General features: G+C 42.6%; 3 protein-coding genes and 1 long non-coding RNA gene across 4 annotated transcripts; 2 read left to right on the top strand and 2 right to left on the bottom strand.

Annotated features, from left to right (window-relative positions):
* The first annotated feature begins 35,142 nt into the window (after positions 1-35,142).
* LOC147859044 (putative receptor-like serine/threonine-protein kinase At4g34500) lies at positions 35,143-38,955 on the top strand. The gene is made up of 7 exons (XM_087325552.1): positions 35,143-35,902; positions 36,356-36,460; positions 36,548-36,670; positions 37,046-37,216; positions 37,321-37,450; positions 37,785-37,994; positions 38,539-38,955. Exons 1-7 carry the CDS (start codon positions 35,340-35,342, stop codon positions 38,713-38,715), a joined length of 1,479 nt encoding a protein of 492 aa, XP_087181678.1. The 5' UTR covers positions 35,143-35,339; the 3' UTR covers positions 38,716-38,955.
* A 948-nt stretch (positions 38,956-39,903) lies between these two features.
* Positions 39,904-52,429, bottom strand: LOC147859042 (alpha-1,6-mannosyl-glycoprotein 2-beta-N-acetylglucosaminyltransferase). Its single transcript, XM_087325260.1, has 15 exons — positions 51,844-52,429; positions 51,352-51,488; positions 51,133-51,243; positions 49,930-50,031; positions 49,687-49,795; positions 49,403-49,588; positions 49,167-49,335; positions 49,004-49,085; positions 48,661-48,754; positions 48,453-48,549; positions 42,438-42,531; positions 41,175-41,247; positions 40,908-41,081; positions 40,353-40,478; positions 39,904-40,250 (listed from the first exon to the last, which is right to left on the bottom strand). The coding sequence occupies exons 1-15, from the start codon at positions 52,042-52,044 to the stop codon at positions 40,086-40,088; spliced, it is 1,920 nt and encodes a 639-aa protein (XP_087181386.1). The 5' UTR covers positions 52,045-52,429; the 3' UTR covers positions 39,904-40,085.
* Positions 47,119-48,135, top strand: LOC147859043 (uncharacterized). The gene is made up of 2 exons (XR_015530307.1): positions 47,119-47,205; positions 47,353-48,135. It is a non-coding gene; the product is annotated as an uncharacterized LOC147859043 (long non-coding RNA).
* Positions 52,430-55,089: 2,660 nt separating the features above from the next.
* LOC147859041 (flowering locus K homology domain-like) lies at positions 55,090-60,275 on the bottom strand. The gene is made up of 6 exons (XM_087325261.1): positions 59,988-60,275; positions 58,385-58,640; positions 56,570-56,718; positions 56,194-56,454; positions 55,816-56,010; positions 55,090-55,521 (listed from the first exon to the last, which is right to left on the bottom strand). The coding sequence occupies exons 1-6, from the start codon at positions 60,273-60,275 to the stop codon at positions 55,375-55,377; spliced, it is 1,296 nt and encodes a 431-aa protein (XP_087181387.1). The 3' UTR covers positions 55,090-55,374.
* Between the last annotated feature and the right edge of the window lie 11,814 nt (positions 60,276-72,089).

Below are 72,089 nucleotides of genomic sequence, written 5' to 3'. Positions count from 1 at the left end.
ACACGTGGACCGGTTGCTCGCCACAACCGAAGAAGAAATGGAAGGCCTGGTCGCGAATCCGGAGCATGGAACAAGAAATTGAAAAGACCAGAGAAGAGGCGGCTAAGCTGGTCATCGAAGGACCAAAACATTTAGAACCAGTGGCACCGGTGAGTGTTCAGAATAATAAGACCCCGGTGACTGAAATAGTCCCAGATACGAATAAGGCACAGGAACAAGAACTCACCACGCTGAAAGAAGAATTGGAAGCCCAAGAGGCCTTAAGGGCTAGAGAACGTGAATGGAAGAAGGCGACGGAGGAAGAACAAAAGAAATTAGCCGAAAGCCTCCAGTGAGCCGAAGAAAGCCTGCGAAAAGGTTATCAAGCATATGACCAACTAAAGGAAGAAAAAGAAAAACTCCTACAGGAAAAGGACAAACTACGGTGCTCGGCGGAAGTAGAGATTGAGCGACTCAAGGAAGAGCTCCAACAACAAAATGATGGGGAAGACCATGTTCGCCTTCTAATCAATCAAAGGCTGAAACAAAAAACGGACGACTTTGATCAGTTGCACCGGGATCACAAACATTTGGATGCGGAACACAAGAAATTGATCACTGAAAGTGACCGGCAGCAGGAGAAGTTACGAGAAATTCGGGATGAGGTTAACTAGACAGCGGCAGCCTTGGTAGAGGAACAGTCGAAGGGGGCTGAAGCAGCAAAAAGACTGGCGGAAGTGGTGAAAGAACGGATGGAGCTGACCCGGCAGCACTATGAGGAAAAGGAACGTGCTACAATGGCTCTGAACAAAGTTCAGACTACCTATCAGACACAGTTCATGCACTACAAAAGCCAAGAAGTGGCAATCACATGCCTTATCAAACAATTGAAAGACGAAAAACAGGCCGCGGAGAATAAGTCGAAGATGGGGTTGGGGCGAATCCGTGATCTGGTGTTGACATGGAGAAACTGGACGAAGAGACTGGTGGAAGAAAGTTCGGTTCAATGGTGGTCTAAATGGGCTAAGCAGGCAACGGAGTTACAATTGCTGAGAGTGGATGTGGAGAACTGAAGGAAGGACGACAATGATTTCTATAAACTGGATGTGGAGAACATTGTAGCCATAAGGGAGGAAATGTCGGACAACTTCTTATCATTAGCCGGGGAACAATTGGCAGTGGTGAGGCGATTGGTGGAACAGTTGGATGACAACCAATTGGATACACAACTCTAGTTTGAGTGGTATGAACGAGAATGGTGACGGCAAGAGGTGGCCAGAAGAACTGCCGCGATCAATATCAGTGATGAAGAGCAATCTTCAGAGCAGACGCCGAATGAAGCCAGAACTAGGGGAAGCCAGCCGAACAAAACTCTAGAGGAGCAGCCAAAGGATGAAAACCTGCACACCGGAAACCATCAGCAAGAGGAGCCTAAACCAACAGAACCAGAACCGGAAGCCTCGAGACTAGTGGAACCGGAGAGACCAGAGCAGCAAGAGCAAGAGCAGGAGGAGGAGGAGCGGGAGCAGCAGCAACAATAGACGACAGAGCGGCTACCCGATGAGCATTTAGAACCCATGGACCAGAGCATTCTGGACATTTTGGAGGAAGATTGAAGGGCGAACCGTGGGATTCGACGTACAAGGTATTGTCCCACGGGCGTGCCATGTGTTGACCGGCAAAGACTTAAAAGCCGGATAAAGTCTAGAATGGGAAAGGGATAATTATTTTAGAACCAGGAGTTGTTAACTATAATTATTATATTTTGAGAAGCGAACGGACGGACCCGGAATTGGTATGTTGATCGGGATCCGGACCGGTTCGTGGCCAGTTGCCAGTTGGCACCGATTCGTAACCTAGAGCCAGTGACCTATAAAAGGACCCAGTTAGATTGTAATTAGATAGCGGTTTATTAATGAAAGTGTTGTTGTTCTGCATCTTGTTTAATCTTTGAAGCTTTCGTTAATTACCGTTCTGTGCTTAATAGAATCTATCTTACGCGTGTATTACGATCCTTAACCATGTCGGTTAGTAGCCAAATAGGAATATGTTTGTATCACGGTCTACGCCTACACCACTTGCACCACCCTTTGGGGAAGTGTCTTAGGGGGACACCCTGTGTTAGGGCTAGTCTTGCCCCAAGGAGTAACAAGTATATGGATAAGTATATCACAATTGTGGGGGTCATTAACTGGAAATGTTTTCTCACCTTTTCAATGGGTTTTCATTGAAGGTGATAGAGTTTTACCATCCCCATAGTATAAGTTTGTGTTTGATTATTTGCAGTATTTAGGCATGTGGTATATTTGGAACTTGGGGAATGGTTTCTTATTTGATGGGCTTTCTGGAGTATCTCAATAGATATGTAGAATAAGAGGAAAGTTGATTTGGCAATTTTCACAATTATGTTGTATGGGAACTTTGTCCCCAAATGAGTTACATTTGTGTCGCTTTGTATTGCAACACCTTAGAAGGTTGTCCTTGCCACATCGCTACCTTTGACGTAGTTTTGATAGCAAGGTTTTTTTGTATTATCATGTTGTTCTAATATAAACATACATTTATGAAAAAATAAAAATAAAAGAGAGAGAGAGGAGCACAACAAAACGAAACTTAATTCAAAATAATAACATTCTATATATGTACAATGTCCTGAGAAACACCTTTTATACAAGTCCATCAAGAACTGACTGAAGTACTGACAAGTACTTCAATGCTCATATGAGCGACTAACACTAACTCCAAGGAATATGCCTACATACTAGGCTAATATTGTAGGCCTCTAATGGCCTACCGGTTACAATCTGATCTGGCTCTTGGTTCTAGATATCAATCTGGATACCTATCCGATTCTCCGTTCCGGATCCGGTTGAGCTTGTCTACTCAACACTTTGTCGAACATTCATTTTCATAATGACTATCCTTCTTGGAGATATAGCAGATAGGTTCAGTCTGCCCACTAGATTCCCTTTTTTCGAAATAGGATTATCGAAAATCTTGTGGTTCTGGTTCCTGTTGAACTCGAGGGTTATATTGAAACTACTTGGATGACTTTGGTTGTCTATTGTCATCTCTACGTTCGTCACTTCTTGGGAATAGACGATTAGTTTGTCGATTGTCATCATTCCTTTGTTGATCGTAATAGCGTATGTCCTCATGATGTCTTGATCCTTTGTATGAATGTCGATCATTTCTATCATAGCGAGGTGAGTAATCATGGTCATATTTGTGACGATTGTCCCTTCTGTAATATTCTTGGAGATCATTATCTCTTCGATAATCGTCGTGACACTCATTCCTTCTATAATCATCCCATCAATTACGATCGCCAGATCGAAAACGATCCTCATATCTTGGTCAATCGTTTTATCGAAAATGGTGTGATTTGCCGATTTTTGTCATCGGCGCGGTCATCATGTGGTTCTATCTGCCTTACTGGAGCTGCAACTTTGTTCAAGAGATTATATTCACGTTGTCGTGGCGTGGCTCGCCTAGAACCATAGTGTTGCGTCGTCAGAAGATAACATGAAAGTGAGGAAGGAAGCGCTGGGATTTTGGATGGAAGAAACGGAAGAGTAGAAATAGATAAATAGTGACCAACAAGATATGACAAGATAGGATGTAAAATGATAATTGAGGGAATGTAAGAAATTTATAATTATTTCATGAGAGAGTTATAAAATTGTTGCGGGCGTCGTTGAACCATCGAACTTTGTCTCACAAGGTAGTCACTCTTCTCTTTCTTGATAGTAGACCACTATTTTCCCTTCTATCTTTCGATGAGGATAAAACTCGAACCTCCGCCTTTTTGTTGCGAGTTGAGCACCACCGCCGCCAAGCTAGTTCTTCTCTTGTCTTTTGAACATTGTATATAACTTTTACCTTCTCTCCCTCTTTCTCTCTTATGATATCTCTTACAATATAATTTCACTCAATTCCATACAATAATTCTATTCAATATGATTGATTGATTCCTTGATATCCTTGTGACTACACTGCCTTCTCCTTTTATAGGAAAGAGATGGTTCTACATTTGGGCGATGTGGTGCACATGCAAAGAGGCTCTTGCATGTGTGCTATATGGTGCACATGTAGTACATTTCATGGTTTAAACCATACAATAGTGCAACATATATATATTTTACATACATCACAAGTATAGGCTAAATGGTAAGATTTGAATGCCATAAGGTTGGGGTTGTTGGTTCAAGTCCTCTTTTGCCCATGTAATATGCTATATGTTGTGCATGTAGTATATTACATGGTTTAGACTATAAAATACTACTTCAAATAAAACAACGAAAATAACCTGTCGTAAATGATCAGTATAGGCTAAATGGTAAGGTTTGAGTGTTATAAGGTAGGGGTTATTGGCTCAAGTCCTCGTCCATGTAATATAATATATATTATTTTTATTTGCCTCTACATATAATGTATAATATTATCATCGTGTGTTTTTAATATTACCAAGTTATAAAACAATATCAAGATATATTTTATTTTAGTTACGTATTTATCTTTTTGTATACTTTTAATGTTAAACTTTCGTACTTCACGACAACGCTGGTCGATTGTGTGTGCCTTCGAATGGAAAATTGGACAATGTGTTTGTACTGTTCATTCTATTGTAGAATGCCCTGTATTCAAGCATGTCATGCATTGAATTTCTTGTCGAAACCTTAATTCCTCCGGACTTGGTAATGATTTTTGTAGTGATGTCATAGACATACTATTGCTTGTTTGTGTTTTATCCATTATGAGCGTTTTGTCAATCACCTACTCTAATGATTGTTCCTTAAAATCGAAAACGGCTAATGTTGTCTGGTGTGGCTCTCGGAGTGCCGATAAAAAATTATCCTTCACATCTTCTTCAGGAGGGGGTCGTGCGTACTTCCTCCGAAGATTTTGAAACCGAATGGTGAATTGTGGAATTGTTTCATGAGCTTCTTGGTAAGCCGCATAGAATTGGCTCATGAGTTCCCTCTTTGGAATTTGCCGATAAAATAATCTGATAAATTTACTAATTAATTGCTTAAATGACTCAAACTCACCCTCTTCATGTTGTGAGTACCAATTCGTTGATTGCCCTTCTAGCGACAATCTGAATTCTGCTATCTTTGATTTGTTAGCATTCGCTTCTAACAGTCTCTATGAGACATGGTTAGCTTGCCATGTCGTGAGGAAAGCGAGCCTGTGCACTTCTGCATCTGCTTCATCATTGTATTTAGGATAGGGGTACGACATTGTATCTTCCCCGGGCCTGAAAGTCCCACCAAATCAAGTAGGTGTTGGTGTTGGTCGAACAACTCCCCATCTAAACTACTACTATCGTTTAATAACTCAGGAATTACTCTTAATTCCTCTTCAGTCCCCTGTTGGATATGGTTGACCAACTCCAAGTTAGTTGAATTATCTTCTTGTGCATGTCAGCTCTCTGATCGCATGTGTGGTCGTCTGCTTCCTGTAGGCTCTTGTGTACTAGGTTGATGAGGCGACAATCATTCTCCTTTGCTCTTTGTTTGTAAGAGATGTAACCAGGCATGCCAAAATATTGTGTTTTCTTGGTCGACAGACACAAAGGGTCGAACGACTTACTTATCGAGTCGTTCTATCAATGGGATTATGGTTGGAGATTGGAGTCAGTCAACTATGCTTAATGATTGCTTAAACACAATTAAACATACACACATACATCGAATTACCATATACTATTTGTTACAGGTAATCCGAATAAGAGAATTATGAATGGTAGAGACACAAAATATACTCTAACTAACAAAAATTGTGAAGATTAGTGTGCGGAAGCTAAAAAACTGACACAATCGGCTCAACCAGACAACAACAGAAAACTCAAAGAACAATGGAGAACACACAGAAAATACAGTGTACGAGAGAGATAGAGACAGAGACAAAGATAGAGAGAGAGCACTAAAAAAACGTGATTTCAAAAATAACACTCTATACATACAAATGTGCTGAGTGAGCACTTTTATACAAGTCCATAAGGGACGGTAAGAAGTACTGACAAGTACTTCAATGCACATAACTGAGCTACTGACACTAATTCCTAGGAATATAACTTCCCAGTAATCTAGGATCGTAGGCCTCTAATGGCCTATCGACTCCGCACGGATCTGCTCATCGATCCGGTTCCCGATCCGATTTGAGCCTAGCCAATCGGTCTTCACTCGATCCGGCCCACGTTGAGCTTGCTCACTCAACAAAAATTCTATTAAACTTATAGCAATACATACCGATGTTGTTACAATGCTCTCGGGCCCCTTTTTATAGGTGACCTAAGAGACCTTACGAAGACTCTACAATTGCCATTCGGCAAGAACCTACGGTTACAACTAATTGTCCTACTTTTTCTACTTGGCGATAATAATTTTCAACTATCTATTTTCACACTCATTAGCTATGATTACGACAACTATTTCGACTGTTATTGTACTAGTTTGTCGACCCATATACTTGTCTAGCTTGGTCGATTCAACCGGCTAACAACAGTGCATGCAAGATCATCGGAATCGGAAATGTATGATGTTGAATGATGTTCATCATGTTCCGATATCAGATTCAGCCGGACGGCTCGATGACAAAGGTTACAATGGTAACTTCCGAAATGGCACATGGAAATTCTGCAGAGGGCACTTGATTGTGGCTCGTGCCTGGAAGCAAAATATATTATATGTGATGCATGCACGGTTAACCCAGAACGAGGCAAATGTGATGGTCGACACAACTAGAGAGCTGTAGCATAAGAGGTTGTGCCACATGAGTCAAAAGGGCATGCAGATGCTAACCAAAAGAGAACTACTGGAGGGGAAGAAAGTGCATCTAGATAAGTGCGTGAACTCCCTAGCCAGTAAGTAGAACAAGGCCACCTTTCGCCCTACACCTCCGGTGAGGAGGAAGAATGCTTTAGAACTCGTGCATACATACGTATGCTATGTGGATGCAAAGTTGCATGTCGGTGCACAATATTTTGTGACCTTCATAGATGACTATAACTGGACTTTCGTGCTTAAGAAAAAGGACCAATTGTTGTCCAACTTCAAAGAGTTCCAGGCAAGGATAGAAAGGGAATCCGGATGAAAGCTGAAGGCCATCCGGATAGACAATGGAGGGGGGTATAAAGGGTAGTTTGAAGAATATTGCCGATTAGGAGGTATTTGGCTCGAATATATAGTGCCAAAGACAAAAAAACTAAAGAGTTCCAGGCAAGGGCAGAAAGGGAATCCGGATGAAAGTTGAAGGCCATCCGAATAGAGAATGGAGGGGAGTATAAAGGGTAGTTTGAAGAATATTGCCGATCAGAAGGTATTTGGCTCGAATATATAGTGCCAAAGACAAAAAAACTAAACTGGATTGGACTGTGATATAGAGAGTCTAATGTATACGGCCACATGCTAAGTTGTCAAAAACCTTTTGGGTTAAGGCGTTGATGATGATTGTTTACGTTATAAATAGGTAACGCCTAGTTCTCGACTAACATATGCAATCTTCGTACTATCTGGCTTGGGATAGAGCTCAAAATGAGACTCCCATCAGCCCAGCCACGTGGAGATTGCTTCTTCGGTTCTTTCTTTTTTTTCTCCCGTAAATGGCTTTACGACAAACGATAGTTCACCTTTAAGTTCTTTGGGTCTATTAGTATCACGTTGTATACTAATGACACGTGCCTTGAGAGCATATGAGATTGCCGAAATTCAGAAATCTCGTGCAAGGTAAAATTAAGGAAATTTTGTATTTGTAAAAAATACAACTCAATGGGGATTGGCCCAAGAGGATTTCTTTGAATTCCTTCCGCTTGGGCAGATAAGAAATAGGATAAGGTCAAACAAATAGTCATAACGTCATGTCATGATGTAAACATATCATGGGAAAACATTAATCGATATCATGATCAGGTCATGATCTCACGTCAATACCCCTCTAGACGTATGAAATGAGGTTCAAGATTAGGTTACTATGGTAACACAAAGGTGTTTTAAAAACCATGGGGGTGGCAAATGAATGTCTTTCCCTGATCTCTATATCGATTTTTTCATCGCGGCTCCCTAGGGCTCAACCATGTATGTTTGCGTCATGAATAGTTTATACACGAAAAAATGTTAACAATAAACTATGTCTTTGTGCCCACCCATGTGCTTTTGGCTCTTTAAGTTCTATTACAAGGACCCCGAAGTGCACGTAGACCTAAAGTCTAAACATGTTTTATAGTCATATGTATCAATAATGTTGTATGGTCTTGATCATATTTGAACTCGAAACCCCAAGAACAAATACATTAAACACTTGAGCTAACCAAATAGGTTGCTCGTATGGAATGTTTATGTTTTATGCGTATGAGAGATATGTGAAGGCATTTTCCCATATATGTTTTTTAAAAGAAAACATATGTTTCTAGAAACCTTATTCCCCCTTCGTTAACAAGAAAACTATATCGGTACGTTACCCAACCTCAAGTCTCATCATTACGATGACATACCCCAAAGTGCAATGTAATTGTCAAGCCACAAGAGCCCTCTTCTTGTAGTAGGCCCACATTGCCCATCACATGGTTACATCCTTACAAATGCCTTCCGTAATGATGATCTCATGGTGACATCGTAACCATGTAACGGGTGAGCAATGTTGGATGCATGTGTCATACAGGTGACCTCACATGAAGTGGATCAAGCCCTTATGCTCACAACATCATTGTGGTTATGCTCGTTTCATTCTAACATGTAGCGAAATTGAGGTGACCAAGGGGAATAACCAAAAAAAAAAAGTTTAAAGGATGGTGACTACGCCTTTCTCACAAAAAATGTGAGGATGGAGACCAAGATCCTTTACCCAAAAAGGACAACATTTGATATTCCAAAATCACGTAATAAACACTAATATACACATATTCATGGTTATCACATGTATACGATTAAATATGTATACAAATGATAGATTATGTATGCATATATTAAAAAAATTGTAACATAACATAGCCAACGAATGATGTAATCAAGATACGTAATCGAGGCATATAGCCTCTACGCACACGAAACATGCAAGACAAGGGTGAACGTAATACACAATTCAGAAATTGACCTCTTACGCATACGACATGTTGAGAGAGTAAGCTCAACCAGATCTGGATCGGCTGAATAAGCCAGAGCCGAATCGGTATCCGGATCGGTGTTAGGATGGTATCCGGAACCAGAAGCCGGATCAGATTGTAACTGGTAGGCCGTTGGAGGCCTACGAATCTAGCCTAATACGTATGCATATTTTTGGGAGTCAATGCCAATCGCTCGTATGAGCATTGAAGTACCTTGTCAGTACTTCTGTTAGTCCTTAAATGAACATGTATAAAAGTGCTCTCTGAGCACATTCTATGTACAAAGTGCTATTATTTTGAATACAGTTTATGTTCTGCTCTCTCTGTCTCTCCCTTGTATACTGTGTAATCTCAAGATTCCATTAAACTTGCGTCTGCGTTCTATTGCTATCCGATAATGTTGGTTTGTTTTAGCTTCCGCAAGCGTATTCTTTACATGGTATCAGAGCACGAGGGTTGAGAACTGTTGAGAGACAAGCTCAACATTTGTGCGTAATACGATGCGTAACTAGTGCGTAAATTGGGTGCGTAAACTCGGTACGCATAACATGGTCGTAGCGGTGCATAAACCGCGAGGCCTTTTGAAAGATATTCCTCGTAAGGAATAGTTTTGGGAGTAAGTGTCGAGGCTCATTTATGAGCAATCAAGTACTGTCAGTACTTGTGTCAGCCCGATTGTCAGGGCTTGTATAAAAGTGCTCACTGAGCACATCCTATGTACAGATTGAGTATTATTTTTGAATTAAGTTCTTGTGCTTACTCTCTCTCTCTCTCTCTCTCTCTCTCTCTCTCTCTCTCTCTGTCTCGTGCGTACTATGCAAACCCAAGCTTTCCATTAAACTTGCGTCTTCTGTTGTTTTGTCTCCTATATTGCTTCCACATGACACTCTTTTCATGGTATCAGAGCGTGAGGGTTGAGAACCTCTGCAGCCGACTTTACTTGAAGGGAAAACCAACGAAGAAGAACAACAAAACCGATGGACAGAGGCATGGCTAGCTCGCTTCCGACGGAGAAGCTCGACAGAAACAACTACACATCTTGGTCTTACAAGATGCACCAGTACCTGCTCAGACACGGTTACTAGAGCTATGTCGATGGAGCAAATGACACAGCACCCGATTCGACACACAAAGACTTCCCAGCGTGGGAATAATCGGCAAGCAGAGTGTTGTACTGTTTCGCGTCTTGTGTGGGCGAACAGCTATTAAGCTACATTCGGGATGCAAAAACGCCAAAGGGTGCGTGGGAAAATATGAAGAAGATCTTCGCCGCGAGCACCACAGCCAGGAAGCTTCAGCTCCGACAGGAGTTGAGCAACCTACGACAACGCGATTTGTCGGCGGCTAACTATACCTCGAAGATCAAGGACATCTACGACTCCTTAGGCTCCATCGATGTGAACATCGAGGAAATAGAGATGGTCCAGGTCTGTCTCGGGGGTTTGGTGTCAACATTCGGAGCATTCTGAACTGTTGTGTGTACCTGGGAGAATACGCCGTCGTTTTTCGACTTACAGTCGATGCTCCTTATAGAGGAGAACCACGCGGGTGCGCCGACAAGCACGCATGCCAACAACAAGATGTTGTACACAGAGGGAGAGCGGCCCCGTGGTTGTGGCGGATGAGGCGAGTCGGTACGCAATGGAGGCGTCTGACGGGATTAAGGAAGAAGGCACCGAAGTGGTGTCGATTGCAATTCCGGACCCTCCGGAAACAGGGGGAGTCGAGGCGACGAGAACCGGCAAGGGAAATCCGCCGCGGAATGCTGGTATTGTGGTAAGAAAGGCCACAGGGAGAGCGAGTGTTGGAAAAAGTGTGTCGAGTTGGAGGGGACCGGTTCTGGATCTGGTTCCGGACATACCAACAAAGGAAACTGGTAGCGATCGCACTACGCCGAAGGATCCGGAAAAGGCGGAAAAGGGTCACTCTTCGTGACGAGACACGAAGCAAACTCAATGAAGAAGATCACCCTAAACTCGGAAGAGGTGTGGTACGTCGACTCCGGCGCGTAAAACCACATGACGTGCCATGAGGAGTGGTTCTCATACCTTGAGAAACCGACGCAACCAGGAGTAGTCGCAACCGGAGACGACACTCTGCATCCGATCGCGAATGTCGGTGAAGTTCCCTTGAGCTATGTCGGGAAAAAAGGGAAACATATGAACGTGTTACATGTCCCGACCATCACGAAGAATCTGGTGTCGGTCGGGCAGATCGTCGACCAAGGGATGCAGGTTCGGTTTACACACCTCGGGTGCTTCATTGAGGAAGAAGGCCATATTATTGCGCAAGGGCGCAGAGATGGGAGGATGTTCATCCTCAACTCTACTGACGGTGGCACCACAATGTATCTTGGTCGGTTACTCGGACGAGCAGAAGGGTTATAAGTGTTATAACCCGCGCAGGAATCCATGCATTACCCGCGCTGGAAGCCGAGGAGACGGCTTACGTGCAAAGAGAAAGGGAAGAAGAAGGTGTCGGATTCCAGCATGGATAGGAACGAATCAGGCCGACGCGAGTTCGACTCCGAGGGAAGCGGCGACGAGTCTTCAAGAGCGAAGTCCGCGTCAGCCGAGAAGACCTCCATATAGGGTAATGACCGATTACGCCGATCTACCGACCAAAAGAACCCAGTTGTGTGGTTCAGATACAACGAGTACATGGCGCATCATTATGCGTACATGACCCGTGTAGCGGAAGTGCGTGAGCCGGAGAGCTATGCAGAGGCGGCTAAGGACGCGAATTGGCACGCTGCGATGGAGGCAAAGATGCACGCATTGGCGGAAAACGAGACCTGGGACCTGGTTGATGCACCAAAGGGTGTGAAGCTGATCAGATGTGGGTGGGTGTACAAGGTCAAGTACAACACCGACGGCTCGGTCAACCGATACAAGGCCCGGTTAGTAGTGAAAGGCTACGCGCAGAAACACGACATCAACTACGATGAGACGTTTGTGCCGGTTGCGAAGATGACGACCGTCTGTGTTTTGCTCGCGGTAGCGGCGGCCAAGGGGTGGCACTTACATCAGATGAATGTAAAGAATGTGTTCCTAGAAGGTGAGCTTGAGGAACAAGTGTACATGGTACAACCCCCCGGATTTCACTCCAGAACGAACACTTCGGCGGTGTGCCGATTGAAGAAGTCCCTTTACGGACTGAAGCAAGCCCCATGTGCCTGGAACGCGAAGATCACGCAGCAACTGCGTCGGATGGGCTTTGCAACGTCGAAATCGGACTCTTCCCTGTTCATCCGGAAAGGTCGACTCGGTCCAGTCAGTATTTTACTATATGTTGATGACTTGGTCATCACCGGCACCGACCTAGGTGAAATTGACCGCGTGAAGCTCCAGCTTGCGGCATCGTTTGACATAAAGGACTTAGGGGATCTTCATTACTTCCTCGGGATCGAAGTGATCCATACCCCCGAAGGCATATTGATCAGCCAATGCCATTACGCGTTGAATATGCACTTCAAATTCAGGATGGCCGACTGTAAGTCCGTCTCGACTCCTCTCGATAGAAACGTCAAGCTTCGTCCCAATTCCGGAAAGGTTTGTGACCCGACGAGGTTCTGACAAATTGTCAGAAGCCTTATTTACTTGACAATCACCCGACCCGATCTCAGTTATCTGGTCGAGGTGATCAGTCAGTTTATGGCGCGACCTACCGAGGAGCACCTTCAGTGTGCGCAACGCGTACTACGGTACGTAAGCGGCACTAAGCACTGGGGACTGCTATTTCGGACTGGTCTAGCCCCGCAATTGGTCGGCTACACCGATGTTGATTGGGCTGGCAACGCCGCCGATCGTCGATCCACGTCTAGATACGCGTTCTCTCGTGGGACTGCCGCGATAGCGTGGAGTAGCAAGAAGTAGCCGACAGTTGCACTATCGAGCACCGAAGCCGAGTATACAGGAACGGTTGTAGCGACATGCAAAGCCATATGGTTGAAGCAGCTACTTAAGGATCTGCAGGTGGAGGTGTTTGTTCTGATGATGATCTACTGCGACAACCTCAGCAGCATCCAGCTCGCAAAGAACCCAGTCTTCCATGCACGGACCAAGCACATTGAGGTGCACTACCATTTTGTCCGTGAGCGTGTCCTTTCTGGTGAAGTCAAACTTCAGTATGTTCTGACGGATCGGCAGACCGCCGACATCTTCACCAAGCCTCTTGGTCTGGACAAGTTGCAACAATTCTCGGGTGCGCTTGGGTTTCGTCATCTCGACATGCCGAACTTGAGGGGGAGAGACGTCCCAGATGATCACGGAAGGGAGCAAGAAAGGAGCGGAAAAGACCGTAGTGCCGAGTCGGATGACGAATTCGACTTTAGATCGGCTGAAGAAGCCGAGGGCGGATCCGCGGAAGAGTCCCAAAGCGGACATAAGGGGAGCAGCCGAAAGAAAGAGTCGAAGCCAACCACGCATGGGGGAGATGACACCGTCAAGGGCAAGAAGACCGAAGACGAGTTGGAGACCGCCAACTCGAACGAGAGCGAAAACCGATCGGAGGTAGCCGAGTCGGTTCAGATGTTTGATTCAGATACACTGAATCAACCGAGGGCCAAGCGGAAAAGAAGGCAGTAGGAGAAGCGCCAACACCGCGACAGCAAGGGAGCTATGAAGAGCCGTGGGAACAGACAAGCCGACCGGAAGGGTCGAAGCGCGCGGAGTCGAACAGGCCGAGGAGCGCGAGCGAGGCATGGAGCCAGGAGAAGCTGGAGCGTAGATCCGTCGGAGCAGGCGGAACCTCAAGTTGAGCTTGAGGGGGAGTGTTGAGAGACAAGCTTAACATTTGTGTGTAATACGATGCGTAACTAGTGCGTAGACTGGGTGCGTAAACTTTGTACGCATAACATGGTCGTAGCGGTGCGTAAACCGCGAGGCTGTTAGAAAGATATTCCTCGTAAGGAATAGTTTTGGGAGTAAGTGTCGAGGCTCATTTATGAGCAGTCAAGTACTATTAGTACTTGAGTCAGCCCGATTGTCAGGGCTTGTATAAAAGTGCTCACTGAGCACATTCTATGTACAGATTGAGTATTATTTTTGAATTAAGTTCCTGTGCTTACTCTCTCGCTCTCTGTTTGTCTTGTGCGTACTATGCAAACCCAAGCTTTCCATTAAACCTGCGCCTTCTGTTGTTCTGTCTCCTATATTGCTTCCACACGACACTCTTTTCAAGAACCTCTGCAGCCGACAAGCATTTTCCTATGACAAACCCTAACACCCGGTAAAGAACAGACAGAGAAAGGTATGGACAGAAGCATGGCGAGATTGCTTCCGACAGAAAAGCTTGACCGGAGCAACTATGCGTCTTGGTTGTACAAAATACACCAGTACCTACTGAGGCATGGTTATTGGAGCTAGGTGGAAAGAATAAATGAGATAGCGTCGGAGCCGGCACACAAGGACTTCCCGGCATGGGAACAAGGAGCGAGTAGAGTGCTTTACTGCCTCGCGTCTTGTGGGCACGACTAGATGCTCGGCTACATCAAAGAAGCAAAACCGTCGAAGGAGGCCTCGGAAAATCTCCGAAAGTTTTTTGCCACTAGTACCACGGCACAGAAGTTCCAGCTCCGACAAGAGTTCAACAATATCCAACAGAGGGATATGTTCGTGACCGACTACACCAAAATAAAGGAGATTTGCAACTCGCTCGGGTCCATCAACGTGACGGTGGACGAAGATGAGATGGCAAGAAAGGCCACAAAGAGAGCAAGTGCTAGAAGAAGTGCACTGATTCAAATAAATCCGGATCCGGCAAGGCCAGACAAGGAAACCGGCAAAGCTCGCACTAATCAGAAGGATCGGAAGGATCCGGAACCAAGAAGACATGTAAAGGACCAGCCTTCGTGATGAAGCACGAGGCGAACTCGATGAAGAAGACCACTTCCGGATCAGAGGAAGTGTGGTATGTTGATTCCGGAGCTTCCAATCATATGACGAGCCACGAAAAGTGATTCTCGTTCCTGGAAAAACCGGAACAACCGGGAGTTGTCGAGACCGGAGACGACACTCCTCACCCGATCAAGCATGTTGGTCAAGTTCCCCTCAATCATGTCGAACAGAGAGGGAAGCTCATGAATGTGTTGCACATCCAACCAATCACAAAGAACCTAGTGTCGGTCAGGCAAATCGTTGACCAGGGGATGCAGGTGCAGTTCACGCACCTCGGGTGCTTCATCGAAGAAATAGATGCCGGAATACAACACCGGCAACAATGACTCAGATCGGAGCGACTCTGGCTCTGGGAAGAACGAAGATGAACCTTCAGGAACGAAGTCTGAACCGGCCAAGAAGGTCCTTAAACTGGCTAACGAGAAGTTACACCAATCAACCCACCAGAGGAACCCCGTAAAGAGGTATAGATACAATGAGTACATGGCGCATCACTATGCATACATGACTATGAAAGATTATGTGTGGAAGCAATAGAAAAACGAACACAGAGAAAATACGCAGGTTTAATGGACAGCTTGAGTATACATAGTATGCGGGAGAGACAGAGAGAGAACACAGAGAACTCAATTCAAAAATACTAACTCTGTACATACATCGTGCTTAGTGAGAACCTTTTATACAAGCCCTGACAATGGGCTGACACAAGTGCTGACAGTACTTAACTGCTCATAAATGAGCCTCGACACTTACTCCCAAAACTATTCCTTACGAGGAATATCTTTCAAACGGCCTCGACCATGTTATGCGTACCGATTTTACGCACCCAGTCTACGCACTGGTTACGCATCGTATTACGCACAAATGTTAATCTTGTCTCTCAACACTCCCCCTCAAGCTCAACTTGAGGCCTGTTTGATTCCGCACGCTTCGACCCTTCCAGTCGGCTTGTCTACTCCCACGGCCCTTCACAGCTCCCTTGTTGTCGCGGTGTGTTAGGAAACAGGTCCCTCCGGATGGGAAGTGAGAAGAACAATATTGATGAGCAAACTCGGCCGAGGCCGAAACCGGAAAAGGAGTACCCGGCTACGGAAGACCCGGTGAGAATCGGATGACGAGTACCCGACAACGGAAGACACGGTGAGAACCGGATGACGTGTGCCCGGCAAGCGCCGGATGATGCAGGCCAGGTGAGGAGTGCTCAGTGGATGAAGGTACATATTCATAAATATGTTTCTGAGAGTCCATCGGGGCTATATTTATAAATAACCAAAAAGTCATTTTTTGTATAAATATGACTTAGGGAAAACTTTAGTTTGAGGTCGTTATTCTTGTTGGTGCAAGATTAGAGCGTGTAACTGTGTACAGAGAGAGAGAGAGAGAGGAAGAGGTCGTTGCCTTTGTTGTAACCGCCGCCTGTGGCGAAGATAGCAAGCTCGAGGTCGTTGCCTCGGTGCTTCACTATTGTACATTCTGATATAGTGATAGTTTGCAGTCTGTGGGCTGTCGTGGTTTTTTTCCCTGGTTTGGGTTTTCCACGTTAACATCCTATGTACTCTTCTCTTCACTGTGTCGTGCGTTCATTACCCGTTTACTATGTTTGATTCTAGGCTCGGTTGTGGCCGAGCGTTGTTCATCAGGAGCGTGTATTCCTGTCAAAGTGGTATCAGACTGAAACGACACAAAAAATGGACGATTCGTTGGGAGGTATGTTCAATCTCACCGGTTCCAACTATTCGGTGTGGAAGTCGAAGATGAGGGACATGCTCGTGGTTAAAGACCTTTGGCTGCCGGTTCAGTTCGAGGACAAGAGACCAAACAAAATCGACGTCGCGATATGGGAGGTGATGCACATGAAGACAACGGCTTACATACGGTGCTTCATCGACATGACTCTATACAACAACTTCAATGAAGAGAGCAAGGGTCATGAGCTCTGGGAGAAGATCGGCATTATGTTTCAAAACAAAAATGTTGTTAATCATGTTTGAGTATTTCGGAAGCTAGTAAGACTCCGGTACCAAGATGGTTCCAGCATGGCAGAGCACATGAATGCCTTCCAGGGGCTGATCCACTAGGCAACATCATTGGAAGTACCTCTCGCCGATGAGGTACTACCGTTAGTCCTGCTCGGTTCCCTCCCAGATAGCTAGGAGACGTTGGTTGTCACTTTGGGCAACGCCGGGCCGGAAGGGAAACGGTTATCCCTAGCAAGAGTGAAGTCAAGCTTGCTAGATGAGGAGGCGCGTCGGAAAGATAAAGATACGAGCTCCTAGTCCAAAGCGCTCCTTACCGAATCGGAACGCGGAAGACAAAGGAACCGTAGCCCCCAGAACAGGGAAAAGTCGGGGACACGGTCAAAGTCAAGGGGGAGGCCTACTTGCGTCTATTGCGGCAAGCCGGGACACTTCCAAAAGAACTGTCGGCACTTCCGAAAAGACAAGGAAACCGACAATACCGATTCGAAGCGGACACCGGACCGGAACGGTAAAGACCAGAGGGGGCCGGACCGGAAGGGAACGACGGCAATCGCGGCAAGCGAAGAAGAGTTGATGCTCATCACCGAGGAGAGTAAGCTAAACCTTGCCGGCGACGAGATGACCTGGGTGGTCAACTCCGGAGCGTCGTTCCACCTTACCCCGGACTGGAAATGCTTCTCATCCTACTCAGCCGTTGATCACGGCTGTGTCCGGATGGGGAATGAAGGTACATGCCAAATTGTCGGCATAGGAGACGTGTGGTTGACAACACCAACCGGATGCAAGCTGCTGCTGAAGGATGTCCGACACATTCCGGAGGTTCGTCTGAACCTGATATCAGTCGGTCGGCTAGATGATGAAGGCTACATGGGTAGCATCCGGAACGGTGTTATGAAGTTCAGGAAAGGGAGCCTGATTGTGGCTCAGGCCCTGAAGGTCAACACGTTGTACCTGATGAATGCCCGGTTATGCCCGGAAGAAGTGAACGTGGCATCTGACACTGTCAGTGAGCTTTGGCACAAGAGATTGTGTCACATGAGCGAGGAGGGGATGAAGAGGCTTGCAGAAGACAACCTCATTCTAGTGAAGAACGTGCACTTGGAGAAGTGCACTGATTGTCTGGCTGGTAAACAAAACCGGACCTCCTTCCGATCGAGACCACCGATGAGACGTAATGCACCACTGGAGTTGGTGCATACTGATGTATGTCAAGTGGATCGCAGTACTTCGTGACGTTCATAGATGACCACAGCGGAAGCTGTGGGCCACACCGTTGAAGACGAAGGATCAGGTGTTATCCGTCTTCAAAGAGCTCCACGCGAGAGTGGAAAGAGAAACCGGCCGGAAGCTGAAGGCGGTTCGAGCAGATAACGGAGGTGAATACCGGGGGCAGTTTGAGGAGTACTATCGCTCGAAGGGAATCTGGCTCGAATTTACCATGCCGAAGACGTCGGAACTAAACGGGCTGGCCAAGAGGATGAACCGGACCATAATGGAGAGGGTCCAGAGTATGCTGGCGCATGCAAAATTACCCAAGACGTTTTGGGCTGAGGCGCTGTCGACAGCGACGTATGTGATAAACAAATCACCCTCAGTGCCCTTGGATAGAGACACACCGCAGATGATGTGGACCGGTAAGGAAGTGTCCTACCGGCATCTAAAGGTGTTCGGGTGTCTCGTGTACGTGCATGTTGCTAAGGACCGGAGAGGAAAGTTGGATCCAAAGACCCGGCCATGCATAGTCCTTGGATACGGCGCTGATGAGTTCGGCTATCGAGTGTGGGATCCGGTTGACAAGAAGGCTTTCCGGAGTCGAGATATTTGTTACCTCGTACGAGATGTACGGAGAGTCAAGTGTGATGATCGAGGGTCGAATGTTATCATGATGTTGTTGTGTATGTGTAGGAGGCATAAATGTAATTGTGAGTCGATATGTATGTGAACACATGCACAAGTGTGTGCATGTGGATGGATACGAGGAGGTGTGAGAGAGTGTCCAGTATGAATGCTCAAGGGGGCCTACACCCCTATGTATCTACCCCCTCTTGTACTATTTAACCCCTTATGGGGAATGAATGAAACATGAATGAACATTTCTCTCTAATCTCTCTCTTTGTCACCTTTTCTCTTCTCTCTCCCTCTCTCACATTGAAGCCCCTTGGGAGGGGGGTGGAGCCATTCTAGGCACCACCCCCCACCCCGCAATGCTTCTCTATATGATCTCTCTCACCATCATACTCTCCATCACCATGTCTATCTTCATTACCAATCATCATAGTTATCATTCGTCGTCGTCGTCGTCCTTAACCCTAACCCTAAAACGTACAACAATATTATCTTCATGGAGGACAAGACCCTTGCCGACTAGGAGTCGGAGAAGAAGAGAATGAACTCTGATGAGATTCGGACACACCCGGCTAAGAGCCGGTTGACACTCAAGGAACCAGCCGATTACGGTGAGAGTACCGAACCGGCAGAAGAAGAAGTAGAGAAAGCTGAAATCAGAACCAGCCAAGATCCCGAATCGGATTCGGATGAAGAACAAATAGAGGAGCCGGTTGCCGAAAGACAAAGACAGAGATATCCTCTCAGAGAGAGAAGGGCCCCCTAGAGATTTCCAGATGCAGAGCATGTGCTGCTAACCGATGAGGGAGAGCCGGAAAGCTTCGAAGAAGCGAAGGATGACACCCACAGCCGCAAATGGTTAAGTGCCATGCAGGATGAGATGGATTCCCTGAATGAGAACCTTACGTACGAATTGGTGGAATTGCCGAAAGAAAACGGGCACTCCGAAATAAGTGGGTGTAGAAGTTGAAACCGGGAGATGCCGGCAACCCCCCGAGATACAAAGCCAGGATCGTGGTGAAGGGGTTCCAGCAGAAGAAGGGTGTGGACTTCGACAAGATATTTGCCCCGGTAGTAAAGATGACCTCCATCCGGACGGTGTTGAGTATAGCGGCAAGCATGAACCTCGAGGTAGAGCAGCTGGACGTGAAGATGGCATTCCTTCACGGTGATCTCGAAGAGGAGATCTACATGCAGCAACCGGAAGGATTCGTGGAGAAAGGGAAGGAGCACCTGGTGTACCGGTTGAAGAAGAGCTTGTACAGACTGAACCAGGCTCCCCGACAATGGTACCGGAAGTTCGACTCCTTCATGGTCGATCAAGGGTACCACAAGACGCAGGCCGATCACTGCGTGTTTGTGAAGAAGTTCGAAGGAGGCGACTTCCTGATACTCCTTCTGTACGTGGACGACATGTTGATCGTCGGACGGAACCAAGCCAAAATACGGATGCTGAAGAAGGCTCTCAACCGAACTTTCGCGATGAAAGACTTGGGTCCAGCAAGACAGATGTTGGGGATGCATATCATCCGGAACCGGACAACAAAGCAACTGTGGCTGTCACAGGAGAAATATGTGACAAAGGTGCTTCAGCGGTTCAACATGTTAGAAGTGAAACTGGTCGGATCGACACTCCCGGCAAACTGCAGATTATCCGGTAAGCAAAGCCCGAAGACGAAAGCAGAGAAGGCTGATATGATGAAGGTTCCATATGCCTCTGTTGTCGGGAGCTTAATGTACGCAATGGTGTGTACCCGACCGGATATAGGATACACAGTCGGAGTGGTGAGCCGGTTTATGAGCAATCTTGGCAAGGAGCACTGGAACGCGGTCAAATGGATACTCTGGTACCTGAAGGGCACTTCGAATATGTGTCTCCGATTCGGCTCCGGTAAACCTCAACTTGACGGTTTCACCAATTCAGACATGTCGGCTGATGTGGATACCAGCCGGTCTACATCCGGGTATGTAATGACGTATGCAGGGGTAGCTGTTTCGTGGCAGTCGAGGCTGCAGAAGATGGTTGCGTTGTCAACCACGGAGGCAGAGTACATGGCGGTTGTGGAAGCCGGCAAGGAAATATTATGTATGAAGGACTTCATCGGAGAGCTCGGTATCCGGCAAGATGATTACCGGCTCTATTGCAACAGTCAAAGTGCCATCCACCTTGCTAAGAACGCAGTGTACCATTCCAGGACGAAGCACATCCAGCATAGGTATCACTGGATCCGGGAGCGAGTAGAAGATCGAGAGTTCGTGCTGATGAAGATCCACACGGCCGAGAACGGGTCAGATATGTTGACCAAAGTACTGATACCCGACAAGCTGGATACATGTCGGAAGCGGATCAGATTAGTAAGACATCCCATGCCGGAGTGAAGGGGGAGTTTGTTAGGAAACAAGTCCCTCCGGATGGGAAGTGAGAAGAACAATACTGATGAGCAAACTCGGTCGAGGCCGATAGGCCGAGGCCGAAACCGGATGAGGAGTACCCGGCTATGGAAGATCCGGTGAGAACCGGATGAGGAGTACTCGGCTATGGAAGACCCGGTGAGAACCGAATGACGAGTACCCGGCAACGGAAGACACGGTGAGAACCGGATGACGTGTGCCCGGCAAGCGCCGGATGATGCAGGCCCAGTGAGGAGTGCTCACCGTATGAAGGGACATATTCCTAAATATGTTTCTGAGAGTCCATCGGGGCTATATTTGTAAATAACCAAAAAGTCATTTTTTGTATAAATATGACTTAGGGCAAACTTTAGTTTGAGGTCCTTATTCTTGTTGGTGCAAGATTAGAGTGTGTAACTATGTACAGAGAGAGAGAGAGAGAGAGAGAGAGAGAGAGAGAGAGGAAGAGGTCGTTGCCTCTGTTGTAACCACCGCCTGTGGCGAAGATAGCAAGCTCGAGGTCATTGCCTCGGTGCTTCACTATTGTACATTCTGATATAGTGATAGTTTGCAGTTTGTGGGCTATCGTGGTTTTTTTCCCTAGTTTGGGTTTTCCATGTTAGCATCCTGTGTACTCTTCTCTTCACTATGTCGTGCGTTCATTACCCGTTTACTGTGTTTGATTCTAGGCTCAGTTGTGGCCGAGCGTTGTTCATCGGGAGCGTGTATTCCTGTCACGGTGTTGGCGCTTCTCCTGCTGCCTTCTTTTCCGCATGGCCTTCGGTTGATTCAGTGTATCCGAATCAAACATCCGAACTGACTCGGCTACCTCCGATCGGTTTTCGCTCTCGTCCGAGTTGGTTGTCTCCAACTCGTCTTCAGTCTTCTCGCCCTTGATGGCATCATCTCCCCCATGCTTGGTTGGCTTCGGCTCTTTCTTTCAGCTGCTCCCCTTATGTCCGCTTTGGGACTCTTCCGCGGATCCGGCCTCGGCTTCTTCAGTCGATCCGAAGTCGAATTCGTCATCCGACTCGGCATCGCGGTCTTCTCCGCTCCTTTCTTGCTTCCTTCCATGGTCATTTGGGACATCTCTCCCCCTCAAGTTCGGCACATCGAGGTGACGCAACCCAAGCGCACCCGAGAATTGCCGCAACTTGTCCAGTCCAAGAGGCTTGGTGAAGATGTCGGCAGTCTGCCGATCCGTCGGAACATGCTGAAGTTCGACTTCACCAGAAAGGACATGCTCACGGACAAAATGGTAGTGCACCTCAATGTGGTTGGTCCGTGCGTGGAAAATGGAGTTCTTCGCGAGCTGGATGTTGCTGAGGTTGTCGTAGTAGATCGTCATCGGATTGAACACCTCCTCTTGTAGGTCCTTAAGTAGCCGCTTCAACCATATGGCTTCGCATGTCGCGACAGCCGCTCCTCGGTACTCGGCTTCAGTGCTCGACAGTGCAATATCGGCTGCTTATTATTGCTCCACGCTACCGCGGCACTCCCAAGAGAGAACGCGTATCCGAACATGGATTGGCGATCGACGGCGTTGCCGGCCCAATCAGCATCGGTGTAGCCAACCAACTGCGGGTTGTACCTGTCCGATATAGCAGTCCCCGGTCCTTAGTGCCGCTTACATACCGCAGTACACGTTGCGCACACTGAAGGTGCTCCTCAGTAGGTCGCGCCATGAACTGACTGATCACCCCGACCGGATAACTGAGATCGGGTCGGGTGATTGTCAAGTAGATAAGGCTTCCGACAATTTGTCAGAACCTCGTCAGGTCACATACCTTGCCGGAATTGGAGCGAAGGTTGACGGTTCTATCCAGAGGAGTCGAGACAGACTTACAGTCGGCCATCCCGAATTTGAAGAGCATATTCAGTGCATAATGACGTTGGCTGATCAGTATGCCTTCGGGGGTGCGGACCACTTCAATCCCGAGGAAGTAATGAAGGTCTCCTAGATCCTTCATGTCCAATGATGCCACAAGCTGGAGCTTCACGCGGTTGATTTCACTTAGGTCGGCGCCGGTGATGACCAAGTCATCAACATAAAGTAGAATACTCCCGAGTCGACCTTTCCAGATGAACAGTGAGGAGTCCGATTTCGACGTCGCAAAGCCCATCCGACGCAGTTGCTGCGTGATCTTTGCGTTCTAGGCACACGGGGCTTGCTTTAGTCCGTAAAGGGACTTCTTCAATCGGCACACTGCCAAAGTGTTCGTTCTCGAGTGAAATCTGGGGGGTTGTACCATGTACACCTGTTCCTCAAGCTCACCTTGCAGGAACACATTCTCTACATCCATCTGATGTAAGTGTCACCCCTTGGCCACAGCTACCGCGAACAAAACACGGACAGTCGTCATTTTCGCGACCGGCGCAAACGTCTCATCGTAGTCAATGTGTAGTTTTGCGCGTAGTCATTTGCTACTAACCAAGCCTTGTATCGGTTGACTGAGTCGTCTGTGTTGTACTTGACCTTGTATACCCACCTACATCCGATCGACTTCACACCATTCGGTGCGTCAACCAGGTCGCAGGTTTCATTTTCTGCCAATGCGCACATCTCTTCCTGCATCGCGGCACGCCAATTCGCGTCTTTCGTCTGCGTAGCTCTCCGGCTCACACACTTCCGCAACACGGGTCATGTACGCATAGTGATGCGCCATGTACTCGTTATAACCGAACCGCACAACAAGGTTCTTCTGGCGGGTAGATCGGCGTAATTGGTCATTAGCCGAGGTTGAGGCTTTCTTAGCCAATGCGGACTTCGCTCTCGAAGACCCATCATCGCTTCCCTCGGAGTCAAGCTCGCGTTGATCCGACTCACTCCTATCCGTGCCGTAATTCGACACCTTCTTCTTCCCTTTTTCTTTGCGCGTAAGCCGTCTCCTTGGCTTCCTGCGCGGGGAATGCACAGCCGAGTCTCCACTACTCGTCGGTTGTTCATCAGACTAGTCGAACCAACTCAGTCATTCATTCGGTCCACTTCTCCGAAACGAAATCGGACTCTCTTCGCGGGTCCCAATTTCAGGCTCATCCGGAGGCATCTCAGTCTCGCTGACCTCATCGTTAGAGCTCGGATTGGAGTTGAGGTCTGGAGTCGGAGGCAAGTACCAAGACGCAAACTCGTCAAACAACACCTTCGCGGCTCACGCGCATTTGTTTGGTGCACGGGTTATAACACTTATAACCCTTCTACTTGTCCGAATAACCGACCAAGTTGCATTTCTCGGCCTTTGCGTCCAGCTTCCTCCATTTCTCCTTCGGCACATGCACATACGCAATGCGACCGAAAACTCGTAAGTGTCACAAGTTCGGCTTCATTCCGAAATATAGCTCGTGCGCCAACACTTTTTCTCCGATCCGATTCTGGATGTATACCACGGTTCGTACCACCTCGGCCCAGTAGAACTTGGGCAAGCTCTTCTCCTCCAGCATTGCCCGTGCCACTTCCACAACCGACCGATTTTTCCTCTCGGCCACGCCGTTTTGCTCCGGTGTGTATCTACAACTGAATTCGCGCCGAATTCCCATCTGTTGTAGATAACCGTTGAATTGACCGGAAAAGTATTCTTTTCCGCCATCCGACCGCAGGCACTTGATCTTTCTTCCTGTTTCCATTTCCACGAACCCTTTGAGGTCCCAAAAACAGTCGAAGACTTCGCTCTTCCTCTCAATGAGGTAGATCCACGTGTGCTGCGTGTACTCGTCGATGAAGGAGACGAAATATCGGCTCCCGCCAAGACTAACGTTTTCTGCCGGCCCCCACACATCGGAGTGTATCACGTCGAGCTTGTTCCAGCTCCGGTTATGCTCGTTGGGGAAGGGAAGTGGGTGTTGCTTTCCAAGCTGGCAGGCTTCACAAATTTGTGCCTTCCAGCTACTAAATTTGGGCAATCCGAACACCACAAGTTTCGATTGCAGGTCCTGAAGCCGTTGGTAGTTGACATGGCCTATCCGCTTGTGCCATAAGTCAATGTCCGACTCGACTTTTTGTCCCTTCGCAAACATTGCGGTGCCACCGTCACTAGAGTCGAGGATAAACATCCTCCCATCTCTGCCCCCTTGTGCAATAACACAACCTTCGTTCTCAATGAAGCACTCGAGATGCGTAAACCGAACCTGCATCCCCTGGTCGACCATCTGCCCGACCGACACCAGGTTCTTTGTGATTGTCGAGACGTGTAACACGTTCATGAATTTCCCTTTCTGCCCGACATAGCTTAAGGGAACTTCACCGACATTCGTGATCGGATGCGGAGTGTCGTCTCCGGTTGCGACTACTCCTGGTTGCATCGGTTTCTCAAGGTACAAGAACCACTCCTTATGGCTCGTCATGTGATTTGATGCGCCGGAGTCGACGTACCACACCTCGTCCGATTTCGGGGTGGTCTGCTTCATTGAGTTTGCTTCGTGTCTCGTCACGAAGACTGACCCTTTTCCGGCTTCTCTGGATCCTTCGGCGTAGTGCGATCGTTGCCGATTTTCTTTGTCGGTCTGTCCGAAACCTAATCCAGACCCGGTTCTCTCCGAATCGGTGCGCTTTTTCCAGCACTCGCTCTCCCTATGGCCTTTCTTGCCACAGTACCAGCATTCCGCGATGGATTTCCATTGTCGGTTCTCGTCGCCTTGACTCCCCTTGCTTCCGGAGGGTCCGGAATTGCTGTCGGCATCACTTCGGTGCCTTCTTCCTTGATCCCGTCGGTCGCCTCCATTGCACACCAACTCGCCTCGTTCGCCACAACCACGAGGCCTATCTCCCTCCATGTACACCATCTTGTTGTCGGCATGCGTGCTTGTCAACGCACCCGCATGGTTCTCCTCTATAAGGAGCATCGACTGTAAGTCGAAAAACGACGGCGTATTCTCCCGTGTACACATAGTAGTTTGAAACGCTCTGAACTTTGATGCCAAACCCCCGAGACCAACTTGGACCATCTCACTTTCCTCAATGTTCACATTGATGGAAGCTAAGGAGTCGCATACGTCCTTGATCTTCGAGGTATAGTCAGCCACCGACAAATCGCGTTGTCGTAGATTGCTCAACTCCTGTCGGAGCTGAAGCTTCCTGGCTATGGTACTCGCGGCGAAGATCTTCTTGAGATTTTCCCATGCACCCTTCGGCGTTTTTGCATCCCGAACATAGCTTAATAGTTGTTCGCCCACACAAGACGCGAAACAGTACAGCACTCTGCTTGCCGATTGTTCCCACGCTGGGAAATCTTTGTGTGTCGATTCGGGTGTTGTGTCATTTGCTCCGTCGACATAGCTCCAGTAACCGTGCCCGAGCAGGTATTGGTGCATCTTGTAGGACCAAGACGCGTAGTTGTTTCTGTCGAGCTTCTCTGTTGGAAGCGAGCTAGCCATTCCTCTATCCATCGGTTTTGCATGTTCTTCTTGGTTAGTTTGTCTTTCAAGCTATGTCGACTGTAGAGGTTCTCAACCCTCACGCTCTGATACCATGTGAAAGATTATGTGCGGAAGCAATAGAAAAACGAACACAGAGAAAATACACAGGTTTAATGGAGAGCTTGAGTATACATAATACGCGGGAGAGACAGAGAACTCAATTCAAAAATACTAACTCTGTACATACATTGTGCTTAGTGAGCACCTTTTATACAAGCCCTGACAGTGGGCTGACACAAGTGTTGACAGTACTTGACTGCTCATAAATGAGCCTCGACACTTACTCCCAAAACTATTCCTTATGAGGAATATCTTTCAAATAGCCTCGCGGTTTACGCGCCGCTACGACCATGTTATGCGTACCGATTTTACGCACCCAGTCTACGCACTAGTTACGCATCGTATTACGCACAAATGTTGAGCTTGTCTCTCAACAATGACCAAAGTGGCAGAAGTGCGTGAGCCGGAGAGCTACACAGAAGCGGCAAAGGAAGCAAATTTGCATGCTGCTATGGAGGAAGAAATGCAGGCACTTGATGCAGGTACAAAGCTGGATTAGTGGCAAAGGGATACGCACAAACCCACGGAATCAACTACGACGAGACCTTCGCTCCGGTAGCGAAGATGACAACGGTTTGTGTGGTACTGGCTATTGCTACGGCTAGGGGGTGGCATCTTCACCAAATGGACGTGAAGAATGCGTTTCTTCAAGGTGATCTGGAAGAACGGGTCTATATGGTCCAACCCCCCAGTTTTCAATTAGAGATGAACAAGTCAGTCGTGTGCCGACACAAGAAGTCGCTTTACGGTCTGAAGCAAGCCCCCCCAGCTTGGAATGCAAAAATTACGCACCGGTTGTGTAAGATGGGGTTTGCGGCCTCAAAATCTAACTCTTCACTGTTCATCCAGAAAGGTCCCGATAGTCCGGTATGTATCCTACTATATGTGGATGATCCAATGATCACCGGACCCAGACTCGAAGAAATCGGCCATGTGAAGTCCCAACTGTCGGACGCATTTGAAATGAAGGACTTGGGGGACCTTCATTATTTTCTTGGGATCGAGGTGGTCCAGACTCCCGACGGCATATTGCTCTCACAAACCCACTATGTGTTGAATATGTTGTACAAGTTCGGCATGACTGAATGTCAACCAATCTCCACACCCCGAGACCGGAACTTGAAGCTACGTCCCAACTCCGGACAGGCCTGCAACGAGAAACGGCTCCGACAAATTGTCAGAAGCCTTATCTACTTAACAATCACCCGACCCAACATCGGTTATCCGATTGGACTGATTAGCCAATTCATGTAGAAGCCGATCGTGGAGCACCTTCAGTGCGCACACCGAATGCTCCGATATGTTACTGGCACTAAGAATTAAGGGGTTGTTATATCGACACGGTATCGCTGGGAAGCTAGTTGGATATATAGATGTCGAATGGGTTGGTGATGCATCGGATCGCCGATCCACCTCCAGATATATGTTTTCCCTTGGTGGCGTAGTTGTTGCGTGGAGCAACGAAAAGCAGCCAACAGTGGCTCTGTCGAGCACTGAGGCTAAATATCAGGGTGCGACCATTGCCACCTGTGAAGCCATCTGGCTTCGGCGATTGTTGCAAGACCTCCGGATCGAGGTGCCAACCCTGATCCAAATCTATTGCGACAACGTAAGCAGCATACAACTCGCTAAGAATCTCGTATTCCATGCTCGGACAAAGCACATAGAAGTGCATTATCACTTTGTCCGTGAGCGGGTCCTAAGCAGTGAAGTTGAACTTCAATATGTTCACACAGATCGGCAGGTTGCTGACACCTTCACCAAGCCTCTCGGATAGGCCAAGTTGCAGCACTTTCCAAAGATGCTCGGCATTCAATGTCTCAACGTGCCGCACTTGAGGGGGAGAACGGAAACAGATAATGGCACCGGATAGGAGCCAGAGGGAAAGAGAGAACCAAGATAGGGGGAGATAAGAAGAAAAAGAAAGCCAAATCGACTGGAAGAGTCGACATATCTGAACAAGACGGAAAAAGTGGTGGCGGCGGTAGAGTCAAAAAGGATAGAGCCGACCGGAAGGAGAAGGCCAAGCCCCGGACATAGTCCGATGTTGTCAAAGGCCTGAAAATGGGAAACGAATCGGAGGCAACCAATTCGGACAAGAGCTGGAACGAATCGAAGGCAGGTGATTCGGTTTAACAATTTGATTCAGATCATCCGGATCTACTAAAGGCCAAGCGGACGAGAAGGCAGCGGAAATCGATGCCAATACGGAGGAAACGACAAGTTGACAAGCACTGGAGTCGCAACAACGAGGAAGCTGAGAAGGGCATGTTGAGCAGACATGTCTACCAAGAAGGTCGAGGAGCACAAAACCGGATAGGTCGTGGAAGGAAGAACCGGACTGGACGAGGAGCGTGAGCGAGGCGGGAGGATGCCAGAAGGGGTCGGACGGAAGAACCGGCTACCACAGATACTGATACCACGATCCAACCTCAAGTTGAGCTTGAGGGGGAGTGTTGAGCGAGCAAGCTCAACTAGATCCGGATCGGTTGAATAAGCCAGAGCTGGATCGGTATCTGGAACGGAGAACCGGATAGGTGTCCAGATGGTATCCGGAACCAAGAGCCGGATCGGATTGTAACCGATAGGCTATTAGAGGCCTACGAATCTAGCCTAATACGTAGGCATATTTTTGGGAGTCAATGTCAGTCGCTCATATGATCATTGAAGTACCTATCAGTACTTCTGTCAGTCCTAAAATGGACTTGTATAAAAGTGCTCTCTAAGCACATTCTATGTATAGAGTGATATTATTTTAAATACATTTTATGTTATGTTCTCTCTGTCTCTCCCTTGTATATTGTATAATCTCAAGATTCCATTAAACCTATGTTTGTGTTCTGTTGCTATCCGGAAAATTTGGTTTGTTTTAGCTTCTGCAATCGTATTCTTTACACGACACAAATCTCATATCATTTCTCTGAGCACATTCTATGTACAGATTGCGATTATTTTGAATACATTTTATGTTTTGTTCTCTCTGTCTCTCCCTTGTATACTATGTAATCTCAAGATTCCATTAAACCTACGTTTGTGTTCTGTTGATATCCGGAAAATTTGGTTTGTTTTAGCTTCCGCAAGCGTATTCTTTACACGACACAAATTGCATATCATTTACACAAATTGCAATTGAGGTATTGACCTCATACGCATACATAACATATGTATGTAAACATAACATGCAATTGAGGTATTAACCTCGTACGCATACAACACAAATCACATATCAAATATATGTCAAATGAGGTATTAGCCTCATACACATTTGTATACATTTTATACAACCAATTATTACCACTACAACATAATTGAATCAATGAAAAAAATTACATATTGACTATACATTATTAGATTGGGAGAAGAATGAATAGAAAAAAATTAAGAAAGAGTTATCGAAGTTCCTTTGTTGATAGCTATCTGGATCAAGCTTGATCGCACATCGATCGATCACCATCCAGCAAGAAGAAGAAAACAATCAACAAAAGAAACATTAGAATAAAAGCTTGGATACCGAAGAAAACAATCAACAAAAGAAACATTAGAATAAAAGCTTGGATACCAACTATTAGAGCTAGATCCTAATGTAAGCATAGGATAAGGATTTACTGGATAGATAGATCTAGAAAGGAGAGAGAGCAAGAAGGGTGTCGATCCACCCGACCACTCCCAAACGAAGGGATTGGACGGACTCGAGCCTCGATCAGCGTCCCATACCACCGTCATGGCGTCGAGTTGTACCTGGTATTGGTGCGCTCGCTACAAGAGTTTGATCCACCACAAGGTCGGCGTCTCAGCGTTGTCAAGAGATGTCAAATGAGGGTCGTTAGGCCCCCAAGCAAGTTCACACTTGACCTTAATGGGTTGTCTCAATCCCAAGAATTAAAAGTAATCCTTCCCTTCTTTATACTCTCATTTAACCCTCACACTTTATCCATATGTATAGAATACTACAGTACAATCTTACCAGAAGATATTATATGGTCATGCTCGTAACATCTTCTCAATTATATATATTGTTAATGAATGTCATATTGTTAGATGCCATTATCTTTGTCTACACCTTATGAGGTTTCACATCAAGTTCTCCAATATTGCAACATGAACAAAGGTGACACACCCATGGACAAGTGTTGAACCTCTATTTGACAATGGAGTTTGGAAAACGTAAAAATTGGCCAAGTCATGAAAACATACAAATTCAATGAATTAAAAATAAATTATTTTAACATGAACATGTTGCTCTTTTATCACTTATGAAACTACAAATCGGTCTAGGTTTTCTTAATGAAATTGACATTAGTATATTGATTGTTCATGCCCTTGTATTAATGAACCAAAACACTATATGGATTATAAGCATTACAGACCTTGTACCTTATGAACCAACTGGTCACAACATCATATATGTGGACTCAAAACCCTATCCTATTATGCTTAGATGTAACTACAAGAACATAGCAAACCTAAGAAACCTTATGCTTGTGAGATTGTAAGAATTTGCATGAGAGTGTCACACAACATGTGCCAAATGTGACATGATATCGCAAGTTAACAATAATATTGTCAACTAGGCCAATGATGTAAATCCCTTTCCAAGGTTCCTAGGTTGTGAGTGGATGAAAAAACTAACATGAAGAATCCAGAATGGGAGCACCAATTGAATGAGGTTATAGTATAATATGGGAATTTGGCAACCAAACAATGTGGGACTTGTGGTGAGAGTCCAATATATTGGGCGATGAGAATATATCACTAGAGGGATGTGTTGTGCATTCATTTGATCACATTATATATTTCAAGAGACAATAGCTATAGCTAAATTGCAACAATGTAATTTAACATATTTTCTATCCTAGCATAAAGAATTACGTACTTTCCAAAGTTTCATCAAATTTGGCAGAAGCCTTTTCTTTTACTAGAAACTGGATTGGGAATTTGGACTACGTATGCCCTATTATAAGCCTATATGGAAAGCCATTTAGAGAATTTTAAAACATTTATGCTTGTGTGTTACCTTTCATGAAGGGGGTCATTTCTACTCAAACTAATAGTCTTGGTCCCTATTGACTCTCTTTCCGTAAAGTAAGTTAGCTCATATCCCAATAATCCATGGGTTGACACAAACACTACAATGTTGTTTGCAACACAAGGAAAAAAATAGATGGATGGAAATGAAGGTTACACAATGTATGAAATTGTTCACTATTGAAAAAAGAACAAGTATTCCTAAGGACATATGCCTCTCTAGAGATATTCCTAGTAGGGATTGCTAGAGTCTCATAAGGTTGCCATCAGCAATGGTTTGAAATGTAGACATATGAAATTGTACTTCATTTGCAATGAACATTGCCTAGAAACAACCACCTTATTATATTAATAATAAATATATTATATCAAATTAAGATATTGTATTTTAACTACTAATACAATGGTTTTACGCCATTTGCTCGTGTCAATGAAGTGATCTAAATAACCAAGGGGATCGATACCAATTGGTAGATACAAAAATTCTTGGGAGGAATAGTGACCATTATGAAACAATTTGATGTTGCTTACGGATGGGAATTGTTTTGGAGCTTTACTCGCTTGGTATACCTTTAAGAAGTGTATTACCTTACACACTCAAGAAATTATACGTTATCTTCTCTATGAGCTTACCTAGAAACAACCACCTTCTAGCAAATTACCCATTGTCCCCAATTACAATATTGGATTTCAATAATTGATGCAAGGCTATTCTACCCTTTTCTCTTGCATAAACAAAAAGAGGATCTACTAACTATTACCGTTGAGAAGTAACCATATAGAAAATTAGATGAAACATTATGCGTGTTCCATTGATGAGAAGAGCCCATTAGTCTACCCTAAACAAAGGTAATATATTGCATAGGTATATAATTTATAATATGCATTTTTATACCCCACAACAATTGAAACCACCTTATTACAATTAATCACTCATTATCTTCGGTTACAATTTCATGTTCGTAGTTTTATTAGCTACTTTTGCTATCTAGTTGCATCACCCCAAACACTATCCACCTAATTAGCATATAAGCACAAGCACTTCCTAGTATGTTATAACTTGAATGCGTTGACGGTAGATACGTACAACTGTACCATCAATTTGTATAACAGAATCCCCTTCTCCAATATGATACTATGTCTTTGATTTGATCGTTAAACCTAAAACTTGTTACGATGCCTCTTTAGCTTTTTACTAAAGTTATAGTTTTGCTTCATTTTACCAACCTAGTTAAAAACTCTATGGCTCCTACTTTTGGCTTTGTGATGCTTTGGTTCCCTAGTTTCACAGACACACTTATATTATGATTCCACATTAAAAAATTTAATTCAAAGAGTATTTGCCTTTGGGAAGGTGTTGAAAAGTTGCCAAGAATTTGGGTAATAAGCCTCCCATTGAAGGAAACTATTCATTGGCCTACACCAGCTCACTCCTAAGTTGCTAATATGTCTATTTCAACATCCAGACATGCACATGCATTAGCTCTAAAGTATGCACAATTATTTTTATTGTTGTATAACTATGAAAAATGTTGTAAAATATGTTGTAAGACAACTTTGAAATAGGTGTCCTAGTCATCTAAAATATTTGACTTGTCTATTGTTTTATCACTATGTATTGTTGAGAGCTAAGTTTTTGTTTAATCCTTCCTATTATGGTGTGTGTGTGTCACTCAGTTTATATAATGTAGTTTGTTCTCTTTGTAGGAAGCCATTTTCTCTTAATTGCCTAATTTCTTGTACATGTGCTTGAAAAAATATGCATTTTGTAATCCACCAACAATACGAGATATATTCTATGAATTCATTGTCGGCGTTGAATGTTACACAATCAAGACATCCTTACCCTACATTCTTGTCCCATTTCTAGACAGAAGGCATATATAATGCTCGTTTCTTTTTCACTTCACCATTCTACCTACAATATTCTCTCTCAAATCCTGGACATTATTGTTCGGGGAAATTGGCAAGTTCGTGCTTTCCTCACATGATTAGAATTCAACCAATTGAGTGGTTGTATCAAGTATATATGTATTTCTAACAAGATGGTGTGAACCTTCTCCAACGTACATGTTACAACAAAACCCAAGTCGTGTTGGAGGTTGAGCGAAGGACACTCCAACTTCCAAAGTTCATTTCCTTAGAACGAAAGCAAAGTGAAAACGGAAAGGAGGTTAGAAAAGGTATGCTTTGTTTTGAGGTTAAAGCAAGAAGGCGCGGGAAACATAGACACATAGCACATAAACAGCGACAAAGAGTAGGTAGCAAAGGCATTATACATGTACATATACATATATGATATACATATCTATCTATCTATCTATCTATCTATCTATCTATATATATATATATATATATATATATATATATCATATAGATAAATCATAATAGCAGAGCAAAAGGTTAGAGGCTAGAGCATAACACCTACCTCCTTTTGCAAGAGAAACATTGGCATAGCATACCATTAGTAAGTAGCAAGATTTAAGTAACTAATGTCTTAAGACCTCTCCTTCTTCTTGCTAGACAGACACATCTCATCTCATCTTTCTCTCTATATTTTTCATTCATTGCACACACACACACACACACACACAAAACTAAACCAACAAAAAAAGAAAAAGCCTTGGAATCCAAGAGTGTCTAGATCTTCATGGGTTTGGATGGATTAATTCAAAAAGCAAATGGTTGCCACCCCCATTCCCACCAATTTTAAAGACAGAGAGAGAGGCTCTTCTTGTAAAATGTCGAATTCATAAATTAAGTCGATTATGTACATACATATGTATGTATATATGTAGTGTATATACATATATAGTATAGACTATAGTATAGTATATAGTATCGTAGGTACAGAGAAGCTCTCTCATTCTCCGGCTATGGCATGGGGATGATGATGATCATCATTGATGGTCGCCCCCCCCCCCCTCTCTCTCTCTCCCCCCTCTTAATCCAATCTCTCACCCTCTTAATTAATTTGATTTGCGTCGTCCGGTTTCCCCCTCTTAATTCTGATGATTCCAGATCGACTGCTTTATTAACTTCGCCATATAGCTCGCTCTCCATTCCTCTGCCTTATCAACCTCTTTCCTGTGCCTTCCTTCCTCTCTAGGCTCATCACGGACATGGACTTTTAGCAGGAGGAAATCATGACGACCCATCTTCATGAATGCGATTGCTGACTCCATGGATGCGAGATTCATCAACGACAAAATGCCTCTGCTTATGATCCAAGCCTAACTTTTTAGTCGTCTTGGGGTGAAAATCCGGGTTCTAATTTGTAGGGTTTTGGAGATTTGATGCTTGCAAGTGATCATTTAGCTTTACTTAACACAAAATTTAGGGTTTTGAAGAGATTTCAGCAAAGAAAACAAGAATTAGGGATTTTAGCAAAGAAAAGAAGAATTAGGTTTTCGTAAATAAAGCAAAGAACTAGGGATTTTTTCGAAGAAAACAAGGATTGGGTTTTTTGCGAAAAACAGGAAATAGGGCTTTAACAAAGAAAACGAAGACTAGAGTTATTAGGAACATGATGCACTCGACAGAAAAATTAGGGTTTGTATAGAAACCCAGGAATAAAGGAAAGAGTTTAAGGTTTGAAGTGTACAGCGAGAATAAGAAGTTGAAGAAGAAAAAGATTGAGGGTTTTTAAATATGGGTGGGAAACGAGGCTTATTTGGAGTGAAACTATATGCAACGATGGGCATTGTTGTCACAATCCTCTTATTATGTTCTTGTCTCTCGCTTCTCCTATGGATACACTGCATAAGAAGAAAATCTGGGAGAAGAAAAAACCCTCTCAAGCCTTCTACGATGACAATAAACCAGGATGATGATGAAAAGAGCATAGTCAACAATATATCAGAGGAACGAAGAATCGTCGAAAAGAGAATTGTTCACATACGTGATGGATCAACAGGCATTCCCGGATCCTCCTCTGGGACAAGCATAAGTAGCTCAGAAGCTGGGAAGGTCACTCTAGTAAATGGTGTTCGATCGAGTCGAATGGACATGTCATCTCTGGAGAGTTCCTCTTATAGTTCTCCGGATGCCACACATACAGGATGGGGCCATTGCTATGCTCTCAGAGATTTGGAGGTAGCCACGGATTCATTCTCGGAATCCAAGATTGTTGGAAAAGGTGGCTATGGCATTGTTTACCATGGGATTCTTCGTGATGGTACTCCCATTGCAGTCAAGAAACTTGTGAACAATAGGTACGTCCTTCACATCAACTTCAATCCATCTTATGAATTCCTTTCCTTAATGATAGATCCAAGTGAATTGATGAGAATGTCTTCTTTCCCTTTTCTTTATGTTCTAGTGTGCATTGTGACCTCTAATAAGAGGGGGAAAGAAATTAAGTAAGAAAAGAAAAAAGAGGAAACAATGTCTTTCCATATATTTGCATTTAAAAGTTCTCTTCCAACCAACCACAGTCACACCTCGAATAGATCCTCGTTAAAGGATTTAGATTTTACTCACTCCAGTGACCAGAAATTCAGATAACTATAGAGGCCATATCACGCATGCATAGTGGAATGTTTCTTTTTGAAACCAGATTTATCCTGTAATTGAACCTCAATAATGCATTTAGATGTTATGGCATTCCAAATACCAAACTTGTCGAAGAAATATGCATGATGATAAAATGCTTGTATTCCATGTAGGGGACAAGCTGAAAGGGAGTTCAAGGTAGAAGTGGAGGCAATCGGCAGAGTAAGGCACAAAAACCTTGTTCGGCTTTTTGGGTATTGTATGGAGGGTGTACACCGGTAAAAAGATGCTTGTCTAGAAGGCTGTCTTTGAATTCTATTCATGGATAATGTTTCTGAAAGCTGATAAGAGTTATGTGAAATCAGGATTCTAGTCTATGAGTATATCGACAATGGAAACTTGGATCAGTGGCTTCATGGATCACTAGGAGAGAAACATCAAATACCGTGGGATATTCGAATGAAGATTCTTCTAGGAACTGCGAAAGGGTAAAGAAATTGCAAAAGCTGAAGTGTCTGTTTGTCCACCTCTCTCTTTTAGGTTGAATCTTTTACGATGTTTGATCGGTTGGTCCATTTTTTCATTGGTAGTCATGCACAAATTGATCAAGGAATTAGATGTGGTTGAAAAGAACAACCTCGTTGGATGGTGATTGACATTGATGCTATCCTATCTCTTGGTTGATTTCCCTTGTTGATACTCAAAATAATAAAAAAGTCATGGTGCATTTGTGTAGAAGATTTAATGGATGTTTGAAGATGTTAACTAGGAATGCATTTGAACTACATCCTACGATATTTTGGTATTGGAAAATGGTAAACAAGGGCTTACAATGATCACTCTTTTCTTCTTTTGTCCTACAGTCTTGCATATTTACATGAGGGTTTGGAACCGAAGGTAGTGCATCGTGATATCAAATCAAGTAACATCTTATTGGATAGGAGTTGGAACCCAAAAATCTCCGATTTTGGGCTCGCTAAGCTCTTAGGACCAGACAACACCCACGTGACTACGAGAGTTATGGGTACATTCGGGTAAAAACCCGCAAAGAATAGCACGAGTACACTGCAGTTTTAATGAAAAGTCTCTTTGGCATATTGGCTAAAACTCCAATTTGCTTGACCTTGACATGTGTTAGGTATGTTGCACCAGAGTATGCTAACACCGGATTGCTGAATGAGAAGAGTGATGTTTATAGCTATGGCGTTCTCCTTATGGAACTTATTACAGGAAGAGATCCAGTGGATTATAGAAGGCCACAAGGAGAGGTGATAAGATAAGTTTAAAAAGCATGTATAGCACATGCATGTAATGTGTCACAAAAGAATATTGGAATCCTACATTATCTTGAGGTTTCCCTCTTAGAATAAAAATAAGTCAGGAAAGAACTCAAAATTACCCCTACAGTTCTCTTCATCTCCCCAGATGCCCCAAGTCTTATTTTGCCAAACTTTGGAAGACAACATTGTATGTGTTATTTGTGCAATTATATGGTCACTTCATCCTGTAAAACTTGGGGCATATTTTGCAACAAGTTATTACTAAAACAAGGTATGCGTTTGTCAGTGTTGTGACCTGGAGTTTGGCGATGTATTTTCTCAGGTGAACTTGGTGGATTGGTTGAAAGTAATGGTAGGTAGCAGGCAAATTGATGGAGTTTGTGATCCGAGGATGGAAGTAAAGCCATCATTGAGGGCTCTGAAGAGAGTTCTCTTGGTGTCGTTGCGATGTGTAGATCCAGATGCAGAGAAACGACCCAAAATAAGCCATGTTATCCAGATGCTCGAGACAGAAGACAATCCTTTCCATGAGGTGAGACTTCCCATGATCATTGGAGTTAATATTGTTATGCATGGATACTACAACGTAACTTCAATAGGGTCCCAAATTTAACTAGAATATGTTTAGAACTTTTCAACTAGGAAACAAAAGATAAGCACGGAAGACAACACGGATATCTAGATGGCTGAGAGAAACCATGGAGAGAGGTTTATAAAAACCAATTATATCATACATTATGTGTATTTATATGTATATGCTAAAATATAATATTAATGAAAAAGGGGGAGAAAATACAAATCAAACAAAATTCAGAATGATATTTATGAACTTCACATATAACAATCTCATTCACAAGGTCAAGGTATTTGTTAAATAATGCCCCATGGTGCTTAAAAGCAGTAAAAGGGAATTTGAAAACTATCCAATGGAAGGTCAGTAGTTGCTGAAGATCATATAGAGGGAAATCTCTAGCTTTAATAGAGACGTATATTGTTGCTTCTTTGAGCAAAATGCCTTCTCTTACTAGCTTTGTGTAACTCGTTTCCGTGAACTGCTCTTGATTATGTTATTAAAGCAGATCAACATTCGAAGAATCTCTTCCCGTTCAAAAGCTGCTCATGCTGATTCTGATTCAGGGAGATCGACTGACAATGATGCCAGTTTTTCAAAAACAATCCGATCCGAGAGTGGATCTGAAAGTGAGCCTACAAGTACAAGAGGAAAGTGGAGAAATATGGATGTTAAGCATTAAATGGCACCATAGAATCTTTGTGTGCAGTATAGTGGAACAGAAATCGTCAATGTTTGTAATTTGGAGACCTAGCAAGTGACAATGTTTTCCTTGAAAGCATTCCTCTTCGGTATATAAACTGTATAGAAAGGTCTTGTAAATTTTAATTTTGCTGCTAATCCTCTTGTTTCAGCAGCTTGTAATATGATGTTTCATACCTGTTGAAATATTCTGGAAATCAATTGTTTGCAGTTTCATATTGATACGTTCAATTTCATCTTCTTGGCATTTTTATCTACATCTCATGCACAAGTATGTAATGCATGCTCATGTCAATATAGATATATACATTAATGTGCACAGTACAGCAAGATTGAGAAGTAGCTTTAAATGTTGAAAGTACTTATATAGAGTAGGCTGCAAGTTATTGTATATACAGGAAACCATTAACTTACAAGATTGATCTGCAGTACATAAGCTAATAATGAGTTTGCCAATAGGCATGGTAAACCAAGTGTCACATATTTCAGCAGGAATACACATACTTTAGATTGCTTGGACATATGGTGGCACTTACACCCACCAATGGAACTCAACTCTGGTAATAGAGTTGGTAGCTGAGGATAATTCACTCAATATATACATATCTTGAGAAGAATATTATGAGGTATATAAACTGCCACTAGGTGGTTGAGATAAAAGAATGGTATACATATAATTTTTTTCCAATCCCTGGGAGGTTGTATTGGAACCAAAGTGAAACACTTTGAGTATGTGGAGTTGATTAATAAGTCTCAATGTACAAGAATAACTGAATAGAATAGAAGAAGATTTTTTATTTGGGCAATGTTTCAAAAATACACAACATACTTTCTCCTGGAATTAGTTACAAACCAAAGATTAGTGACTGCGAGATCAACATTCAGAGATATGCTTCAATATTACAAGTCCAATTGACTGAGCTGGAGTTAGTTGCACAGTCAGAGATCCTCGTATTCACAAGCTTCACAGACAAACAAGCAACCCACACATCCATAACATACTATACCATTAAGTATACTCATCAGACAACTATATATAATATATGCTAATCTGAAAATATCATAATTGTACGCTTACATTATTTGACTAGTCAAATTTTTGTTTCTTGCTGATTGGGCTTCTCTTGAAAGAAATTTTGAACAATTTGACTTTTCGCAAATTCACCAATAAAAGAACGTTAAAGTTTTGATTGCTCTAAATAGTGCTAAAACTTTGTACGTTAGTTTTCATGTCACCTGCTAATGCATCCCTTTACATGGAGGTAATGCATGCACTAAGATCTTTGGTTTATGTAATAATGTAAACCAATGTTTTTTCTATCCCATCATCATTGATTGTAGGAATCCCATCTAAGTTGCTTGCAAAGCATGATAAATCTCCGCTCTCATCGAATCAATAGGCCCATGATCAGATGCATAACGATCAGGACCAAGGTAAAGGCCAGTTTTCTCTAAAAGAGACAAGGCAGCTGGTCTACCATAATGAGATGCATACAATTTCAAGTATTCGTAATCCTAAAATCCAAACCAAACACAACCCAATAAAGCTTTTTTCTCTTTGCTCACATGAAATGACTTGAGAGAAGCTGCTTGAGGAATGGATAAATTTTTCTTTACCTGTAGACCACCAAGTAATCGTTCAAGGCGAATTGATGCAATAGGTTCTGTCAGTTCTGGTTCAAACGCTTGACCAGGATAAAAGAGAACACCGTCTCCAGGTGGAAGACCCCTCCTGAAACGTACCTGCCAAAAGAGAGTTATACTGTTAGCCATATAATACAGCAATCTCTTTTATCACCAAAAATTTTCATCTTTTTATTCAGTCTCATTTTGCCTTAGACAACATCTTGAAAGCTTCATAGTAGATCAGAAAATAGCAAATTGTCATATGCATAAGCCACATCCATCAGGGCCAAGGCCCCATCACCCTTGTTTTCAAAAAATCAAGATCATTATCACTCAGCACCAAAGGTGTTTCCCTAGCTTTGATGACCTCTCAATCTTGGATCTGCATGCTGGAAATCCTTGGAATTTCAGTCCATCTAAGCTAAAAATGTAACTGGAACCTTGGGAAGTTTTATTACTCTAGTTACCAAAGAGAAACTTTTAAGACACGACTTCTCTTTTGATCTCATTATCGCCGTTTAAAAGACTTCTTTCTTCCCTTCTTACCTCAGCTCCTGGACAGGTCGCTTTCTCATAACAATTTGCTCCCCAATAAAGAAATCCTGTTCCCCCTTCCTTCCACACACGCCACATGACTGCACGATGTTGTGTCCCTCTCATTCCCAGATGCCAATTTGGATGAGGATCTGTAGGGCCCATGCAAACGTATGTCCACCACTCCTGTCAATATCACAATAAACCTTAGCCAGTCCGGATTATACAGAGTGTTGGGAACGAAACATGATTGCAACACTTGTCTGCTGCAAATGTTACCTCGTTTTTCTCTTGTTGCAATTCTGACGTTATATCCTTCACCAAGTCTTCACGACTACCCAGAACCCATTCGCTTTCATGACACAGTGGATATTGAATGTCAGATAGTTAAAAAAATATTCATGAGTACAAGAATATAAAACCCATTTCAATGGGATCAACAACTTTTCTAGATTCTGCAGCTTTTAGATGGGAAGAAATCCTTCCGACTCCTTAAATTGGACCCCCGACAAATAGATGGAGAAGCTGCTAAACCTCCTCAATTGAGGATTTCCTATATAGATACACAGACACACACACACATACTATTGGCTTGAAAGGTACAACATATGTACACTGAACACATGTTAGAGGTAAAACATTAAAAAAGTAAAGTTTCTATTCAGAAGGTGTGGATTGCCAAGTATGAGGAAAAGGTTTGAAATATCATTGGTGTGGGATTGTTCAAATCTCATTTGTCTCATTTTATGCGTCTTAGCATGCATGGAGATCCTCTGACCCAGAACACTTTTGCATTCTTTAGTGTAGTTGTGGTTAATGTCTTGAATAACCAGATCATGGAGTGCAGATAAGATCAAATGCTGATGATGACAGGAAGAAACCTCTGATTTTCTATGGGGTTTAGTGAACTTGTGAGAATGAAGCTATGCATTTGCTTTATTAAAGCAAATTCAAGGTACAATACTATGGTTGGCATCTTTAACCCGTGTGGATGATTTAATTTCCAACTACCACATGATTGAAGGGAAACACATTCAGGTAAATGTAGAAAATAGAGCAGTTCATTCAAGATTATAACTTAGATTTGCTTTGCGAAACTTTTCATTTTGCTCCATCTAAATGTCCAAATAAATTACAACTTCCTCATCAGCAAGTACCAAGCAATATACTATAAAATGTTGTTAACTTGACGGCGTATTTATTCCAACAAGATTTGACAGAAAAATACTCCAGCAGAAATCGTTTAGAAAATTTGACCCTATTTCAACAATATTGACAAGACAGTACTCAGATGAAAAGCACATATTGATTTAACAGTCCCTGGAGTTTATACAAGTTGAGGAGATTCTTAAGTGGAGTCTGCCATAATCCTCCTGTCACCATATACGACTATGTTCAAAAGGCCAAATTCATTTTTACCGAATCCACTAAACTCTTTTAAGAAGAAAAACAAATCGCAGGCAAAGAACAGCTATTAATAAGTGCTTACGAAAGCCAATCACAGAAGAATTCATCATGATGAAGCAATGACTGCATGTTTACCTTGTGCAGAATATTTGAGTATGTGGTCTCAATAATCTTGGTACTTTCACAAATGCTTCAAAGCTTCCTGGTGCATGAGAGGAATCACTTGGTGCTGTTGACAAAAACAAGATTCAGGGATTGTGTAAATATTCTAATTGTAGAAGAATGACACTCAAAGTTGACCTATTATTGCTTAAATTTGTCTTCTAAGGTTAAAAAAACCTTGGTGTAAAACTCTGCTTCACCCAAAACAGTTATATTTTTTAGATAGCTGACATGATGTTTGTTACACTTAATGTGTATCCTATGAAAGCTTTGGTGTGAACATAGTTATAATAGTGTGAACCTAGTTAAAGTAGCTGTTGGGTGTGAACATACTTAGAATAATATGAACCTAGTTAAGTAACTATTAGGTGTGAATATAGTTAGAATAGTGTGAACCCAATTAAGTGACCATTGGGTTTCCACCTACCTGTAGATACTGGTTATATAAACCATTCTACATCTTTGTAATCAGAGCTCGTTTTTCCCTAATCTACTGATATTTCCTTAAGTCTTCCAAGGGATCTTGATGTGTGAGAGTTAGTCTAAGATCTCTGCATTTTCTACATATGGTATCAGAGCAGGTTTAGGTTACTTTCTCTATCCTATTCTTCCAAATAGCCATACAAAGATCTTTCTGTTTATCTCTCCCTATCGAAGAGGACATGAAAACTCTCCATCTACAGCAATGAAAGTTCGAACAACAGAAAACTGCAGCAGAGGCAATCTTTCCCTATTTTCACATTTTCAAAAAGCAAATTACAAGCCGATTCTTTTGACTACTTGCATGCCCAAATCGGATTTTTGGTTTTGGAGGTATAGTCAAAACAAGTTTGGTAACAGTCTCAAACCCTAACTGCACAGCAACTGCAGCAACTAGTTTTTACCACAAAAAAATAAGTTTTCAGCATAGTAGAGTAACTCTTATCTCTCATCTGTTTCTTCAATATTATATTGCTTTAGTACATTTTGGTGAATGTTATCTCTCCTCTGTTTCTTCAGTATTATATCTCTCCTCTAGTACATTTTGGTGAATATAACCACCACTTTCTCAAACATATTTCTTGCTTTTGCAATGGCTGAGAAAACTAATATTTTTGGTATGCTCAACGCTTAAGACAAGTTGGATGGTACTAACTATCCTATGTGGGTGTACATGATGAGACATGTACTGGTAGCAAAGCAGCTATGGGACATTGTAATCGGATCTGATAAACTTCTAGCTTCAAGTTCTTCTCCAAACTCTCCCTCCCCTTCAAGAACAACTGACACAAACAATGCTTCAAGCTCCACTCAACAATCCACTTCTTCACAACTTAAGTGGGATGATAAGGATGCTCAAGCCCATGCTCTCATTGCATTATTGGTTAAATGACACATTGTTTCACATATCCGATCTTGCATAACCTTAAAAAGTGCTTGGGATGTGTTAATGAACCTATATGCTCAAAGGAATGAAGCAAGAGTTGCTATGCTTAAGCAACAACTTGAAGCGACAAGGATGCAAGAAGGCGAATCCATGGAAGCATCTTAACAAAAATCAAGAACTTCAAGGGACAACTACTCAACATTGACGAAGTGATTTCAGACAAGCAATTAGTTTCTAAAGTTCTTGACGTGCTTCCGGATTCATATCAAGGCTTCGCCACAACAATAAGGCTTCTTACTAGATGTAAAGAGAGCTTCAACTTTGATGAGCTAATCTCCCTTCTCTTACAAGAATCTCAATCTCGAGCAAACCAGGATGTTCTTAGTAGTGGTGATCAAGCTTTTGTTACCTCTTCCAAGTTCAAAGGCCAACAAGGACGAAAACTAAATATCCTTCCTTCTAAAGGCAATGATGCCTCAACTTTCCATGATGAGAAGAAGAAGAAAAAGTGCAATTATTGTCATAAACGAGGCCATGACATTAGCAAATTTCGAAAAAGGAAAGCTAGTAAAGAGAAGAAAAACAATCTGGTCTTAATGTTACCACCTCTACTGGTACAATGGTAGAAGCACACATTTCTCAACATGAGTGGGCATTCTCAATACATTCAATGTATGATCCCTCAAAGGATGACATTTGTTTATTAGTGAGTCTACAAATGCTTGGTATTTTGATAGCGGTGCTTCTAAACACATAACTTCTTGCAAAAATTTCTTTGTCACACTTGAAAATGCTTATCATAAGGCAGGCACTGTTACTTGTGCCATAAAATTTCTTTGTCATAATGCTTCTTACATCATAAAAGGCATTCATCAAGTTCATATTACACCCGTCAATGGGGATGTAGTCACCTTGAATGATGTTCTCTATGTCCCTGGCATAAAGAAAAAACCTTCTTTTTGTTTTCTGCCATTGCTATGCATGGATACCCTGTCCATTCTCTATGACAAATGCACAGTATATGATCGTACAAAGGGCGATATCATTGTCATAACAGGTAGTTTGTTCAACAACCTTTACAAGCTTGACATATATCAAAAATTTGATGACCAAAATGCATAGCAGTGGATTCCCAAACAGAAAGCAATTCTGAACTATGGCATGCTCGGTTCGGCCATTTAAATTTCAGCAGCCTTGCACGGCTTAGCAAGCATGATATGGTATGCAATCTTCCCTCCATTCATGTACCATTTAATCATGTTTGTGAGGGTTGTATTCTAGGAAAGATGCACATGTTTTCATTTCCAAAAGATGTAAATGTTTTGGCAACACACAAGCTTCAACTTGTACATAGTGATGTATGCAGCCCAATGAGAACACCATCAATTGGAGGTTATCTTTATTTTCTTACATTCATTGATGATGCTACCCGACACACTTGGGTATATCCTTTGAAGGAGAAATCCAATATCTTTTCATGCTTCAAAGAATTCTTACACCTTGCTGAAAATCTTAGCGGTCACAGATTCATTACTTTTCGCACTGATAGAGGGGGTGAGCACATGTCTCAAGAATCCAATGTTTTCTTGAAGGAGAGAGGTATTATCCATCAATGCACCACTCCATACACACCACAACAAAATGGTTTGACTGAGAGAAAGAATAGATCTCTCATGGAGATGGCAAGATGCATGCTCAACAGTAAAAAGCTACCTCATAAGTTTTGGTTGGAAGTTGTAATGTGTGCAAATTATGTTTTAAATAGATGCCCCACAAAAGCAATAACAACTATCACTCCATATGAGGCTTGGACTGGTCACAAGCCAAATGTTGGTCACATGAGACTATTTGGAAGCTTGGCTTATGCATTTGTGCCACCACAGCAGCGCCATAAGCTTCAAGACAAAGCAACAAAATGCATTTTTGTAGGCTACATGTAGCAAAGAAAGCAAAGGTTATCAGTTGTTTCAGCCCACTACTGGTAAGATCATCATCAGTTGGGATGTGATATTTGCTGAAAATGCAACTCAACCACTTGTGGATTGCACCAAAGAGCCAGTTCTTGATCAACCAGATGCATTTGATACTTTGTTACCATTGCTGCAAAATGTTGTGTTTGAAGGTGATCGACTAACCGAACCTCATGGAGGTAATGTGCAGGTTTTACATCAACAACAACATGCTCCAAACAGAGATGAAGAGCAGCCAAGCAATGCTCAAATTGATCTCTTGCAACAGCTCAATGTGGTTGAAAATGAGAAACCAAACATTGTTGATAATAATGTTGATTTACAGGTCATTAACCCACATGATCTTGACATGGAATTGGAGAAAGAACAAGTCTCTTCTCAGCAAGCAAGAACAGTTCCTAAATGGCTGATTAACACCCTTATGGACAGCAAACTCAAGTTTCCTCTTCAGGGTAAAACCCGGTCAACTAATCAGCAAACTGAATTGCATTATGTGCATCATGTTCTCATCACTGAAATTTGTGATGAGGAACCACTCTCTCTTAAGGATGCATTAGCACATGACCATTGGGTTGAAGCCATGAAATCAGAACTTGGGTCCATTTACAAGAACAACACTTGGGAGTTATGTGATCTATCTAAAGGTAGAAAAGCATTTGCCACCAAGTGGATTTTCAAAGTCAAACGTGATGCAGATGGAAGCATTGATCGTTTTAAAGCAAGACTTGTGGCAAAAGGCTGTTCCCAAAAAGAGGTGATAGACTATGAAGAAACCTTCACCCCCACTTCAAAGATGACTACAACCGGAGCTAGAGTTGCTACAGCAGCAATTAAGGGATGGAAGGTTCACCAATTAGACATTAAAATCGCCTTCTTAAATGGAGATTTAGAAGAAGGGGTTTATGTAACTCAACCTCCAAGTTTTGTCATTAAAGGTGCAGAATCTAAAGTTTGCAAGTTAGTTAAAGCTTTGTACGGCTTGAAGCAAGCACCTCGAGCGTGGAATGCAAAGATCCATGCTCATCTTCTTCAACTCGGTTTTGTGAACAGCCCAACCGAAAGCACTCTCTATGTCCGAAAGGATGGAGAAAAATTACTAATTGTTGTGCTTTATGTTGATGATTTGCTAATCACAGGACCTAATGAACAAGAAATTGCAAATTTCAAAGCTGATCTTAGTAAGACATTTGAACTTACAAATCTTTGTCATCTCCATTACTACCTCAGCATTCAATTTATTTTTGTTGGGGGCATTTTTCTCAGTCAACGAAAGTATATCGAGAAGCTCCTACAACGATTCAGGTTTGAAGGGTGCAAGCCAATCTCCACTCTTGTAGAAGCAGGTTTCAAATTATCATATCAAGACAAAGGAGAACCAACTGATGTACTCTTATACCAGAAAGCTGTAGGTTGTTTGATTTTTCTGCGCAACACACGACCCAACATTCAATATGTTGTTTCACAATTAAGCAGGTTTATGCACAGTCCTAGAACAAAGCATTGGCAAGCAGCCAAGTGGATTCGGTTACCTCAAAGGCACTATGGATTTCAGCCTCTTCTATGGAGAAGGCAATTCATCTACTTTAACAGTCTTCACTGATAGTGATTTGGCTGGCTGCTACGACACTCTTGTCTTACATAGTGGCAATTGTTTCATGATCAGCAATTCCTGTGTTTCCTGGCTCAGCAAGAAGCAGCCAACAGTGGCAACATCAAGTTGTCAAGCTGAATATAGAGCAGCACTCAGCGCTACAGTAGAGTGTGTTTGGCTCAGGAGATTATTGTCCGATTTGTCACTTGAGCAACCACATCCTACTTGTATATTTACAGATTGTCAAAGTGCCATGGCTATTGCAAGAAATCCTGTCTTCCATGCACGAACAGAACACATTGAGGTGCACTATCTTTATGTGAGGGAGCTTCCATGCTAAAGAGATAAACTTGGTCTATGTACCAACTCATGAAAATGTTGCAAACATCTGCAACATTTTCACCAAGGCTCCATCATGAGAAAAGTTTGAATATTTTCGCAAGGAATTGGGCATTCTTCCAACACCTGGATAGTGATGACATTCAAGTTCACACCATTCACTTCAAGGGGGTTTGTTACACTTAATGTGTATCCTATGAAAGCTTTGGTGTGAACATAGTTATAATAGTGTGAACCTATTTAAGTAGATGTTGGGTGTGAACATACTTAGAATAGTATGAACCTAGTTAAGTAACTGCTAAGTGTGAATATAGTTAGAATAGTGTGAACCCAATTAAGTGACCATTGGGCTTCCACCTACCTGTAGATACTGGTTATATAAACCATTCTACATCTTTGTAATCAGAGCTCGTTTTTCCCTAATCTGCTGATATTTCCTTAAGTCTTCTAAGTGATCTTGTTGTGTGAGAGTTAAGTCTAAAATCCTTGCATTTTCTACAATGTTGGCATTATATAACGACTTCTTGATCGATCAACACTCTCCACACTTTTCATGCAGTAATTCATAGGAGACCAATTCAAGAACACACAACACATTTTGAAGAGCAATGTCTCTTGAAGTGTGCTCCTTTTATACGTGTTCAAGTTCAACTTCTTAAATTGACAAAAACTTATTTCCTTGAAATCTTCCATATTCATAGCCAATAATAGGTGATTCTTACCACAATAATAAGTTGTCATAACTCTAGCATCTGGTGCTATGGATCTTATTTCCTCTGACATGGTGCGAATTTTATCATAGTGATCCAAATTCAAAGGCTGAAAGAACATGAATGAAACCACATGTATATCACCTAATTTTTAATAACAAAGACTCCTTGATGGTTACTGAAATTAGACCATTTCAACATAATAACGGATATATATCACCTCATCCCAAAGATAAAAATATGCATTTTTCCAATGGGGTTTCGTTTGAAGAATCCTCAGCTCTTTATTCAGAGCATATTTGGAAGCATCCGAACTACAAAAACACATTTCATGTAGTCATATGGGCTGCAAGTTTTTTTTATCTCAAATCCAATGCAACCAACAAATTTGGCTCACTCAAATGCTATTTCTACCATTCTGTGCTGGCATAGTCAACCTTCTCCTACAAATACTCCAAGTTTGAGAGCCCATTAAGGACTTTGTTTAAGGACATCCCCGTCAAACAGCATGATTCTCTCATAAAGGAATTAAAAGAAATTACAAACATAAATTTGAAACTTACTTTGACAAGGCTGGAACATACGCAACAGCATATGCAGCTAGCCTTGGATCATTGTAGTAAGTCTCGGACTTGGGATCCTCAGCTATAAAGTAGCATCCATGACCAGGTGAGAATATGACTGGAACAAAAGACCATATTGTCAATAGTAACTATAGAACAGTACCTGGCCATGGACAAGTATAAGTCAAGACTCGCATGTTATCTCCCCATCTGCAAAAGTAAGGACTAATCCTATAGTTCAGAAGCCATTGAAAATGCTTATCCAAAGCATCGTACCAACCACTACTTCCATGTTCCAACTGAAAACGATCTTCAATGACAGTCTCAGACAGCTGATTAAATGTTAAGAATGAAAACTAAAAATAATTCCAGTCACTAAAAACAGAAAAGAAAGGATACACCAAAAACAGCTGGTAAAGAGGGTGTTATTGGCAAGATGAAATCCCAAACTGTTACCATCAGCTTCACTCTAACAGAAAGGTAAGGGTCATTATCTTCATCGATATCCATTTTCAGTTCCCCTGATAAGAGAGGGAGTTCTTGCAGCTGCTTTAATCTCTGCCTTAATGCTAGAACTCCTGCTGCCTATAAGAATTGTCACACAAAATGGTTTACAAATTGTGTATGATTGTTAACAAACAGACACTGCAATACTGCAATAGTAAATTATCACGAGTTATTACATGTTCTGTTGTAGGCTTGCTCTCAAGATAATTCATTTCACTGAGCAGGTTCCGCACTGCCAGCTTCATGTCTTCTTGATCATTTTTAATAGCATAACGCTGCATATAACTGCAATATCGGATATGGTGATAATTACAAATGTCAATCTGCACTAAATTTCAAGCTGGTACATGCTTGAGAAGCACAAAACTCCTAATGCATGAAACTAACCTCAAGAAGATAATTGCAAGCTAGAGTATTACTTAGGATCAGTCTTCAAAGCAGAGATGCTGATTTCGCCAGTGTACACTCCAGATGGTTGTGACGGGGGAACATAGACAGAAATCCATAAAGCTGTTGTCTCCCTGTGCAGTCACAGAAACAACAAAAAATTTGAGAGTTTCCTTTTCTATGACTTACCGTGAACCAGAACCAGACCATAAGCTGGAAACATTCTTTCTCAAACCGCATAAGAGAATGAATATAAACCTAAAAAAAGAGGGCAATAAAGCATACATACAATAAAAGAAAAAGAAAGGAGTATTGTCATTTCGATCTCACACTTTTAAGAAGGGAATTTTAGGCATCCTTACAACCTCAAGAATATATGTTTAAGATATTGACAAAAATGAGATTCGAGAAAGTGATCTCGGACTTAGAGCTTCCCTGAACATGAGGCAGTTGACAAAAGCAATATAACAAAGACAGTCAATTAAAAATGACTTAAACTTGAGATGGAAAGGACATAAAATGATACCAAAACTGGTCCATGAGGAAGTTAAAAAGTACAAACACAACTATGAATGGATGTACATAATGCAACCTTGTAGTAACAAGAGTTTTATCTTATATCGAAACCAAAGCCAGACACTACTATCACCTGTTTTTCATGAGAGATAGCTTATCATTTCTGGCACAACATCGCACCAAAAAGGGTGAGCCTTACTCCTTCACAATAATGACTATGAATATGAATGGATGTGTATAACGTTACCCTATATATAACCATATAAGTTTTGTTTTATATTATAACCAACAAGAGGCACTACTACCACATGTTTTTTGCGAGATAAACTATCATTGCTAAAATAGCATAGGACCTCTCTTCTTATGAAAGGGAAGAAAAGAACTTTTTCACTCCTAGATCTACCTCCTTTGTTGCTTGTTATAGGAAAGGAAATTAACATGTCCTGAATGTTGAAGCTTCAAATGATACAAGCAATCCCTCAGATTATGGAAAAGGGAATAACATTTGCTTCCAAATGGCAGGGCGATGAAATTATATACATCCATCTACAAAACAAATGAATTACATCTCTGTTTACAGAAGAGGGGAAACATTTTTGCTCCCAAGTAACGAGAGTTAATGAAATAATTTACTTATGTACAACATAGAAATATGAATGACATTACATGTACATACATGCTTCAAATGGAACGTGCACAAAGAAGGTAGTCCAACATACCCAGGATGTAATGCTACTTTAGCACCTCTTGAATCTAAAGGAACCAATGCATCAGGTACACCAAGAATCGGCACAACACGGCGTATAGTGACAAATTTCCCAACTTCCAGTCTGTAAAAAAGACCCCCAAGATTATAAATGAACCCTTTGCAAAAAACATTCGTTCAAGAATATAATCATAAAACATTTATATTGTTCAAGAACCAACAGAAATCTTACATATCTTGCAATTCAGAGCAAAGGTCGCTGCACCTCACATGAACATATCCAGAAACTCCACTACCTACCCATGTTACCTTGGGCCTTAGGGCAAGTTGTGTGCTTTCCTTCTCATTTCTGGCGGCAAGCATCATGATCTAGATACATGAGAGGGAAACTCCTTAAATTTCAAGAATTTCCAGAGTTAATTTATGGAAACTGTTAAATATCTTTAATTTCTTTATTTCCTCATGTGCCCCTAAGTTTTCATTATTTCAACAATACCCCTGATCAACCCGCAAAAGCAAGAAAAAGATGCAGACTATATAATTGGTGTAATAGCACATAGAGTTGGGACAATTATGACCATATAGTTGCTCAAAAAATAGCACATATAATTGCTCAAGAGGGGGCTGACGCTGACAAACTTTAGGGTCCTCTGATAAATAAAGAAAAACTAAAAGCTATTTGAAAGTTTGTCACTTTAAGTAATGAGAGACAGTGGATACTTACATTTTCAAGCAATCGTGGTTGCTCTTGATGGCCCACATTTGCCGTAGTTGGCATCGTCCATACACTAACAAAATCTGAAGTTGATTGTTTGTTTTCTCCATCTGTTATCTTTGGGCTAGCATCAATCCATCCATAACCAGTTCCACCACCAGATATCCCCTCAACTGGAGGTGGGGAGAAGTAATCGGAATTAGTCTGCATGGTATCTTCTTATCTAAATATGCACTCTGTACAAACAAATTCTACCACTGAATATTGATCTGCAATGAAACCAAAAAAATGAACGCCACATAACAGCCTGCCTGCTTCCGTTGAAAGAAAATCTTCACTTATTCCAATAGTTAACAAAGCTACTTTTCAGCATAACTTACGCAGTATCTAGACAATATAGGAATCCTAATCCCCAGTATAAACTATGCTATATATATAAATGATAATAAGAATGCTTGACATCAAAACAAGTATACGAACAACACATGCAGAAAGCATTATAAACGTTTTCTGATCCATTTATTCTATTCACCTTTGCTGTATTAAAAATCACATTCAAACTACTTTAACCTCTGAGCCATTTGGCTGATGCCCAACGCCCTTCAATGGAATGAACAACATGACGGCAAAGCAAGAAATCAAGAAGAAACAAATTAAGCAAAAGCTTTAGCAATCTACTCATTATTCTAGAACTAGTTAAGAATAAAGATGATGTTTTCGATTCCTAAAGAATAAATATGGGTACTTTGTGCATCATATAACTCATGCCTAATGTGGTGGATACTTCTATGAAAAGATAACATGATCTCTACATCATGATACTGAGGATTCCGTATCCTTTTTCTCAACCTCTTCATTCATAGGAATCAAATTTTTGGGTTTTCATGGAAAGAACCAGGAACCACATAGCTATTGGGAACTCCAATGCCGCAATTCCAAGACTTCTTTACCCCAATCAGAATAGATTATAACACTAGTCGTTTTTCTACATTCTTACGCCTGACATTCCCATATCCTTTTGCCAAGTTCCCATTTCCATATCCTTTTATCAAGTCCCTATATAAATAGGATTCTTAGATTCGGTAAAAGAGACAATCTGCTGTTTGGAAAAGCAGAGTCCCAGTTCCAAGCAAGTGCAACCACATCCTAAGTGTTATCTATATGGGAATTTCCTGCTTCAATTCCTAGTTGAAGATAGGAGTTTCATATGTTTCAAATACCTTTCTACAAATTGAAGTTGTGTTGCATGAGTTAATTGCAGTATTTGACAAACAAACACTCACCAATCCTGAGGATTGAAAAACGCAGCAAAGGACTTCTTAGTGAAAGTAGTACCGCAACAGAGGATCCATACCCTTTTATCCTGGGCGATGTTAACTTCAAAGGTTCAACTAATTGAACTTACTTCAAGATCATTGCACTATCCCCAAATCTACGGTTTTTTCTCCACAGAAAAATGGTGTTGTAGGATCGCTTAGTACAACCCAAAAGATTGAAGAGAAGACACAAAAAGGCAATGCAAAACAAATACATTAAGGAGCACATGTTATCATGATCTGAGGTATAGGATCTCATAACTCTTTTTCTCTTCATCATACTTTCACATATAGGTTTTACAACAGAATGGTAACCCTCCTTCTGAGGAAGTAGTCACATACAAGATGACACGCTCATTTGGTCCCAATGGTCGAAATTGGCATCCTTGTGGTCGATAAAACATCTATTCCATTACCTATTTTGAAGGTTTCTTCAATTTTAAGTAATTGAAATAATAACAATCAAGACTCTATTAAAACATGCATGGTCGCTTCAAGATTGTTTTTTGAAGAACAAAACAAGATTTTGGGAAAAAAAGTTGCAGAGAAATTTACAATTCCGATTTCAGACATACTTTTCTCTTTCGGGGATTCAGCGTGAAAGAAACTATGATGGATTAAAGAAGGGAAAGAAAGAAGCGTACATTGTTCGGATCCTTTTTCCAAAACAGAGAAACGTTTTTTTAACAACGAGAAAAATGAAGAAACAGAGCAGAAATTCAGCACACAGACAGAGGGGGAGAGACAGACAGACAGACAGATGTGTTTGAGTGTAAATATAAATGATTGAAAATATAAAAGTAAAAACAGTTGAGTTCTGCTTACCCTGCAGGATAGGGTGATTGTGAACCGTGAGGGTTTTGCAAAGAGAATCTTTATATGTATGTATGTACATATGTGTGTGTGTGTGTGTGTACAAAGGTTTGCAAGCACACATAAGATAGATAAGATAGATAGATAGATATATAGAGGATGTATGCATGTTATGTATTTATAATGTATTTATAGATAGGTTATTTGAGTGTGTGTCAAGTGAAGCGACCCTTGCCTTGACAATGTTGATTTTTACATATGTATGTATATGTTTCCTTGAATGAATCTTTCACATACTTCGTGATAGAGCTTGCAGGGGAATGGGGCACATGCAACGCCATGTTGAAGGGTTTCGAGGTTGTTGTCATTGCCCTACCCAAACCAAACTGCCTTTGGTCGAATTTGTAACCTTTTTCTCTATATGCAATGACTGTCATACAGCTTAGGGGTACTCCACGTGTGCTTCCACACAAGTAATTAGGGTTTAGGGTTTAATGAAAAGCCTACACAAGTAATTAGTTTAACACCTACTTCCATTTTGTTTCTTTCGCTTCCACATTGAATCTTTCCACTTCTATATCACCTGAAATATGACCCCCCTTCCCCCGCAATGATGTCCTTTGGACTCCACCCCAATTGTACCTAGTAGCACTAATTGTTTCTATATTCCTTTCATTATTATTTATGTTGTACACACAAAAAACCCTTTCATTTCATGAAGGATAAGGTAAATTGAAATAGAATATATATTTTCAAAAGGAGTTTAATTGTCATGGATTATAAACTACTTGATTGAAAAACCATTGGTCACACGTTAAGAGTAATCTATAACAATTGCAGCAAAAGCTAAACTTGGTACACTGATGCAATTGTATCTCATCATAAATCTGATAAGACGAAGTGAGAAATCTTTTTTACATTGACGTGGATCAAATTCGTTTACCTCTTGAGAGGGAAAGACTATGTTTGCAATTTAATGTCTTAACCAATTTTCCATAACAAGGTTTCAGACTGAAAATTTTGCAGATTTTCTTTCATTCGTAACTTATATCATGGTATCCAGTTTACATATAATAGCATCATGATACACATTCTCCTCCCTATTATCGAAGAGATCGACACACAATTTCTCGAATCGTGAAGCCCAAACCCTTCACATTACAAAATAGTTCAAAGTTTCCACACATTACAAAATAGCAGGTTTGCTTGACACTACATGCACAAACCACATCTAAGCTCCACAATAAATCCATGGAAGATACCACCACATGTACCATTACCAAATGACATGTATTTTCTTTTGTTCAGGTGACGTGGATCATGTTAATTACCCGAAGGAAAAGATTCCACTCTCTCTAAATATTGACATGGTTAAATCATCTTGTTCATGTGTAGTAAAGTAACTAAAAAATTAATAGCCATAAGAACCAGAATAGGACGATCCATAGCCAGAGGATATCGTGCCACCTGTTCCTGATGGATACATACTTTGTGAATTGTAAGAACCATAAGAAGGTTCAATGGGGGTGTACGATGGAACTGGTCCAGACATCGAACTCTGCAAATCAATTTTAACAGTTCCAATTCTTCTTTGAGCACCGTTACTAGATTGATTGATTGTTAAAACGATGTACATACATACATTACAGAGAATTCTTGTACCATTGACATGTATGCAATGAAAGAAAAACATTTCTGATATAATACCCAAGATGTGCATATAAATTTACATATATAGATATATATCTGTATATGTATATATACACACACACAAACATATGTATGCATATATATATAATACATGATACACAAAAAGCTGTTGAGAATAAAGCAACTCAACTAAAATATTTACCTGGATTAACTGTTGGGCTGTTTGCACTTGTGTAGCAGTCCCATGAATCTCAACGGTCATCTCACCATGGACTCCCCTAGTTTCTTGGATCGTAATGGTCGCTCCACTAGTTCGACGCATATAGCTAATATTAGCACCAGCTGTTCCAATTATGGAATCGGCATAGGATAATGGTATCTGCATTTTTTGTGTCACCTGTAAAAACAATACCAATCATGAAAAATCAGCACAACCAACAAGATCATTCTACGAGAAAGAAAGAGACACACACAAACACCTCTTTGATGATGCTAAAATCTTTATTTTCTACAATTATTGCTCTACAGCAGACACAAAATCCCAAATTCCATGATGTTGTTATGAGAATTAGAACCAAACCTGCGTGATTATCGGGACAGGGGGTGGCATTGCAACCTGTGAACTCATAGCCCCAACGCCTGGGTCTCTGCCATATATCGAAAGACCATGATGCACCGGGGGTTCAAAAGCTTCCGATGATTGATAGTAACTATCATGTTGAAACGATGATGCATTGTAGTTAGCCCCGACACTAGTTGTACTCGGGTAAGTAGTGGCTGAGCTAGGACCCCACGATCCTTGCGGCGCTGCTTGCTGATGACTTTGCGCCTGAACTGATTTCTACATATATATATATATATAAAGGCATTGGTTTTTTTAAGGCCACGGATCGTTATTGCATTAATAGACCTTCATATTCTTCCATGTGGTTACAAGAACTCGAACTTCTACTTACATTGATCTCAAACATTGGTAAGATTGAACGGTCGACTAGGAACTTCCGTAGGTGGGACACCACCATTTCCATCGCTTTCAATACCTTCCCTACTTCCCCTTGAATTTCTACAACTCTGTCATCTGGAAGAGCATATGAGGGAACCTCCTCTGCAACACCATCAAAAATACATTTCAAAAGTTTCTAATAAAAAGTGGCAAGTGCCAGCACAGACAAGAAAACTTTTCTGATCTTGTTTTAGCATTTGCTATCAATTTCAAATATAAAAAGGGGCATAATCCCTTAACCACATAATTAATATATAGCTCCTCATTTTTAGAAATCTTACAACACAGTCTAAATCCTGAAATTTTGAGATAGAGATTTTATCTGATGCGAGGAAACTCAAAAAGTTTCATTTTTGAATTAAGATAATACCAAAATAATTATAGATCATGAATATGTCTTGCAAATGACTCTAAACAATTGGGAGAACGGGCTATATCTCGTAACATTTGGAAAGTTGACAGAGAAATGTGATATTCTGAAATGCAAACTCTTGTTGCAACCACATATTTGTGACGTTATTGGCAAGCCAACAAATAACTTTCACTTGATTTCAAAAAATATAAAATAGTTTCATAAATATTATTAATATAATATATAATTTGATATATACATACATCTATCTATCTGTACATATATGTCATCGGCCCTTATATAAATATATGTATGTTTCTAAAAATGATATTATGTCATTGGCCCTTGTATAAATATAAATATGTATAAGAGCCGATAATACATATTATTTTTATTGTTTGCAATAAACATTGGACCTTATCAAGGGACGAAATAATAACGATGTAAAGTTCTGCTGTCTCTCAAGATACAGAGTTCTTGAGCAATAATTCGTGCAAATGAAATGAATCATTCTCAAGGAGAAGAAGTGGGTTAGGAAAGAAAACTGAAAAAGGTTCTTGTATATTTCTAATGGTGATAGATGGTTATACTCCTTCATGCTTTTGCGATGGTTAGGTTAAGGACAAAGTTCATCAAAGTATCATATTTTGTAGGATGGTCTTCATGAGCAATCTATCAAAATGCTGCCCAATATTTTACATGTTTCCATCGTATCATGAAATGAAACCATACAAAAAATCAACGCTACAATAATCCACCTCTGCATGATTCCTCATAATCAAAAACCCACAAAAGACTATGGGAATCACCAGAGAAAACATAAATATGTTTTTAGGATCTAAGTAACCCATGACGATTGTGTCCACATGCTCACTGTGTCACTTGAATCAATAAACTCTGCACTATTGCCCCTCTTAAAGTAGTATCTATTTGGGCCAGTCACTCTCTTCAACTAAACCTAACAGAAAAGTTCATTGTTGCAACTTCTAGACAATAAAGAATCATCATACCATCTATATTATCACCCTTGCACATAACCATCAGTTTCCAATTAGAATCACATGTTCTAACTTTCCCCATTTCTATTGCTGATTGAATTCCCGAAGTTCAGAGATATACGAGAGTATATTATGTTATATAATATCTTTCTTTCATCAAATTTTTTTTTACCAAAAAATAGCAAAGTATATTTTATACTCTCAATAATTTCACTTGAATCCCACTTATGATTTAGATGTCTCCTAAACGACAAGGTTTCTGCATCGACATGTTATGTACCACTTCTCTTGAATCTCTATTATAATTTAGACATCTTATTAACTGACTAACATGTTTTGCAAGTTCTTTAACTACTCAGGATAAGATACAATATCAAGGATAACCATATGAGAAGGTTAGGTATGATCAACTTCTTACCTACAGATAAGACACGTACATTTGCTCCAGCAGCATCCTGGATAACCTTAATGGTTGCCCCTTGCCTTCCAATGAGGTTTCCAGCTTGTGTCGCTGCTACCAAAAGCTTTGATGATACCACTGCAAATGGAGGGTGTTGGATAGCACCCTCACCTTCAATTTCTGAACCTTCAATGATGCGCCGATGAACTTTCAATATTCCATCCATAGCTGGGGAAATTGCCGCCTCAGGTTCATCTCTTGCCGACACCATAACCTATAATAGTGAGGAATGACGCATTTTATAGGAGAAAATGTTTAGAATAAGAAACTTGGCGCACAACAATCAATTTCCTTTAAGTCAATGCAGTTTCCTAGTTCCATATCAGTTGACCGTCAGCTAGCAAATAATGTGACAAAGTACATTTATGAAACCACAACAAATTCAGAAATGAAATGAAACAAAATGTTATAACACCATCATCAAAAGAAACTGCATCTAAACTATGTTGTTTCCCAATGTGACTCTCCTAAACTATGTTGTTTCCCTATGTGACTTTCCTGTGATTGAAGTACAACAATATAAGAACCACAGGCACAAGTAATGCGAAAGATCATTGTACAAAATGAATAAAGAAGAGGTAAGATGTGAGTGGATCAGCCCCTATGGATCTCTAGTAGATATCTGATCATAGAAGTCCATGGCTTAGGAGAATGTTGCAAATCCTTCTCTATAGAATGCCAGTGGATGCATCCTTGTGTCTCATCGTAGTGGCGCTCAAACTCTGGCTTCATATAGCATAGTAGACAGGTGACAAGTGTAAAAACAGGACCTTAGAGTGAGCCATCACCAAGCAAGTGGTGTCATGGGGTTGATCCATGTCCTTTTTGCATCCATGTAATTATATATCTTACAATGGAACAGGTGATAGTCTTGTATATCTTTGACTTTTAGCTTCCAAATCCACTGAATGTATGTTATCACTTAAAATAGTGCTTCTGTAACTACTGAGGATGCTCCCATTTAATCACCTAAATGAGATATTAATGGTTTGGTCCATGATCATGTGAGCTAATCATTGAAAACAGAGAGGTCTCTCTAAATATCTCGAATTCTGAAGGCGGGCCCCCTAAATTTCCCTTGACTGTACAATGCCTGTAACGTATCTCAATATCTTTGTAATCCCCCTGAAGAATATGAAATAGAAAGTAGCATGGGTGTGAGAATTCCCATATGAGACAATCTACATTCCCCCAATTTGTCTTATGTAGTTAGATAGCTTATTGGTATGAATGTCGAAGAGAGTAGGTGAAATTGTCAGACAAAATAATCATAAGAGAGAGAAATTCACAATATCATATGGATAGTCAAACTATAGATGCAACCAGCATTTGTGCAAAATGTTTTTCATTTTCCAACATTAAATTGATATCCATTTAAGGCTTATTGTCTATGTCACAAAACCCATTTCCGGTCCTTGTTAGTCCAATTTCAAGGAATAACTGGAATGCAGTCTACTCAGAACACCTGTATCCATATGATGGACCCACATGTTCAAATATGCAACAAATATACCTAATCAGAACTTTGTAAAAATTTAAAACGTACTCAAAATAAACATACCACTCTTTCAGGTGTACCCGGGAGACCATCTAGAATCTTGATCCGGGATCTTGTTTCCTCACACATTTTCTTCACTATCTCACCTTTCCTTCCAATAATGCTGCCCACTTTATGTGTAGGTACTATCATTCTGAAGACATTGTCCCCAGGCCAGCCAGGCCACTTCTTATCATCAACTAAACTTGGTTCATCTTCTCGAGCCCTTTTTTGTCCTGGAACTGAAACACCTGTATCCTGACTCTCTGACACAGTTCCCATCATTACTGTACTTTCTGGCATGACCTCCATCTACATATTAAACGACGAGGTAAATTGAGGTCATATCTTTAACATAGGAGAGATGATTGTGTCAAGTGACAAGATTATAGCTTCAGATGATCAGTGCATTAATTGACATCAATATCATGTAGGATATTCCATCTATGTTATGCATTATTTGGCATCATGTCAACTTTGAAATGATTTTCCAACGTGCATAATTTTAACATCAACATCATGTTCTCTACCTATTCAAACATTGCCAGCAACTGCACCGTGCAAATGAGTATCACGAGTTTTCTCTACCTATACCTTTCCATTGAACGACAATCTTGTGTCCTAGCAACAAGTGTGCACTATGCGTTGCATCCCAAAGTAACCGCAAATTCACTACCCAAATTAGTAATAAGCTTCATCAAAGTCACGCAAATTAGGGTAAACAACCCACGCCAAGAATAAGAAAACACTTTATGATTTATTAGGCATGCCCTCTTGCATATTCATAAACATAAACATACATACATACATACATACATACATGTATATATGTATGTATACACAGACACACACAAAATACAGAGTTTTGTAAAGGGAAAAGGGGCAATATCCCCACCTGGTATGGTATCTCTTTTCTCTTTTCCTGGGTCTTTAAAAGACGAGTGTTCTGTATGCTGTATGTTGTATGCTGTATGCTGTATGCTGTGTGAGGAAAGAAAGAAGGAAAGAAAGGTATAGGGAGGTTTAATCAAAGAGAAGAGAAGCAAAGTGCTGGTTGTGTCGTGCAGAGTAATGTGTGTTGTGTGTAGTGAGGGAGGGCGGTAAGAAAGAAAACAGCACAAAAGTTATAGCGTTGAGAGGGAGGGAGGGGGGGAGGGAGGGGGAGCAGAGCAGAGAGGGGAAGGGTAGGGGAGGGGAGAGGAGAGGAGAGGAGAGGAGGCTCTATGTATGTATGTATATGTATATGTACATATGTTATGCTATGCTATGTTATGCTATGTATGTATGTATGTATGTATGTATGTATGTATGTAACAAGAAGAAGGAGGAGGGGTGCCGGTTTCACACTCGTCCCGGACACTTCTTCTTCAACCTCCTCATTATGCTTTTTGGATGGACACCCACACCACTTCCTCCTCTTTCCTTCCCATTTGCTTTGGTGTCATTCATCCATCTCCGCATTCTCCTCGAATCCTTCCTTGGAATCGGATTTGTATCAATACGTCAATACATAATACGCAATTGACTACATATACTAGATATTAGAGATTATTTCTAATGTAAGCATAATAAGACAGGGAAATGGAGGATAGATTAGAATTAGAATTAGACTTAGACTTTTTATCGTCCATAAAGAGGCCAGTTTTGACCTATGGGACCAGAGTATACATGTGTTCTTCATATGTGTCTCCTTCCTAAGAAGGGGTATTCATACATTGAAGCACGAAGTCTCTATGTGCGAATAAAGCATACATATATGAGCTCAACCTTCTCGGTGGTGTCTTAAGTATGGCACTCAAGTTATCACTCCCTCTTAGTATGTCAGCATATCTTGAACAAACTGCACTATATGTCAAGCATGTGAAGAGCAAGTGGCATTCATCCTCTACCATGCCTTCATTGCATACTTTGCATGTCATCAAGTTTGTCACATTTTGATACCATTATGCAACTTCAATACCTAACTTGTGAGATCGAGTGTGAAGTAGTGTAAGGGCTCTACGAGCATTGCTACTCATATTGGTAATGAGATAAGGTTGGATACGATCAATAGGCATTCTTGCTTTATATTGAGACCAACATTCAGGGTTGACATTTGCAATGTAGTATTCTAGCTTTGTCATCTTAGCATCTTCCCACTTCATCCTTAATGATTCCACCAACCTTTCCTCAATCATTACACATTGCATAGCATTGCCCGAAAGCTCTAAAAGATCATCCACACCCCATCTTCTAAACCATTTCCTTATGTCAACAACCGAACCGGATGAGAGAATCTTGCTTTTATGATTCTTTTGTAGCTTACATCCAACATTCCAAGCAAGATGTGGTAATCCATGATTCGGCATATTCTTGACTTTTGTAATGTATTTATATACTCTTTGGAGGGCCAATAGTTCTATGGGTCGAACACCTGTTTCCAAGACATAACCTGGTAAGAGGTAGTGCATTTAACTCCTACTTGCCTCCTTAAAAACATCTTTTGAATTTTCTCAATCTCATTCCATGCATTACAAGAGATGGTGCCACCCTATACTTCTACTCCATAAAGCAATGCTTGAGTTACTAGGGCATTGAACAACATTAGTTTTACTTCCCATCCACAAGTATCACTTTGGTTGCATTGGTTCTCCAAAAGGTAATACGATTTCCAACCGGCTTGGAGCCTAGAATCAAAGCATACACTCCATTTATTTGTGGCGGGTACATCAATACCAAGATATTTAAAGCTTCAACAAATTGTATATTGTAGAAAGTAGCGTGCGGAAGCAAGTATGAAGACAGAACAGAGGAAGGAAACTCAGGTTCAATGGAGAGCTTTGGCTTACACGGTATACGCGGGAGAGACAGAGAGAGAAACACAAAAAACTATATTCAACAATAATACTCAATCTCTTTACATAAGACGTGCTCAGTGAACACTTTTATACAAGCCCTAGAAGGACTAACCGAAGTACTGACAGTACTTCAATGCTCATCAAGAGCCCCTACACTAACTCCCAAATATATTCCTCACGGAATATCTTTCCTAACGACCTCCCGGTTTATGTACTCGGCCTAACCGATCGGTCCCAACCGATCCGGTCCTCGGCTTCTTCAGTCAATCAGGCCGATGTTGAGCTTGTCTCTCAACACTCCCCCTCAAGCTCAACTTGAGGCTCTTCGGGATCTTCACAGCACCGGTTCCTCCTGGCTTCTCGCCTCGCTCGCGCTCCTCGACCTGTTCGACTCCGTGCGCTTCGACCCTTCCGGTCGGCTTGTCTGCTCATGTGGCCCTCATCAACTCTTCTGTTGTTGCGGTGTTGACGCTTCTTCTGCTGCATTTTCTTCCGCTTGGGCCTCAGTTGATTCAGCGTGTCTGAATCAAACATCCGAACCGACTCAGCTACCTCCGATCGGTTTTCGCTCTCGTCCGAGTTAGCTGTCTCCAACTCGTCTTCGGTCTTCTCGCCCTCGATGGCGTCATCTTCCCCATGCGTGGTTGGCTTCGGCTCTCTCCTTCGGTTGCTCCCCTTCTGTCCTCTTCCGAACTTTCCCGCGGGTCCACCCTCGGCTTCTTCAGCCGATCCGTCTTCAACCAAGTCAACAAACGAGTCAACCGAATCGGTGTCATGGTCACCGCTCCTTTCCTGCTGTCTTGCTTGGTCGTTCGGGACTGTTGGGACTATTCTCCCCCTCAAGTTCGACACGTCGAGGTGACGCAACCCGAGCGCACTTGAGAATTGCCGCAACTTGTCCAGACCAAGAGGCTTTGTGAAGATGTCGGCAGTCTGCCGATTCGTCGGAACGTACTGAAGTTCGACTTCACCGGAAAGGACACGCTCACGGATGAAATGGTAATGCATCTCAATGTGCTTGGTCCGTGCGTGAAAGACGGGGTTCTTCGTGAGTTGGATGTTGCTGAGGTTGTCGTAGTAGATCGTTGTTGGATCGGACACCTCCTCTTGCAGGTCCTTAAGTAGCCGCTTCAACCATATGGCTTCGCATGTCGCGACAGCCGCTCCTCGGTACTCAGCTTCGGTGCTCGACAATGCAACTGTCGGCTGCTTCTTACTGCTCCACGCGATCGCGGCACTCCCGAGGGAGAACACGTATCCAAACGTGGATCGGTGATCGGCGGCGTTGCCAGCCCAATCAGCATCGGTGTAGCCGACTAACTGCGCGGTTGCACCGGTCCGATATAGCAGTCCTCGGTCCTTAGTGCCGTTGACATACCGAAGTATGCGTTCCGCACACTGAAGGTGCTCCTCGTTAGGTCGCGCCATGAACTGACTGATCACCCTGACCGGATAACTGAGGTCGGGTCGAGTGATGGTCAAGTATATAAGGCTTCCGACAATTTGTCGGAACCTTGTCGGGTCACATACCTTTCCCGTATCGGGACGAAGCTTGACGGTTCTGTCTAGAGGAGTCGAGATGGACTTACAGTCAGCCATCCCGAGTTTGAAGAGCATACTCAGCACGTAATGACGTTGGTTGATCAATATGCCTTCGGGGGTACGGATCACTTCGATCCCGAGGAAGTAATGAAGGTCTCCCAGATCCTTCATGTCGAACGATGCCGCAAGCTGGAGCTTCACGCGGTCGATTTCACCGAGGTCGGCGCCGGTGATGACCAAGTCATCAACATACAGTAAAATACTAACCGGTCTGAGTCGACCTTTCCGGATGAACAGGGAAGAGTCCAATTTTGACGTGACGAAGCCCATCCGACGCAGTTGTTGCGTGATCTTCGCGTTCCAGGCACGCGGGGCTTGCTTCAGTCCGTAAAGGGACTTCTTTAGTCGGCATACTGCCGAGGAGTTCGTTCCAGAGTGAAATCCGGGGGGTTGTACCATGTACACCTGTTCCTCAAGGTCACCTTGCAGGAACGCATTCTTTACATCCATCTGATGTAAGTGCCACCCCTTGGCCGCGGCTACTGCGAGCAAAACACGAACGATCGTCATTTTTGTGACCGGCGCAAACGTCTCATCGTAGTCGATGTCGTGTTTCTGCGCGTAGCCCTTTGCCACTAGCCGAGCCTTGTACCGGTTGACCGAGCCATCGGTGTTGTACTTGACTTTGTACACCCATCTACACCCGATTGGCTTCACACCCTTCGGTGCGTCAACCAGGTCCCAAGTCTCGTTCTCCGCCAATGCGTGCATCTCTTCCTCCATCGCGGCGCGCCAATTCGCGTCCTTCGCCGCTTCTGCGTAGCTCTTCGGCTCACACACTTCCGCTACACGGGTCATGTACGCATAATGATGCGCCATGTACTCGTTGTATCCGAACCGCACAACTGGGTTCTTCTGGCGGGTAGATCGGCGTAATCTCACATTAGCCGATGTCGAGGCCTTCTCGGTCGACGCGGTCTTCACCTTTAAAGACCCATCACTGGTTCCCTCGGAGTCGGACTCGCGTCGGTCTGACTCGTTCCTTTCCGTGCCGGAATCCGACACCTTCTTCTTCCCTTTCTCTTTGCGCGTAAGCCGTCTCCTCGGCTTCCTGCGCGGGGAATGCACGGCCGAGTCTCCACTACTTGCCGGCTCTTCATTGGACTGGTCGTACCGACTCAGTCGTCCAATCGGTCCACTTAACCGGAGTGAAATCGGACTCTCTTCGCGGGTCTCGATTTCGGGCTCATTCAGAGGCATCTCGGCCTTACTGACCTCATCGTCAGAGCTCGGATTGGAGTTGAGGTTCGTAGTCGGGGGCAGGTACCAAGACGCAGACTCGTCAAACACAACGTCGCGGCTGACACGCGCTTGTTTGGTGCGAGGGTTATAACACTTATAACCCTTCTGCTCGTCCGAGTAACTGACCAAGATGCATTTCTCGGCCTTTGCGTCCAGCTTCCTCCTTTTCTCCTTCGGTACATGCACATACGCAATGCTACCGAACACCCTCAAGTGTCGCAAGTTCGGCTTCGTTCCGAAATATAGCTCGTGCGCCAACACTTTGTCTCCAATCCGGTTCTGGATGTATACCGCGGTCCTTACCACCTCGGCCCAGTAGAACTTGGGCAAGCTCTTCTCCTCCAGCATTGCCCGTGCCGCTTCCACAATCGACCGATTCTTTCTCTCGGCCACGCCGTTCTGCTCCGGCGTGTATCTACAACTGAATTCGCGGCGAATTCCCATTTGTTGTAGGTAACCGTTGAATTGACCGAAAAAGTACTCTTTCCCGCCATCCGACCGCAGACACTTGATCTTTCGTCCCGTTTCGGCTTCCATGAACCCTTTGAGGTCCCGGAAACAGTCGAAGACTTCGCTCTTCCTCTCAATGAGGTAGATCCACGTGTGCCGCGTGTGGTCGTCGATGAAGGAGACGAAATATCGGCTCCCGCCAAGACTAACGTTTTGTGCCGGCCCCCACACATCTGAGTGTATAAGGTCGAGCTTGTTCCGGCTCCGGTTTCGCTCGTTAGGGAAAGGAAGTCGGTGTTGCTTCCCGAGCTGGTAGGCTTCACAAATTTGTGTCTTTCGGCCACTAAACTTGGGCAATCCGAACACTACCTGTTTCGATTGCAGATCTTGAAGCCGCTGGTGGTTGACGTGGCCTATCCGCTTGTGCCACAAGTCGATGTCCGACTCGGTCTTTTGTCCCTTCGCGAACATTGCGGTGCCGCCGTCAGTGGAGTCGAGGATGAACATCCTCCCGTCTCTGTGCCCTTACGCAATCACATGGCCTTCTTCCTCAATGAAGCACCCGAGGTGTGTAAACCGAACCTCCATCCCTTGGTCGACGATCTGTCCTACCGAGACCAAGTTCTTTGTGATTGTCGGAACGTGCATCACGTTCTTGAGTTTCCCTTTCTGCCCGACATGGCTAAGGGGAACTTCTTCGACATTCGCGATCGGATGCGGAATGTCGTCTCCTGTTGTGACTACTCCAGGTTGTATTGGGTTTTCAAGGTACAAGAACCACTCCTTATGGCTCGTCATGTGGTTTGACACGCCGGAGTCTATGTACCACACCTCGACCGATCTCGGGGTGCTCTGTTTCATTGAGTTTGCTTCGTGTCTCGTCACGAAGACAGACCCTTCTCCTGCTCTCCCGGAGTCTTCAGCGTAGTGCAATCGCTGCCGATTTCCCTTGTCGGTATGTCTGGAGCCGTTCCCGGAACCAGTTCTCTCCGAATCGGCGCGCTTCTTCCAGCACTCACTTTCCCTGTGGCCTTTCTTGCCACAGTACCAACACTCCGCGATGGCCTTCCCTTGCCGGTTCTCATTGCTTCGACTCCCCCTGTTTCTGGAGGGTCCGGAGTTGCTGTCGGCATCACTTTGGTGCCTTCTTTCTTGATCACGTCGGCCGCCTCCATTGCGCGCCGACTCGCCTCGTCCGCCACGACCACGGGGCCTTTCTCCCTCCGTGTACAACATCTTGCTGTCGGTGTGCGTGCTCGTCGACGCACCCGCGTGGTTCTCCTCTACCAGGAGCATCGGCTGTAAGTCGAAAAAGGACGACGTATTCTCCCGGGTACACACAGCCGTTCGGAACGCTCCGAACTTCGACGCCAAACCTCCGAGACAGATCTGGACCATCTCGCTCTCCTCGATGTTCACCTCTATGGAGGCGAGGGAGTCGCAGATATCCTTGATCTTTGAGGTATAGTCTGCCACCGACAAGTCGCGTTGTCGTAGGTTGCTCAACTCCTGTCGGAGCTGAAGCTTCCTAGCTGTGGTGCTCGCGGCGAAAATCTTCTTCAAATTTTCCAACGCACCCTTCGGCGTCTTTGCATCCCGAACATAGCTCAATAGCTGTTCGCCCACATGACGCGAAGCAGTATAGTACCCTGCTCGCCGATTGCTCCCACGACGGGAAGTCTCTGTGTGTCGATTCGAGTGCCGCATCATTAGCTCCTTCGACATAACTCCAGTAGCCATGCCCGAGCAAGTACTGGTGCATCTTGTAGGACCAAGACGCGTAGTTGGTTCTGTCGAGCTTCTCTGTTGGAAGCGAGCTCGCCATGCCTCTATCCATCGTTCTTCTTGTTCTTCTTCGTCAAGTTGTGTCGACTGCAGAGAGGTTCTCAACCCTCGCGCTCTGATACCATGTAGAAAGTAGCGTGCGGAAGCAAGTATGAAGACAGAACAGAGGAAGGAAACTTAGGTTCAATGGAGAGCTTAGGCTTACACGGTATACGCGGGAGAGACAGAGAGAGAAACACAAAAAACTATATTCAACAATAATACTCAATCTCTTTACATAAGACGTGCTCAGTGAACACTTTTATAAAAGCCCTAGAAGGACTGACCGAAGTACTGACAGTACTTCAATGCTCATCAAGAGCCCCTACACTAACTCCCAAATATATTCCTCACAGAATATCTTTCCTAACGACCTCCCGGTTTATGTACGCGGCCTAACCGATCGGTCCCAACCGATCCGGTCCTCGGCTTCTTCAGTCGATCCGGCCGATGTTGAGCTTGTCTCTCAACATATATGTTCCCGTCTATATGTGAGCATAGAGGGTAATCATGAGGTTGGATCGTTTGCACTACCATCATTTTTGTTTTCTCCACATTCACTACTAGTCCACTACTATGGCAAGATTCTTCGAATACCCCAAGTAAATGTTGCATACTATCAACATCATAGGAGAAGAGTACCACATCATCTACATATAGAAACAATAAGATAACATGTTGCATCAATTTGGGGGCATTCAATCCTTCTTCTCTTGCAACCTTATTCACCTCCTCTTCTAATTTATCAATACATAAGCCAAAGAGTGTGGGTGATAGTGGACATCCTTGCTTGACCCCCATGTTACTTAAAAAGTGCTTTGAGAATCCACTATCCATTTTTAGTTGGCATTTAACTTGTTCATATAGGCATGCAATAGCAACTCGATACTCTAATGGCATGTCAATCTCTACCATTCTATTCCAAAGCTCACTTCATGCTACGGTATCAAAGGTTTTCTTGAAATCAACAAAACAACAATAAAGTGTTTTTCCTTATAGTCAACTCTCTTCCATGATTACTCCCAATGTGACCAAATGATCCACAGTGGAGTGTTTTTGGTCTAAATCCTGCTTGCCCAAGTGCTCTTTTGCTTGTGCTTTTCAGCCCATGTTGCTTATCTTTTGCTCCAAAATAGTGCTATATAATTTAGCAATAGTTGAGCTCACCATTATTGTACGATAATTTGATACTTGATTCTTATCTCCGGCTTTAAATATTGGTTTAATCCAATTCATAAGCCAATCATTTGGAAATCCTTGTTTTATAGCTTGCTCTATAATTGTCATTATCCAATGACGAGTATGTGTCATTGTCCATTTTAAAAGCTCACTTGAGACGTAGGTTGCATCTGTTGCTTTCCCACTCGCCACCTTCTTTATTCCCTTATTGACATCATCAATATCAATACATGTAGTGCATGGTGTTTCAATTTTCTCAACCATAGGAGCCACACCTTCATGCATATATAGCCTTTGTACATATTCTAACATCTCTTCATTTGTAAAGTGACCTTTCACATCTTCTTTCTTACCCTTGCATTGCCCCCATGCTAATTTTGGTTTGAGCTAAAACAAGTTTTTCTATTTCATCTCTTGCATTTGGAAATATATTCTTTTCTTTCTCTTCACTACTTTCTTATATAGGTGCCATGCAACAATCTTTTCATTTTCCCTTTCTATGGACTTAAACCATTTGAGATACATCTTACATTCATCGTCGAACCAAGAATTACATGGAAAACTACACATCTTATGCCTACCCACATGCCTCTTAAAGTATTGATATCCAACCTTAAGGATGATATCCTTCAAATGTTGCCAATTTTCTTTAACATTGTTGCTTAGAGAAAAACTTAACAAAAGGTTCTCCACTTCATTTGCATACATCTTAGCTTTTTCATAGCAATGTCGGATGATACATCTCTTTTCGTCTTTCACTCCATGGCATCTATTGGTGAAATGTGGAATTGAAACCTCCAATTACAATGGCTTGTGATCTGAGTCCGAAGATAGAGAACCAACTTTAAACACATTCACCAATGATAGATCACATGCCAACATTAATGCATAATCAACCACACTTCCTCCACCCGAGGATGGTAAACATGTGAGCACATTTGTCAATGGGAATGCCTTTATACCATTTAGGATAATCAAGTTTGTGCAATTTCGCATATGTATCAAAAGTTTTCCATAATCTGACATAACACAATCCTTGGAGTCACGCAATAGACAATGTTCTACTACATTTTCTTCAAATGTCTCCACATTTTGGAAATTTCCAACTCTTGCATTGAAGTCTCCCATAATTAAAACTTTACCAAGCTTCTCAAATGAAAGTATATCATGACATAATTTTGTAAAAGGATTGTCATGATCTAACCCAAACCTACTATAGTAGTTTGAGTCTTTGTGAGGAATGTAACATGCAACTATATTCAACTTCTCTTTCCCCAAATTAACCTTTATCCATATGTATCTCTTATAGTCATCATATTTGCATACTTTGATAGAATTATCTAAGCTCTCATGGTAGATACATGTTATCTCGGCATGCCCAATATTCCCTTTGGAGTGAGGCCATATCGATTTTATGAGGTAATCGTCTATCTTAGGTATACGGTTTGCCTCATGCTCCTATGTTTCAACCAAAAATATAATATGCATTCCTTGAGCTACATCATTGAGTCCTAAACCCTTATTCCATGGATATCCTCTACAATTCCAAAACATTACTTTCAACCGTGAAGCACTTATAGTCCCATAGGTCGTTGCTTGCTATGCATTTTGATTTGCTTTCCTAGATGCATATGCTTGCCTTCTATGTTCTTGCTTTTGTGGAGTTCTATCCTTTGTTACAAAAAAACTTGTCCCTTTTAAGTACACCTTACTACTATCTAGAATCATTGCGCCCTTTTATGTTCATCAAGGATTGTACAAACAATAGCTCGAGATGACTTTCCCTCTAGTTGTTTTTTGCCAACCCTATGAGGCATATACAATAACATCTCACATAACAAAGTGATCTTCAAAGAATTTCGTAATATTCTCTCTGAGAGATAATGAATTATTTGTTTCATTCTCTTGCATACTTGTAATGACAATATTATTCATTCCTCTTTCAATTTCATATTGGTCCTTTGCATCTAACACATCCATGGTATTAGAATGCCTTTGTGTGATTTTTGGTGTTTCTTTCAACAGAACATCTTTCCACCTTGTCATGATCACATCTTCCTTCCCCTCAATTGTAGATTTTATTTCGGCATTTGCCTTCACTAAAATATCTTTTTCTACTTCAAGACTCAACATTTTTCTTTCTATTTTAGGCATCCGATTATCTTGCATTTGAATAGTCATGTTCTTCATTGCATGTAGTTCTTCACGCAAAACTTTGATCTCTAACTTTTGCATTTCCATTGTATGTTGAAGAGTTAATTCTCTCGACACTTCTCTCTATTTCGGATTCCACCGAATCATCTACACCAATCGGCTCGGGTTCGGGTGGAGAGAAGTACCAAGATACCGATTCATCAAACACGACATCTTGGCTGACTCAGACCGCTTTCAATTGGGGGGGTTATAACACTTATAACCCTTCTATTCATCCGAGTGGCCGACGAGAATGCACTTTTCGGCTTTCACGTCTAACTTCCTCTGTTTTTCCTTCGGTACATGCACATATGCAATGCTACCGAACACCCAAAGGTGTGCCAAATTCGGCTTCCGCTCAAAATACAGTTCATGCGGCGACACCTTTGTCCCTGAGGCAGATATCTGATTCTGGATGTAGATAGCTATCCGAATCACTTCGGCCCAATAAAACTTGGGCATGCCTTTTTCCTCAAGCATCACCCTTGCCGCTTCTACCAACATCGTGTTTCAATGCTCGGCCACGCGGTTATGCTCTGATGTGTATCTACAAGAGAATTCCCGTCAGATTCCCTTTGTCTGTAGATAGCTTGTGAATTGGCCGGAAAAATACTCTTTTTCGCCATCCGATCTCAAACACTTGATCTTTCTTCTGGTCTCACGTTCGACAAGGTTCTTCAAATCCCAGAAACATAAGAAGACTTCACTTTTCTTCTTGATTAGATAGATCCAAGTGTGTCGGATGAAATCGTCGATGAAGGAGATGAAATATTGACTCCCACCGATGCTCACGTTTTAT

Source organism: Azolla caroliniana, unplaced genomic scaffold, assembly GCF_043228905.1.
Source record: "Azolla caroliniana isolate FFs.n. ecotype wild unplaced genomic scaffold, voAzoCaro1.0.p SCAF_10, whole genome shotgun sequence".
In the NCBI taxonomy this organism is placed as follows: domain Eukaryota; kingdom Viridiplantae; phylum Streptophyta; class Polypodiopsida; order Salviniales; family Salviniaceae; genus Azolla; species Azolla caroliniana.
This window is presented reverse-complemented; position numbering and strand designations above follow the sequence as displayed.

Bases quoted from the DNA above. Each gene is read 5' to 3' on its own strand.
- LOC147859044 (XM_087325552.1), top strand. From the start codon at position 35,340: ATGGGTGGGAAACGAGGCTTATTTGGAGTGAAACTATATGCAACGATG. The intron at 37,451-37,784 runs GTGATAAGATAA...GTATTTTCTCAG, and splicing joins ATAGAAGGCCACAAGGAGAG to GTGAACTTGGTGGATTGGTT. The intron at 37,995-38,538 runs GTGAGACTTCCC...ATGTTATTAAAG, and splicing joins AAGACAATCCTTTCCATGAG to CAGATCAACATTCGAAGAAT.
- LOC147859042 (XM_087325260.1), bottom strand. From the start codon at position 52,044: ATGCAGACTAATTCCGATTACTTCTCCCCACCTCCAGTTGAGGGGATA. The intron at 51,244-51,351 runs GTAAGATTTCTG...TCTTTTTTACAG, and splicing joins TGCTCTGAATTGCAAGATAT to ACTGGAAGTTGGGAAATTTG. The intron at 48,550-48,660 runs GTGATATATATC...ATGTTCTTTCAG, and splicing joins ATTTTTATCTTTGGGATGAG to CCTTTGAATTTGGATCACTA.
- LOC147859041 (XM_087325261.1), bottom strand. From the start codon at position 60,275: ATGGAGGTCATGCCAGAAAGTACAGTAATGATGGGAACTGTGTCAGAG. The intron at 56,011-56,193 runs GTTTGGTTCTAA...TTGTTTTTACAG, and splicing joins CTGTCCCGATAATCACGCAG to GTGACACAAAAAATGCAGAT. The intron at 55,522-55,815 runs GTAAATATTTTA...ATTGATTTGCAG, and splicing joins CAGCCCAACAGTTAATCCAG to AGTTCGATGTCTGGACCAGT.